At 37.4% G+C, this 72,089-nt stretch overlaps 4 protein-coding genes across 4 annotated transcripts in view; 1 reads left to right on the top strand and 3 right to left on the bottom strand.

Moving 5' to 3' along the window:
* LOC117316898 (galactoside 2-alpha-L-fucosyltransferase 2-like) overlaps positions 1 to 4,360 on the bottom strand; it is a 7,756-nt gene extending 3,396 nt beyond the window's left edge. The window contains exons 1-2 of the mRNA XM_033871680.1: positions 4,205 to 4,360; positions 48 to 107 (exon numbers count right to left, since the gene is read on the bottom strand). Of these exons, the coding sequence (XP_033727571.1) occupies positions 48 to 69 (22 nt within the window). The 5' untranslated portion in view covers positions 70 to 107; positions 4,205 to 4,360. The remainder of the gene's footprint in view (positions 1 to 47; positions 108 to 4,204) is intronic.
* Positions 4,361 to 8,586: 4,226 nt separating this feature from the next.
* LOC117316374 (galactoside 2-alpha-L-fucosyltransferase 1-like) lies at positions 8,587 to 10,197 on the bottom strand. The gene has a single exon (XM_033870913.1). The coding sequence runs from the start codon at positions 10,195 to 10,197 to the stop codon at positions 9,403 to 9,405; it is 795 nt and encodes a 264-aa protein (XP_033726804.1). The 3' UTR covers positions 8,587 to 9,402.
* A 7,649-nt stretch (positions 10,198 to 17,846) lies between these two features.
* Positions 17,847 to 37,120, bottom strand: LOC117316372 (solute carrier organic anion transporter family member 2A1-like). Its single transcript, XM_033870912.1, has 9 exons — positions 36,357 to 37,120; positions 35,462 to 35,548; positions 31,428 to 31,595; positions 25,265 to 25,429; positions 24,606 to 24,795; positions 21,728 to 21,854; positions 20,949 to 21,112; positions 18,477 to 18,541; positions 17,847 to 17,920 (listed from the first exon to the last, which is right to left on the bottom strand). Exons 1-9 carry the CDS (start codon positions 37,096 to 37,098, stop codon positions 17,847 to 17,849), a joined length of 1,782 nt encoding a protein of 593 aa, XP_033726803.1. The 5' UTR covers positions 37,099 to 37,120.
* Positions 37,121 to 47,402: 10,282 nt separating this feature from the next.
* LOC117316815 (farnesoic acid carboxyl-O-methyltransferase-like) lies at positions 47,403 to 71,608 on the top strand. Its single transcript, XM_033871591.1, has 11 exons — positions 47,403 to 47,450; positions 54,977 to 55,071; positions 55,708 to 55,767; positions 57,903 to 58,015; positions 58,974 to 59,081; positions 61,056 to 61,154; positions 61,924 to 62,065; positions 62,175 to 62,302; positions 62,684 to 62,811; positions 67,160 to 67,331; positions 70,453 to 71,608. The coding sequence occupies exons 3-11, from the start codon at positions 55,760 to 55,762 to the stop codon at positions 70,671 to 70,673; spliced, it is 1,119 nt and encodes a 372-aa protein (XP_033727482.1). The 5' UTR covers positions 47,403 to 47,450; positions 54,977 to 55,071; positions 55,708 to 55,759; the 3' UTR covers positions 70,674 to 71,608.
* The last annotated feature ends 481 nt before the right edge of the window (positions 71,609 to 72,089 follow it).

Genomic DNA, 72,089 nt, shown 5'->3' with positions numbered 1-72,089 from the left:
TCGTCGGGTGTTCATTGTTACATTGGATACCAGAAGTCTGTACTCACCACTAAATCGTCGTGTGTTCATTGTTCCGGTTTCTCATAGTCTCATGTCCTGGTCACAATCTAATTGTAATGGAGGATAAATATAGGGTTGATAAATAACGATATGTATCGATACATCTCTATCATGATTAGAAATATTGATATATATTGATAAACTTCTATCATGATGAGAAATCATAATATATATCGATAATTTTCTATAATTATAAGAAATCATGAAAAATATTGAAAAACTATTATGGTTAGAAGTCATGAGATGTATTGCTAAACTTCTATCATGATTATAAAGCATGACCTACTCTATATTGACTCCTACTTTGGTTACACATCACGGTACATTAATCGCATTTTGGTTAATGTCTATCAACATTTGAAAACATGACGCATATTAAAAAACTTCTATCTTAGTTATAAATTATGATGTATAATAATGTATTGTAGATTCTCTCCAAATTAGAAATCAATTCATATATTTAAGTATCAGCAGGGTCACTCAAATTTCAAGTGGAGAAAACACGATATTAAATACAAATTCCTTAAAGAATATCTAGACTGTTGTTCATATAAAAACAAAAACAAACAAAAACAGATAAGATCGTGAGAATATGATAAACCCAACTTGTTTGATCTAAATTTCAAAAAAGAAAAACTCTCCTGGTACCAGACCTACCAAGCAGGGTTGTACAAAAGACAAATTCCCTGGTACCAGAACAACCCAACAGGGTTGTACAAAAGACAAATTCCCTGGTAGCAGACTACCCAGCAGAGTTGTACAAAAAACAAATTTCCTGGTACCAGACCTACCCAGCAGGGTTGTACAAAAGACAAATTCCCTGGTACCAGACCTACCCAGCAGGGTTGTATACAAAAGACAAATTCCCTGGTACCAGACCTACCCAGCAGGGTTTTACAAAAGACAAATTCCCTGGTACCAGACCTACCCAGCAGGGTTGTACAAAAGACAAATCCCCTGGTACCAGACATACCCAACAGGGTTGTACAAAAAGACAAATTCCCTGGTCCAGACCTACCCAGCAGGGCTGTACAAAATACAAATCCCCTGCTACCAGACATACCCAGCAGGGCTGTCAAAAAAGACAAATCCGCTAATACTAGACCTACCCAGCAGAGTTGTACAAAAAGAAAAATCCCCTGGTACCATGCCTACCAAACAGGGTTGTACAAAAGACAAATCCCCTGGTACCAGACCTACCCAGCAGGGTTGTACAAAGACAAATCCCCTGGTGCCAGACCTACCCAGCAGGGTTTTACAAAAGACAAATTCCCTGGTACCAGGCCTACCCAGCAGGGTTTTACAAAGACAAATCCCCTGGTACCAGACCTACCCAGCAGGGTTGTACAAAGACAAATCCCCTGGTGCCAGACCTACCCAGCAGGGTTTTACAAAAGACAAATTCCCTGGTACCAGGCCTACCCAGCAGGGTTGTACAAAAGACAAATCCCCTGGTACCAGACCTACCGAACAGGGTTGTACAAAAGATAAATTCCCTGGTATCAGACCTAACCAACAGGGTTGTACATGAATCGTAGAATTTTTAGTTTTCGAAAAGATACCTTGTGAAAGCTACATAGGTGTATATACTTATATATATCTCTTATATATATATATAGAGAGAGAGAGAGAGAGAGAGAGAGAGAGAGAGAGAGTCTTAGATGAGTTCTCTTTTAATGTGACATTATATAAAATGTCTCCTATACATACCTTACAACATTGCTGTTGTTTCTAGCTCCATTTATAGAGTCTAGTTCCATTATAATTCATTTTAAATAACAATACTTCCTTGCTGACCCTGATTGCAGCCTATGTTTACAATATTTTAGATAATATATCATGTACGAGGGCTGAGTGATAAGTTGCGAGTTAAGGATTTGAACTTTGCCTGACATATTGTATTATTTTTCAACGTAATCCCCTTCAGTATCTATACACTTTTGCCAGCGGTGGTTAAGGGCCTCAATGCCACTTTTATAGAACTCCTTTTCTTAGCATTTCAGAAAGTCATCCACTGCATGTTATAGTTAGGGTGCCTGAAATAGCTGTTTTCAGTTTTGAAAATAGATGAAATGCTGATGGAGCAAAATGAGGTGAATAAGGTTGATGCTCCATCAATTTAAAGCTATAATCGTGAATGGCAGTCATGGCAATGACAGATTCTTCACCCTACCCGGTTTTGTCCATTTTGCAAAAGCCTTTTGTCTTGTTTTCTAGTATATTGTCGATCAAACCAAATGAAACCAGTCCTTGGATACACGGCCCTATATAGTCAGAGAATAGTAGGACATAAAAAGAACATCCTTGAGTACCTCCATGTGTACGAGGCTCACAACATATCAATCAACCCTCGTACATATGTATATATATATTCCACTTGTACACTATTTCACTCAAGTTTTAATCACTTATAATACCGGAAAAGATATATATACACTGTACATTCAACAATTCAGTTCTAGTTGTCCCATATCTACATAGCATGTGTGCATATGTGTGTATATATGTGTATATGTGTGTATATGTGCAGTTATGTTGATATTTTAAGTAACATGTTAACAACGAAGAGATGTATTATCAATTGTTATTACGCTCGTGGTCCGTGTGACTTTATTTTGATGGGTCAGTAAGATTGGTGTGTGACCACCATACGTATTGGCGCTATTTCTGATGGTCCAGTTAGACTAACGTGCATAACCGTGTGACCCTGTATGACGTTATTGTGTTGATGGACCGTTATGACTACCGTGTGGCCCTGTATGACGTTATTGTGTTGATGGACCGTTATGACTACCGTGTGGCCCTGTATGACGTTATTGTGTTGATGGACCGTTATGACTACCGTGTGGCCCTGTATGACGTTATTGTGTTGATGGACCGTTATGACTAAAGTGTGGCCCTGTATGAGAGTATTGTGTTGATGGACCGTTAAGACTACCATGTGACCCTGTATGACGTTATTGTGTTGATGGACCGTTATTGTGTTGGTGGACCGTTAAGACTACCGTGTGACCCTGTATGACGTTATTGTGTCGATGGACCGTTAAGACTACCGTGTGACCCTGTATGACGTTATAGTGTTGATGGACCGTTATGACTAAAGTGTGGCCCTGTATGAGAGTATTGTGTTGATGGACCGTTAAGACTATCATGTGACCCTGTATGACGTTATTGTGTTGATGGACCGTTATTGTGTTGGTGGACCGTTAAGACTACCGTGTGACCCTGTATGACGTTATTGTGTTGATGGACCGTTAAGACTACCGTGTGACCCTGTATGACGTTATTGTGTTGATGGACCGTTAAGACTACCGTGTGACCCTGTATGACGTTATTGTGTTGATGGACCGTTAAGACTACCGTGTGACCCTGTATGACGTTATAGTGTTGATGGACCGTTATTGTGTTGGTGGACCGTTAAGACTACCGTGTGACCCTGTATGACGTTATTGTGTTGATGGACCGTTAAGACTACCGCGTGACCCTGTATGCCGTTATTGTGTTGATGGACCGTTATTATTGTGTTGATGGACCGTTATTATAGTGTTGATGGATCGTTATTATAGTGTTGATGGACCGTTATTGTGTTGATGGACCGTTAAGACTACCGTGTGACCTATACGACGTTATAGTGTTGGTGGACTGTTATTATTGTGTTGATGGACCGTTATTATTGTGTTGATGGACCGTTATTATAGTGTTGATGGACCGTTATTATAGTGTTGATGGACCGTTATTATAGTGTTGATGGACCGTTATTATAGTGTTGATGGACCGTTCTAGTGTTGATGGACCGTTATTATAGTGTTGATGGACCGTTATGACTAAGGTGTGGCCTGTTATAAGTTAATTGTACCTGTGTTACGCTGATAAGTACTCGTCCTAAAGGTGTTTTAACAACTTTATATACACGGAGTGTTCGAACATCCATACTTCGGATACTTGATCTCATCTACATTATTCGATGCTTTGAATAACAACTTTTAACATGTGACTTAATCATTTATTATTGAAGGGCCCACTTTTCAAATTCTTATTATCCATTTTTGTACAGGTATCTAACATGAATTAAAGTCTAGTAACCTATCGTGTGATAAACTCACATTTTAATTAACAAAATGGTGACAATGATGACAATACATACCTTCAATGATAATCCTCCTTTATAGTCCGTCACGATGTCATCTACCGTATCCGAGTATAAATACACAATTGTACAACATGGCGACATGCAGTGCTCGACACGGTGTCTGGTCGACATGACCTATTGACCTATGACCTTTCCTGTGTAAACATGCATGCAAACAACACGCGCTCACGGTAGATGACGTATATCGATGTGAAGACCAGGTTTTACCGTCGAGGATAAATTTATCTTAGTTAATTTATGCAGGCAAAACAGGTAATGTTTAGGTAAGAACCAGGCGACATTACTCACATTTGATAAAGTTATCACTGAATTAATGTAAAAACAAAAACAAGCAAAAAATAAATAAAAACTGAAAATTTTAATTAAAGAGATAAAAACAATACACTCTTTATATTTGTGTGTTTCATACATACACTACTGACGTTAAACATGAGAACAGTTGCTCAGGTACAGACAGACTAAGTAATGAGGGGATATTGGAAACGCAGGTAATGTTAACCCTTAGTCGTCCTAAACAGCGATAAGTTGTGAACCTGATTAGCAACACAGGTATATGTACAGGTGCGATACAGGCGATTCGTGTCTGTTCGTACCCACGTAGGTCGTGGACGGACTTTGTTATCGCCGTGATAAGGAGAGTATTGACCTTAGGCAGACTATGGAAATCCTTACAGGACATGAAAAGTAAACGAAGTAAGAATGACCGACAGAGGCAGCGAACATCAGAATTTAATATAACCTTGGCACTTCATGTTACAGAACATTCACTTCACATGTTAACACCCAGTGGTGAACTAGTGGAACCGTCCGCGCGGATGAATACAATGGTCAAAATTCCAGAGCCAATAGACAACATAAAAGATGGCGGATGTTCTGAAAAAGACATACACCTGAACACGTTTAAACACACACATACATATATACAGATGTATATGTGTGTGTATAATTCATTATTTATTTAAACTATCTACACCACCAATGATGTTTTGTTATTAATTACATTTGGCCTTCGGCGAATTAATTTTCAACCGAGAGGATCATTAACACAAACTTAGTGATAATGTTCGTTGTTTATCTACTAAACCTTTCTGACTGTTCCATATCCTATGTCTATATGTGATCGTTGGTAATTTACCTGTGTAACTGTTCCATGTCCTATGTCTATATGTGATCGTTTGTAATTTGCCTGTTTGACTGTTCCATGTTCTATGTCTATATGTGATCGTTTGTTATTTACCTGTATGACTGTTCCATGTTCTATGTCTGTATGTAATCGTTTGTAATTTACCTGTATGACTGTTCCATGTTCTATGTCTATATGTGATCGTTTATAATTTACCTATTTGACTGTTCCATGTTCTATGTCTATATGTGATCGTTTGTAATTTACTAGTGTAACTGTTCCATGTTCTATGTCTATATGTGATCGTTTGTAATTTACCTGTATGACTGTTCCATGTTCTATGTCTATATGTGATCGTTTGTAATTTACCTGTATGACTGTTCCATGTTCTATGTCTATATGTGATCGTTTATAATTTACCTATTTGACTGTTCCATGTTCTATGTCTATATGTGATCGTTTGTAATTTACTAGTGTAACTGTTCCATGTTCTATGTCTATATGTGATCGTTTGTAATTTACCTGTATGACTGTTCCATGTCCTATGTCTATATGTGATCGTTTGTAATTTATCTGTGTAACTATTCCATGTTCTATGTCTATATGTGATCGTTTGTAATTTACCTGTATGACTGTTCCATGTTCTATGTCTATATGTGATTGTTTGTAATTTACCTGTGTAACTGTTCGTTGTTTTATGTCTATATGTGATCGTTTGTTATTTACCTGTATGACTGTTCCATGTTCTATGTCTATATGTGATCGTTTGTAATTTACCTGTGTAACTGTTCCATGTACTATATCTATATGTGATCGTTTGTAATTTACCTGTGTAACTGCTCCATGTTCTATGTCTATATGTGATCGTTTGTAATTTACCTGTGTAACTATTCCATGTTCTATGTCTATATGTGATCGTTTGTAATTTACTTGTGTGACTGTTTCATGTTCTATGTCTATATGTGATCGTTTGTAATTTACCTGTGTAACTATTCCATGTCCTATGTCAATATTTAATCGTTTCTAATTTACCTGTGTAACTGTTCCATGTCCTATGTCTATATGTGATCGCTTGTAATTTACCTGTATGACTGTTCCATGTTCTATGTCTATATGTGATCGTTTCTAATTTACCTGTGTAACTGTTCCATGTCCTATGTCTATATGTGATCGTTTGTAATTTACCTGTATGACTGTTCCATGTTCTATGTCTATATGTGATCGTTTGTAATTTACCTGTGTAACTGTTCCATGTCCTATGTCTATATGTGATCGTTTGTAATTTACTTGTGTGACTGTTCCATGTTCTATGTCTATATGTGATCGTTTGTAATTTACCTGTATGACTGTTCCATGTTCTATGTCTATATGTGATCGTTTGTAATTTACCTATTTGACTGTTCCATGTTCTATGTCTATATGTGATCGTTTGTAATTTACTTGTGTAACTGTTCCATGTTCTATGTCTATATGTGATCGTTTGTAATTTACCTGTGTAACTGTTCCATGTCCTATGTCTATATGTGATCGTTTGTAATTTACCTATTTGACTGTTCCATGTTCTATGTCTATATGTGATCGTTTGTAATTTACCTATTTGACTGTGACATGTTCTATGTCTATATGTGATCGTTTGTAATTTACTTGTGTAACTGTTCCATGTTCTATGTCTATATGTGATCGTTTGTAATTTACCTGTGTAACTGTTCCATGTCCTATGTCTATATGTGATCGTTTGTAATTTACTTGTGTAACTCTTCCATGTTCTATGTCTATATGTGATCGTTTGTAATTGATCTGTGTAACTGTTCGTTGTTTTATGTCTATATGTGATCGTTTGTAATTTACCTGTGTGACTGTTCCATGTTCTATGTCTATATGTGATCGTTTGTAATTTACCTATTTGACTGTTCCATGTTCTATGTCTATATGTGATCGTTTGTAATTTACTTGTGTAACTGTTCCATGTTCTATGTCTATATGTGATCGTTTGTAATTTACCTGTATGACTGTTCCATGTTCTATGTCTATATGTGATCGTTTCTAATTTACTTGTGTAACTGTTCCATGTTCTATGTCTATATGTGATCGTTTGTAATTTACCTATTTGACTGTTCCATGTTCTATGTCTATATGTGATCGTTTGTAATTTACCTGTAGGACTGTTCCATGCTCTATGTCTATATATGATCGCTTGTAATTTACCTATTTGACTGTTCCATGTTCTATGTCTATATGTGATCGTTTCTAATTTACTTGTGTAACTGTTCCATGTTCTATGTCTATATGTGATCGTTTGTAATTTACCTGTATGACTGTTCCATGTTCTATGTCTATATGTGATCGTTTGTAATTTACTTGTGTGACTGTTCCATGTTCTATGTCTATATGTGATCGTTTGTAATTTACCTGTATGACTGTTCCATGTTCTATGTCTATATGTGATCGTTTGTAATTTACTTGTGTGACTGTTCCATGTTCTATGTCTATATGTGATCGCTTGTAATTTACCTATTTGACTGTTCCATGTTCTATGTCTATATGTGATCGTTTGTTATTTACCTGTATGACTGTTCCATGTTCTATGTCTATATGTGATCGTTTGTAATTTACCTGTGTAACTGTTCCATGTTCTATGTCTATATGTGATCGTTTGTAATTTACCTGTGTAACTGTTCCATGTTCTATGTCTATATGTGATCGTTTGTAATTTACCTGTATGACTGTTCAATGTCCTATGTCTATATGTGATCGTTTGTAATTTACCTGTGTAACTGTTCCATGTTCTATGTCTATATGTGATCGTTTGTAATTTACTTGTGTGACTGTTCCATGTTCTATGTCTGTATGTGATCGTTTGTAATTTACTTGTGTGACTGTTCCATGTTCTATGTCTATATGTGATCGTTTGTAATTTACTTGTGTAACTGTTCCATGTTCTATGTCTATATGTGATCGTTTGTAATTTACCTGTGTAACTGTTCCATGTTCTATGTCTATATGTGATCGTTTGTAATTTACCTGTGTAACTGTTCCATGTCCTATGTCTATATGTGATCGTTTGTAATTTACCTGTGTAACTGTTCCATGTTATATAACACTTTAAAAATGTCATCGTCCGTTCGTTCTTGGTCTTAGTCGGGATCAGCCGTTTACGACTAGGACACACTTTTGTCAATGTATTGAAGCCTATCAGCTTCCACGAATAACCTAATATGTCATATATGATAACATTATGTCTATGGAAATTAACTTAATTAAAATCAATTAAATCAAATACCGATTTGATTCACTGCATTTGCGGGTACCTGTGTTAGGAATACTGCATATTTCTTACACGACTTGACTGCTGTCGATGTTGATGTTGTGCCATAGTCGATCATGAAGTCATATTTCTATATTTGAACAATGCGTTTTATTATAACTTATCAAAGCAGAACATAAGTTAAGCACTTGAAGTTGATAATTAGATTTTCTCGCCGTCCAGTACGTCTACGGTTTGAATTCGAGGCCGCGTCACAGCTATGTACTTGTGATATCCTGGTACGCAATGTTTACAGTTGTGAGAAAAGTTTCGGTGTCGTACTGTACAAATCTTACAATTGATGTTATAAACGCCATATCAAACATAATAACTCTTTTAATGACACTATTTTTGTTTATTTGTTAATTGATTTATTGGAATTCTCGACATCATGTAGCGGCTGTTTGAAGAGCCTGTCAAAACTGAACAATATGGGTACCTTATCCACTCCGTGACTCGATCACACTTCTAGTCTCCAGTGATACCGTCTCGGTGAGAGGTGAGAACATTATCCACTCCGTGACCAGATCACACTTCTAGTACCCAGTGATACCGTCTTGTTTCAGTAGTTTCTATTATGTTTGATGACGTAGCATTTTTACGTTGCTACCTTGTGTGAAGGAATACTATATAAACTTCATAGTTTTCCTTCACACAAGATAGCAACGCACAAATGCCGGAAGTTATGGATAAACGCTAATATTAGAACCCTGGCCATCCGGGATAAAAGTAATCATACCCATTATCTATAGATAAACGCTAATATTAGAACCCAAGCCATCCGGGATAAAAGTAATCATACCCATTATCTTTAAAACATTGTTCAAAATCCGAACCGGATTTTACAAAATCACGGAAGTAAGTTTTCGTTCCGTTGTTTAAAAATGCGGCCCACCATCCGAACGTCCCCACACTTGTAATCACGTGATCACACAACGTCAAAATGCAGAGATCAACTCCCCGAGAGTTTCCGAACATATAGACGACGTCATTTCCGTTCAGATTTGATTTACACCACGTCATGTCTTCATCGACAGGATTTGTGAAAATCATAAATAAAACATTTTCATATTTAGAACGAAAGAAACTCATAGTTCTGTGAAAATAGTCTGTGTCGGCAACACGGTAGCCATAATGTTGTTTTTCTTTGTCAAGGTAATCTCCTCTTCTTACGTGAACTCCAACAAGCGTCACTTTGACGCTGATTGACAACTGAGTTCGTACTATTGTCTTCTCGATCAATTTCTCTGCTAAATTCATTATTTCTTTTCTAAAAACAAACTGTTTTCTTATGTCGTATTCAACTTCCGCAAAATATTTCCATGATTGTAGAAAAGATAAATGTACAATATCCCTATCTCTGGGAATGTGAACATTTCTGACGTCATAAGCACAATCTTTAGTACTTCCAATGAAACGCCGAGCCTTTAAATAGATCTTTCTGTCAGTAAGTGTCGGTGGTATCAATTCAAATATCTTATAAAGTTCACTATCAACATAGAGACCTACCTCCACATTATTCACTTTAGCTATTCCGTAAACTGAAGCGTACTGAAACATTAAATTCCCAAGACCACCGCGAAAAAATGGACAGACATAAGATTTCCGGATACCGCTGTTCCACTTTTGAATTACAGAAGGTTTTCTACTTCCTGTTCCGGTGAGGACACATGACCAAAACATCACCAGATTGAAAACCAAACTTATTCCAAGGATAATGCAGATGGCGTCTACAAAGAAATGAATACGTCCTTCAAAATATGTTTGATATCGTGTATGAGTAGTATATCAGACAATACCAGAAATGGGCAGCGTTGAAAAGTTTATTGTTTTTTATGTCCTCATTCTCTGACATTGTATCAAATACCCAGTTTAGAAATCTTAGTATTTCAAAACTATAATTGAAGTCATCTACGGCTTTCCCTGTGTGAGGAATCGGCGCCCCGGAAAAGTGATTTCATATCCCAAAGTGCATGTTTATGAAGTCAAGGTTAATATATTTATGACAAATATATAGTTATGTTACAATAAAAAGCAATCCTGGCATGTTCTACTTAGATTATAAATACAACCTAAACATAGTCTTACTAGTCTTACGCTCAACCGATCGAGCTAAAGACAAGTTCTTTCTAACTAGGCCTCTAGCAGGTAATTAGGGTTCAAAAATTAGACCTTACAAACATTTAGCATGTTATTACTCAATCAAGAATCGCATATAGCATTTAAAAAGCTAAGTTTAAATGCACGTACATGTACATCAACTCACTTTATATAGAATATGAAATCGTCATTATCATACACTTTATGAGACATTCATGTTCGGATGAGGGCACTATTACCACGTGACATGATAAAGTAAGTTATCTTCGATATCCAAGGTGATACGGTCACTTCCCCTCGCTGCATCCCTGGACGGATCAGTCACCACCAACTTGTCCATAAAGTAAAAGTTCCCATCCTTTGCAGTTCATTAGATGAATCTCGAGAGTACTATACCTTTAGATTTGACTGACTTTACACTAGGTTGACGCCCCTCTGAGATATAAACGTATCAGCTTAGCGATTGTTCAAGGATTTCCCCGACAACTAACACCAATCAATCAGCTGATAGTTCATATTATATACCTTCCATTTCCATGTGTGTAGAGAGAGAAAGTGACCGTAACCTCTGTAGTATCGAGGATGGATATATTTATAAACGACCCCAAACTACAATGATATACAGAGTGTACATGTATTATGTACAATTTTATGTATGAAGTTTTACTTCGTTGAAGTAAATAATGTGTCACCTTTTCGTAGAATTCGAGATAAACATTTCCCCATTGCGATAAAAATAATACGTTACCTTTTCGTAGAATTCGAGATAAACAACAATTCCTCATTGTGATGTTTTTTAGTGCAGATATCTGCAAACGACTGGTTGTAACTAAACTGAGTTTATATGTAATAGATTTATCCTCGGAGCCACGAGAGTCATCCGTACAAGACGATAATTTCTGACCAGGTATTGCTTTACCTGTATATAGAAATATCCCGGTGACTGCTGGCAGGTAGGTCAAACAGATGTTAAGTTAGAAGAGAGTAACAAAACTATGTTTTGTATCAATGTACAGGGTATAGGACAATCTAAGTAGGTGTCGGAGATTGACGGACCAGTATAAGTAGGTGTCGGAGATTGATGGACCAGTATGAGTAGGTGTCGGAGATTGATGGACCAGTATAAGTAGGTGTCGGAGATTGATGGACCAGTATAAGTAGGTGTCGGAGATTGATGGACCAGTATTTGTTTGGTATTCCTACTGTAACATAAACAAGGTACATATCATATAATTATAATACATTTCCTCAGACAAAATCGATATTTGTGACAGAGAAAAAAACAGGTCATATTTTCTCCGTTGTTAAAACGTCCCAATCCTTGTGTCGTTCATAAAGAGGTCAGGTTTGCATTCTGTGCTTTGTTAATCTATTTCGTTTGTTTTGTTGTTAGGGATTCGACGTCCTCACAGGTCACATGAGGATGGATGTCAAGGAGACACCAACAGCCAGTGTCATATGAGGATGGATGTCAAGGAGACACCAACAGCCATTGTCATGTGATGATGGATGTCAAGGAGACACCAACAGCCAGTGTCATATGAGGATGGATGTCAAGGAGACACCAACAGCCATTATCATGTGATGATGGATGTCAAGGAGACACCAACAGCCAGTGTCATATGAGGATGGACGTCAAGGAGACACCAACAGCCAGTGTCATATGAGGATGGATGTCAAGGAGACACCAACAGCCAGTGTCATATGAGGATGGATGTCAAGGAGACCCCAACAGCCAGTGTCATATGAGGATGGATGTCAAGGAGACACCAACAGCCAGTGTCATATGAGGATGGATGTCAAGGAGACACCAACAGCCAGTGTCATATGAGGATGGATGTCACGGAGACACCAACAGCCAGTGTCATATGAGGATGGATGTCAAGGAGACACCAACAGCCAGTGTCATATGAGGATGGATGTCACGGAGACACCAACAGCCAGTGTCATAAGAGGATGGATGTCAAGGAGACACCAACAGCCATTATCATGTGATGATGGATGTCAAGGAGACACCAACAGCCAGTGTCATATGAGGATGGACGTCAAGGAGACACCAACAGCCAGTGTCATATGAGGATGGATGTCAAGGAGACACCAACAGCCAGTATCACATGAGGATGGATGTCAAGGAGACCCCAACAGCCAGTGTCATATGAGGATGGATGTCAAGGAGACACCAACAGCCAGTGTCATATGAGGATGGATGTCAAAGAGACACCAACAGCCAGTGTCATATGAGGATGGATGTCACGGAGACACCAACAGCCAGTGTCATATGAGGATGGATGTCAAGGAGACACCAACAGCCAGTGTCATATGAGGATGGATGTCACGGAGACACCAACAGCCAGTGTCATATGAGGATGGATGCCAAGGAGACACCAACAGCCAGTGTCATATGAGGATGGATGTCATCGAGACACCAACAGCCAGTGTCATATGAGGATGGATGTCAAGGAGACACCAACAGCCAGTGTCATATGAGGATGGATGTCATCGAGACACCAACAGCCAGTGTCATATGAGGATGGATGTCAAGGAGACACCAACAGCCAGTGTCACATGAGGATGGATGTCAAGGAGACACCTTAAGCCAGTGTCATATGAGGATGGATGTCAATGAGACACCAACAGCCAGTGTCATATGAGGATGGATGTCAAGGAGACACCAACAGCCAGTGTCATATGAGGATGGATGTCAAGGAGACACCAACAGCTAGTGTCATATGAGGATGGATGTCAAGGAGACACCAACAGCCAGTGTCATATGAGGATGGGTGTCAATGAGACACCAACAGCCAGTGTCATATGATGATGGATGTCAAGGAGACACCAACAGCCATTGTCATATGATGATGGATGTCAAGGAGAGACCTTAAGCCAGTTTCACATGAGGATGGATGTCAAGGAGACACCAACAGCCAGTGTCATATGAGGATGGATGTCATCGCGACACCAACAGCCAGTGTCATATGAGGATGGATGTCAAGCAGACACCTACACGAGTATCCCATGTCGTTATGGTTTTAGTGTACCTACACGAGTAACCTATATCGTTATGGTTTTAGTGTACCTACACGGGTAACCCATGTCGTCATGGTTTTGGTGTACCTACACGGGTAACCTATATCGTTATGGTTTTAGTGTACCTACACGAGTTACCCATGTCGTTATGGTTTTAGTGTACCTACACGAGTAACCTATATCGTTATGGTTTTAGTGTACCTACACGAGTAACCTATATCGTTATGGTTGTAGTGTACCTACACGAGTAACCCACGTCGTTATGGTTTTAGTGTACCTACACGAGTAACCTATATCGTTATGGTTGTAGTGTACCTACACGAGTAACCCACGTCGTTATGGTTTTAGTGTACCTACACGAGTAACCTATATCGTTATGGTTTTAGTGTACCTACACGAGTAACCTATATCGTTATGGTTGTAGTGTACCTACACGAGTAACCCACGTCGTTATGGTTTTAGTGTACCTACACGAGTAACCTATATCGTTATGGTTGTAGTGTACCTACACGGGTAACCTATATCGTTATGGTTGTAGTGTACCTACACGAGTAACCCATGTCGTTATGGTTTTAGTGTACCTACACGGGTAACCTATATCGTTATGGTTGTAGTGTACCTACACGAGTAACCCATGTCGTTATGGTTGTAGTGTACCTACACGAGTAACCCATGTCGTTATGGTTGTAGTGTACCTACACGAGTAACCCATGTCGTTATGGTTTTAGTGTACCTACACGAGTAACCTATATCGTTATGGTTTTAGTGTACCTACACGAGTAACCTATATCGTTATGGTTGTAGTGTACCTACACGAGTAACCTATATCGTTATGGTTTTAGTGTACCTACACGAGTAACCTATATCGTTATGGTTTTAGTGTACCTACACGAGTAACCTATATCGTTATGGTTTAGTGTACCTACACGAGTAACCTATATCGTTATGGTTTTAGTGTACCTACACGAGTAACCCATGTCGTTATGGTTTTAGTGTACCTACACGAGTAACCCATGTCGTTATGGTTGTAGTGTACCTACACGAGTAACCTATATCGTTATGGTTTTAGTGTACCTACACGAGTAACCCATATCGTTATGGTTGTAGTGTACCTACACGAGTAACCTATATCGTTATGGTTTTAGTGTACCTACACGAGTAACCCATATCGTTATGGTTTTAGTGTACCTACACGAGTAACCCATGTCGTTATGGTTTTAGTGTACCTACACGAGTAACCCATGTCGTTATGGTTGTAGTGTACCTACACGAGTAACCCATGTCGTTATGGTTGTAGTGTACCTACACGAGTAACCCATATCGTTATGGTTTTAGTGTACCTACACGAGTAACCTATATCGTTATGGTTTTAGTGTACCTACACGAGTAACCCATGTCGTTATGGTTTTAGTGTACCTACACGAGTAACCCATGTCGTTATGGTTTTAGTGTACCTACACGAGTAACCCATTTCGTTATGGTTGTAGTGTACCTACACGAGTAACCCTATATCGTTATGGTTTTAGTGTACCTACACGAGTAACCTATATCGTTATGGTTTTAGTGTACCTACACGGGTAACCCATGTCGTTATGGTTTTAGTGTACCTACACGAGTAACCCATGTCGTTATGGTTTTAGTGTACCTACACGAGTAACCCATATCGTTATGGTTGTAGTGTACCTACACGGGTAGCCCATATCGTTATGGTTGTAGTGTACCTACACGAGTAACCTATATCGTTATGGTTTTAGTGTACCTACACGAGTAACCTATATCGTTATGGTTGTAGTGTACCTACACGAGTAACCCATGTCGTTATGGTTGTAGTGTACCTACACGAGTAACCTATATCGTTATGGTTTTAGTGTACCTACACGAGTAACCCATGTCGTTATGGTTTTAGTGTACCTACACGAGTAACCTATATCGTTATGGTTTTAGTGTACCTACACGAGTAACCTATATCGTTATGGTTGTAGTGTACCTACACGAGTAACCCATGTCGTTATGGTTGTAGTGTACCTACACGAGTAACCTATATCGTTATGGTTTTAGTGTACCTACACGAGTAACCCATGTCGTCATGGTTTTAGTGTACCTACACGAGTAACCCATGTCGTTATGGTTGTAGTGTACCTACACGAGTAACCTATATCGTTATGGTTTTAGTGTACCTACACGAGTAACCTATATCGTTATGGTTTTAGTGTACCTACACGAGTAACCCATATCGTTATGGTTTTAGTGTACCTACACGAGTAACCCATATCGTTATGGTTTTAGTGTACCTACACGAGTAACCCATGTCGTTATGGTTGTAGTGTACCTACACGAGTAACCCGTGTCGTTATGGTTTTAGTGTACCTACACGAGTAACCCATATCGTTATGGTTTTAGTGTACCTACACGGGTAACCCATGTCGGTATGGTTTTAGTGTACCTACACGAGTAACCCGTGTCGTTATGGTTTTAGTGTACCTACACGAGTAACCCATGTCGTTATGGTTGTAGTGTACCTACACGAGTAACCTATATCGTTATGGTTTTAGTGTACCTACACGAGTAACCCATGTCGTCATGGTTTTAGTGTACCTACACGAGTAACCTATATCGTTATGGTGTAGTATGTATACTAGGGCTATTTGTGGTATCAATACACGAAGGTTTCGGTATTTGTTAGTATTAGCAATGCTATATATAAAGGCGAAATATATAGCATTGCTAATACGAGCGGAGACATTAATTATTATAATTAATGTAGTTGCAACACAATTGTCATAGGTACTTTGCTAGGTATAGAAAACACTTAGAACTTAACGATTAGACATGAAATCTCTTTCAAAGGAAATATGTTTGAAATCGTTGTCACCTTTTGACAGGACGACATTTATTGCGAAATGTCCGAATGGATATCCAACGATCCGTTCAACACCAAATCCAGGCTAAAGTTAAACCAATGCGCGAAAAATGGCTGGTATTTTTAACAATAAGAAATAACGAAAAAACGTGTGATATTTTAATAATTTTGCGACATATCCACATTTAAAAATTGATATATAATAATCCAAACCGTTTTTAATTCGTGGGTTTATAATGACACGAAGTATAGAAATACTCTACGTCAGTGGTATGGTAAGCTTGAAAATTAAATGCAGGTTTGTAGTTACAAAAAATAATCCACAGTGTAAATAAATAGTTTTATAAGCAATGAACTGTTACCAGATGCTGTTATACAGTCGATATGATTACAATGTCTCTGTCACCCAAATTGTATTCACATCGACTGTAACAACTCGGATACTTGGTAATATCTTCTCACTTATTCATCGCCTTATCAACCATGGCATGCTGGCATGTCATCATTTCGATGTCGCAATGACATCACTTAAATAAATAGCCAAAAACCGAGATAACGTATTACGGGTCTCCCTATGTAGACCAATACAACTTTCTGCAGTGTGCAATCTTGATTTAGAATTACAGTAAACAAATTCCCTGTACATAATAAAAGCTTTCTTTACACTAGCATTAGTAACCCAATCTTGATTTATTGGTATGGCTGTTGGCCACTATAGCAAATTCCAGACCACAGTCGGTCAGTCGTTGGAAACAAATCCATTCTAGGTCTTTAAGTTTATTCTTTTGGAGTTTAAACATCAAACGACATTCCAGTGATAAGAAGTAATTTATTCGAGATAAGAAGTATTTTGTTCGAGATAGTCACACTTTACTATTCGATGGATGAACAGATTAACATTCTGTATTTTTATAAAGTCTCTGCTTGGATAAATATCTCGAATTCCTGATTAAGTGCGTTATGTAAGAATAATTACGGAATTCTCTCCTGACAGTTATGTCTACTTTTTATATATGCGGTCTATATACGGAGACTCTCCTGAATGATTCTGTTGATTTCCAATCATGCCTTCCGCTTCCGGTTGTGACTTGATATCTGGTAGAGTGATCTCCCGTACTCCAATCAGTCTTCCTCCGGGCGAGAAAGAAGACCACACATTGTAAACAAAGCACGATGAGAGCACATATGATTTGGAACGTTGTCCGTTTAACACGGAAGTCCTCTATGTCATATTTTGCACACGCCCCTTGGTTCTTACAGCTTGAACTCCAAACCCTGCAGCTTGAGTCGACGATTCTGCCAAATACCATCGGCGCTGGCATCCAGCCTATTTAGAAGAGGTTGAAAGAAACATCCATTTAAAATCTTCGTTATACAATATTGGACTGTTTAACCGATTGGATTTTATTTCCAAATGAGAGTCCCCCTTAAAACGTTTTACGTCTTGATGTAACTTCTGGTTTCACTTATTAAACCTTTTCTATACAAAAGCCTGCACTTAAATTGCAAAAATGTGTACCTCTTAGATCTAAAAGGTTGGTTACTTGTTCCCCGGTAAGGCTTAGTATTTCCATTTACAGGGGTATTACCATGCGTAGAAATTACACGTGTTAACGAAAAGTAAGAAAGACCAATATATTCTAATCTAAATCTGAATCGAGATGAAGGGGCCATAGGAGGGGATTCACCTCGGACAAAAACAACACCAGACTGCTGTGATACTTATAGTATGATAAATACATCTTATCACCACTGTTTTATTCATGTGTTAATGAAGATTTAATCTCAATGTTTGTCATATTATAATTAATTTAGAAATCTGATCATTTATTAAAATAATTGGTGAACTTACCGAGTATAGAATGTAAGAATGATGCAAGTCCTAGAGCCAGAGGCTTGTTTTTATCACTAACACATCTGAAAGTTAAGTTAAGAGAAAGTTCAAGGTGAGCTTTCGGAAATATTTGCTTTCCAAATCGAGCAAATTTATACAAATGCCTTGACAACGATTTATTCCTGAGTTGGGACATCAGTACAGTATAACGTCCTCATCACTGTAATACTACAGACAGTATAGGTGTCAACGTCATAACTCACTGATCATAATGTTAGAGTTAGATCATGTATTATAATACTACAGACAGTATAGGTCTCTCAACGTCATAACTCACTGACCATAATGTTAGAGATCATGTATTATAATACTACAGACAGTATAGGTCTCTCAACGTCATAACTCACTGACCATAATGTTAGAGATCATGTATTATAATACTACAGACAGTATAGGTGTCAACGTCATAACTCACTGATCATAATGTTAGAGTTAGATCATGTATTATAATACTACAGACAGTATAAGTCTCTCAACGTCATAACTCACTGATCATAATGTTAGAGATCATGTATTATAATACTACAGACAGTATAGGTCTCAACGTCATAACTCACTGATCATAATGTTAGAGATCATGTATTATAATACTACAGACAGTATAGGTCTCTCAACGTCATAACTCACTGATCATAATGTTAGAGACCATGTAATATAATACTACAGACAGTATAAGTCTCTCAACGTCATAACTCACTGATAATAATGTTAGCGATCATGTATTATAATACTACAGACAGTATAGGTCTCTCAACGTCATAACTCACTGATCATCATGTTAGAGATCATGTATTATAATACTACAGACAGTATAAGTCTCAACGTCATAACGGACTGATCCTAATGTTAGAGATCATGTATTATAATACTACAGACAGTATAAGTCTCTCAACGTCATAACTCACTGATCATAATGTTAGAGATCATGTATTATAATACTACAGACAGTATAGGTCTCTCAACGTCATAACTTACTGATCATAATGTTAGAGATCATGTATTATAATACTACAGACAGTATAAGTCTCTCAACGTCATAACTCACTGATCATAATGTTAGAGTTAGATCATGTATTATAATACTACAGACAGTATAAGTCTCTCAACGTCATAACTCACTGATCATCATGTTAGAGATCATGTATTATAATACTACAGACAGTATAGGTCTCAACGTCATAACTGACTGATCATAATGCTGTAGATCATGTATTATAATACTACAGACAGTATAAGTCTCTCAACGTCATAACTGACTGATCATCATGTTAGAGATCATGTATTATAATACTACAGACAGTATAAGTCTCTCAACGTCATAACTCACTGATCATAATGTTGGAGATCATGTATTATAATACTACAGACAGTATAAGTCTCTCAACGTCATAACTCACTGATCATAATGTTAGAGTTAGATCATGTATTATAATACTACAGACAGTATAAGTCTCTCAACGTCATAAATCACTGATCATAATGTTAGAGATCATGTATTATAATACTACAGACAGTATAAGTCTCAACGTCATAACTCACTGATCATAATGTTAGAGTTAGATCATGTATTATAATACTACAGACAGTATAAGTCTCTCAACGTCATAACTCACTGATCATAATGTTAGAGTTAGGTCATGTATTATAATACTACAGACAGTATAGGTCTCTCAACGTCATAACTCACTGATCATAATGTTAGAGATCATGTATTATAATACTACAGACAGTATAAGTCTCAACGTCATAACTCACTGATCATAATGTTAGAGTTAGATCATGTATTATAATACTACAGACAGTATAAGTCTCTCAACGTCATAACTCACTGATCATAATGTTAGAGTTAGATCATGTATTATAATACTACAGACAGTATAAGTCTCAACGTCATAACTCACTGATCATAATGTTAGAGATCATGTATTATTATACTACAGACAGTATCAGTCTCTCAACGTTCTTAACTCACTGATCATAATGTTAGAGATCATGTATTTCAGTGTGGAATGCTGCGACATGCAAACAAATTATAAAGCATTTTTGTGAATTTTTAGATTCTGTTACAGTACATATGTATTTCAATTTCTATCTGAAATATGCAATGTATAATCAATCATACAAATATGTAACTGCGAAAAGAAACACAATCTACAGTATTATGTAGTATTCTTTGTAATATAGTTTGGATAAGTTTCAACAGATATTCAACAGAGTTATTCAGCCATATAACAACACATAGAACACCATCTTCTACATTTCGTCGTTATTCCTCGTATTCACCTCAAACCATGTTTAATGTATACTCTTACCGGTTACTACTGTCAGTTGTAGAGAAAATCATCTGTTTAATTTACAAGGGAAGTTAAATTTGCGGTTAAATATCTAATGAATATCATTTCCATATTTCTATATTAATTCAAGGTTTACCTTATCAAAAATATAAACCCAGGCATTATACCGATGCAGCCAACGAATGATCCAATGAAAGTCATTGTTACAAATCCGTACATGTTTCCAGTGTTGCAGTCAGAAGGACATAATCCAGGATTGGCTGTTGCATTACCTCCCACGCATGCGCAGCCTGTGTAAATCTAAAATATGAAATAAGCGAATGAAAATCGGGGAAAGAAATTGCGGATTTTGTTAGTGAGTTGTGCATTATTCTTTTACTGCAGGACACTACTAAATTTAATGATTTTGGTGATGAGGAATAATGAGTTTGGTGGTGAGTAGTCAGTGTAATGGTTAGGAGTAGTGAGTTTGGTGATGAGGAGAAGTGAGTTTGATGGTTAGGAGTGATGCGTTCGGAGGTGAAGTGTAGTGAATTCGCTGATTGAAGAAGTGAGTTTGGTGGTGAGGAGTAGTGAGTTTGGTGATGAGGAGAAGTGAGTTTGATGGTTAGGAGTGATGCGTTCGGAGGTGAAGTGTAGTGAATTCGCTGATTGAAGAAGTGAGTTTGGAGGTGAGGAGTAGTGAGTTTGGTGGTGAGGAGTAGTGAGTTTGGAGGTGAGGAGTAGTGAGTTTGGTGAGAGTTTGGAGGTGAGGAGTAGTGAATTCACTGGTGGAAGAGTTTGGAGGTGAGGAGTAGTGAGTTTGGTGGTCAGAAGTAGGAGTTCGGACATGCATTTCTGCGTGATGTTGTTTTGAATTTATTAAAATTTGATTCCCTAGAAATAAGATAAATGTCAGAAAGCATATAAACTCGCCAGTTTTTCTCTACCAGTACATGCGGCTTGACAAGGCGAAAAGTAGTTCTGACCGTCCGACCCACACAGCGGAAAATAATCCATGACGTCACAGCGGCACTGGGTAGAACAACTGTTATTTGTATCCCTGCAAAAAAGTAAGTTCAATGCCCGAATTTATTTATCATTTCCTAAGCATTACTTAATATTTACATGTACTGCAATTGGTGCACGGCTCTTATGTCTTCTCAGAATTCTCGTTTTCCTGGCTTTTTGTTCTGTTCTGGGTTTTTTTTAACATTTTGTCAAAACAATCAGGCAATGACGAGGCCTTGAAAGACGAAACAGAACAATACTATCACTGATGAGTCTTCGAAGGACAAAATGGGACAAATATTATCATTGACGAGACCTAAAAGATCATACAGGACAAATATCATCACTGACGTGTCCTAGAAGGACCAAACAGGCCAAATTATATCACTTACGAGTCCTAGAAGTACCAATCAGGCCAAATGATATCACTAACGAGTCCTAGAAGGACCAAACAGGACAACTATCATCACTGACGAGTCCTAGAAGTACCAAACAGGCTAAATAATATCAGTGACGAGTCCTTGAAGGACCAAGCAGGCCAAGTTATATCACTTACGAGTCCTAGAAGTACCAAGCAGGCCAAATTATATCACTTACGAGTCCTAGAAGGACCAAACAGGACAAAAATCGTCACTGACGAGTCCTAGAAGGACCAATCAGGCCAAATTATATCACTTACGAGTCCTAGAATTACCAAGCAGCCTAAATGATATCACTGACGAGTCCTAGAAGGACCAATCAGGCCCAATGATATGACTTACGAGTCCTAGAAGGACCAAACAGAACAAATATCATCACTGACGAGTCCTAGAAGGACCAAGCAGGACAAATATCATCACTGACGAGTCCTAGAAGGACCAAGCAGGCTAAATAATATCACTGACGAGTCCTAGAAGGACCAAGCAGGACAAATATCATCACTGACAAGTCCTAGAAGGACCAAGCAGGCTAAATAATATCACTGACGAGTCCTAGAAGGACCAAGCAGGACAAATATCATCACTTACGAGTCCTAGAAGGACCAAACAGGACAAATATCATCACTGACGAGACCTAGAAGATCAAACAGGACAAAAATCATCACTGACGAGTCCTCGAAGTACCAAGCAGGCTAAATAATATCACTTACGAGTCCTAGAAGGACCAAGCAGGACAAATATCATCACTGACGAGTCCTAGAAGATCAAACAGGACAAAAATCATCACTGACGAGTCCTAGAAGTACCAAGCAGGCTAAATAATATCACTTACGAGTCCTAGAAGGACCAAACAGGACAAATATCATCACTGACGAGTCCTAGAAGATCAAACAGGACAAAAATCATCACTGACGAGTCCTCGAAGTACCAAGCAGGCTAAATAATATCACTTACGAGTCCTAGAAGGACCAAGCAGGACAAATATCATCACTGACGAGTCCTAGAAGGACCAAGCAGGCTAAATAATATCACTGACGAGTCCTAGAAGGACCAAGCAGGACAAATATCATCACTGACGAGTCCTAGAAGTACCATGCAGGCTAAATAATATCACTTACGAGTCCTAGAAGGACCAAGCAGGACAAATATCATCACTGACGAGTCCTAGAAGATCAAACAGGACAAAAATCATCACTGACGAGTCCTCGAAGTACCAAGCAGGCTAAATAATATCACTTACGAGTCCTAGAAGGACCAAGCAGGACAAATATCATCACTGACGAGTCCTAGAAGATCAAACAGGACAAATATCATCACTGACAAGTCCTCGAAGTACCAAGCAGGCTAAATAATATCACTTACGAGTCCTAGAAGGACCAAGCAGGACAAATATTATCATTGACGAGACCTAGAAGATCATACAGGACAAATATCATCACTGACGAGTCCTAGAAGACCAAACAGGTCAAATAATACCTACAATGACGTGTACCAAAATACAAGTCAGCTGTTCACTTCATTTACATATTGTTTGTTTCGATCAATAGGAAAATACAATCTATTGCCAATGTCTTCTTTGTAAAAGAGTCAAAAATAGACAATTCATAGTTGAAAATATAAGTTCTGGAATTATTGAAACATTGCATTATCATTATAATCATTAATAAAAGCGAAATAATTTTTAATCTTATTCTTCAGACAAAAACATAAGATTACAGAAGATTTCATTTTTACAACAGAATGCACGTAACGGTAAGTTCTAATACAAGGAATATAAATGACATTTAGTTGCTAATATCACACATAATATACACATAATATCACACATAACATCACACATAATATCACACATAATATTACACATAATATCACACATAATATCACACATAATATTACACATTATATCACACATAATATTACACATAATATCACACATAATATCACACATAATATCACACATAATGTTACACATAATATTACACATAATATCACACATAATATCACACATAATATTACACATAATATTACACATAATATCACACATAATATTACACATAATATCACACATAATATTACACATAATATCACACATAATGTTACACATAATATTACACATAATATCACACATAATATTACACATAATATTACACATAATATCACACATAATATCACACATAATATTACACATAATATCACACATAATGTTACACATAATATTACACATGATATTACACATAATATCACACATAATATTACACATAATATCACACATAATGTTACACATAATATCACACATAATATCTCATAAAATTAATATCAATCAACTAAACCTGACTACTACACTTAAGGTACGAATCATCTCATCAGGCATGAAACTCACGTACATCCGGGCATTGTAGTTTACGATCCGTGGATTGGAACAGCCGAGAAAATAGAACGTAAAAATAGTGATCACAAAAACAAACTTCGTCAACATCAGACACTTTAGGCAGGTCAAAGGTGGAAACTTGAACTTTGACACCATGAATCCACCAATCAGAGTGCCGAACCCACCGGCCAAAATTCCAAGTGATCCTGCATAACAAATCAATATATGTTGCAATTCTTTTTCGTAATGTAAGGTATTTATTTTAAATGTTTTGCCAAATTATTTTGTTTTCATGATCGAATACCGTTCTGATTTGAAAAGACCAATGTTCCCTCTTCACGTTACCCCATATGAACGGTTTTTCTATAGGAATGAATTCCTTATACATTTCTCAGGATATAATTAGATTTTTGTCTATTTATCGATAGATGCAACCGGGCGTTAGGAAAATACTTCGGGTTGAGTATAATAGCAGTACTGCTTGTAGAAAGAGAGAAAATGTTTGCAAGTCTTGCTTGAATATGTTCCTAAACAACGTCAACGGGAAGTTGATGAGAAACGTAAGCTTGTATTACACTGATATAGATTCAGCTCAGGTAAAATTAAAAGAGAGTGATAAGATTTTTTTCAGCAAAGTCTTATAAAAAAAAATGAACGAAAAAAGAATGCACTTACCCATTATTATATTGGCAAGCCAAACCGGAAGTGAAAACTGAGTTTCCAGATATTTCGGTGTAAATGATACAAAGGCTGAAACTGCAAATATGTCTATACATCCACAGAGCACGAGCAACATGTAGACAGGGTTCCGTATAAGTTGGTAGAGACCTCGCACAAAATCTGGAACAAAGAACTTACTGAATGACAGCCAGCAAACAAAGAAGCTAACTGTATGATAGCCAGCAAACAAAGAACTTACTGAATGATAGCCAGCAAACAAAGAACTTACTGAACGATAGCCAGCAAACAAAGAACTTACTGAATCATAGCCAGCAAACAAAGAACTTACTGAATCATAGCCAGCAAACAAAGAACTTACTGAATGATAGCCAGCAAAAAAAGAAGCTAACTGTATGATAGCCAGCAAACAAAGAACTTACTGAATGATAGCCAGCAAACAAAGAACTTACTGAATGATAGCCAGCAAACAAAGAAGCTAACTGTATGATAGCCAGCAAACAAAGAACTTACTGAATGATAGCCAGCAAACAAAGAACTTACTGAATGATAGCCAGCAAACAAAGAACTTACTGAATCATAGCCAGCAAACAAAGAAGCTAACTGTATGATAGCCAGCAAACAAAGAACTTACTGAATGATAGCCAGCAAACAAAGAACTTACTGAATGATAGCCAGCAAACAAAGAACTTACTGAATGATAGCCAGCAAACAAAGAACTTACTGAATGATAGCCAGCAAACAAAGAACTTACTGAATGATAGCCAGCAAACAAAGAAGCTAACTGTATGATAGCCAGCAAACAAAGAACTTACTGAATGATAGCCAGCAAACAAAGAACTTACTGAATGATAGCCAGCAAACAAAGAACTTACTGAATGATAGCCAGCAAACAAAGAACTTACTGAATGATAGCAAGGAAACAAAGAACTTACTGAATGATAGCCAGGAAACAAAGACACGTCAATACTAATGGATAGCCAGCAAACAAAGACACGTCAATACTAATGGATAGCCAGCAAATAAAAACACGTCAATACTAATGGATAGAGAGCAAACAAAGACACGTCAATACTAATGGATAGACAGCAAACAAAGACACTTTATTACTGAAGGATAGCCAGCGAACAAAAGCACAATAATCAATCAAATTCGTAGAATTTATAAAATTCCAAAAATGACATTTTTTGTTAATCAAGGGGACATAACTCCGACAAATAACGTCCGCAAAAACTCGCGATCGAACTTGGCCGGGCTATTAAAGCATTTAATGTTTTTTTCAAAGTTTCAAGAAAATCCAATAGTATTTGTTGCTGTTATTGCACGAAAAAGAAGCGTGTAAGACAAACGGACAGACAAACGGACGGACGGACGGACGGACGGACGGACAGACATACAAACCCAAATTAATATCCCCTGTCGGTGAAAGCCGAGGAAAAAACAAATTTGAAATCTTCACACACCATATTGTACTTCAAAATTACTAATGCTTCAAGGTGGTGTTTTATTATGGTGTTGGAATGACTAAAGCTTGAGACAGAGCCTGTTTTATTATCAATGGTAATCGACCAGTGGATACATGCTTCGTTCCACAATGCCTCACACTTTCGGCCGTTTGCCTCTGTGAGTTACAGGTAGGGTGTAGGTTATGTCTCCTGGTCGGGACAGACCAGTCTGATATAGAAGTAACTACTCTTGTTTATGTCTCCTGGTCGGGACAGACCAGTCTGATACAGAAGTAGCTACTCCTGTTTAAGTCTCCTGGTCGGGACAGACCAGTCTGATACAGAAGTAGGTACTCCTGTTTATGTCTCCTGGTCGGGACAGACCAGTCTGACACAGCAGTAGGTACTCCTGTTTAAGTCTCCTGGTCGGGACAGACCAGTCTGATACAGAAGTAGGTACTCCTGTTTATGTCTCCTGGTCGGGACAGACCAGTCTGACACAGAAGTAACTACTCCTGTGTATGTCTCCTGGTCGGGACAGACCAGTCTGATACAGAAGTAGGTACTTCTGTTGATGTCTCCTGGTCGGGACAGACCAGTCTGATACAGAAGTAGCTACTCCTGTTTATGTCTCCTGGTCGGGACAGACCAGTCTGATAGAGAAGTAGGTAATCCTGTTTATGTCTCCTTGTCGGGACAGACCAGTCTGATACAGAAGTAACTACTCCTGTTTATGTCTCCTGGTCAGGACAGACCAGTCTGACACAGTAGTAACTACTCCTGTGTATGTCTCCTGGTCGGGACAGACCAGTCTGATACAGAAGTAGGTACTCCTGTTGATGTCTCCTGGTCGGGACAGACCAGTCTGACACAGAAGTAGGTACTCCTGTTTATGTCTCCTGGTCGGGACAGACCAGTCTGATACAGAAATAGGTACTCCTGTTTAAATCTCCTGGTCGGGACAGACCAGTCTGCTACAGAAGTAGGTACTCCTGTTTAAGTCTCCTGGTCGGGACAGACAAGTCTGATACAGAAGTAACTACTCCTGTTTATGTCTCATGGTCGGGACAGACCAGTCTGATACAGAAGTAGCTACTCCTGTTTATGTCTCCTGGTCGGGACAGACCAGTCTGATACAGAAGTAGCTACTCCTGTTTATGTCTCCTGGTCAGGACAGACCAGTCTGATACAGAAGTAGCTACTCCTGTTTATGTCTCCTGGTCGGGACAGACCAGTCTGACACAGAAGTAACTACTCCTGTTTATGTCTCCTGGTCGGGACAGACCAGTCTGATACAGAAGTAGGTACTCCTGTTTATGTCTCCTGGTCGGGACAGACCAGTCTGATACAGAAGTAGCTACTCCTGTTTATGTCTCCTGGTCGGGACAGACCAGTCTGACACAGAAGTAGGTACTCCTGTTTAAATCTCCTGGTCGGGACAGACCAGTCTGATACAGAAGTAGGTGCTCCTGTTTAAATCTCCTGGTCGGGACAGACCAGTCTGATACAGAGGTAGGTACTCTTGTTTATGTCTCCTGGTCGGGACAGACCAGTCTGATACAGAAGTAGGTGCTCCTGTTTAAATCTCCTGGTCGGGACAGACCAGTAGTATACAGAGGTAGGTACTCTTGTTTATGTCTCCTGGTCGGGACAGACCAGTCTGATACAGAAGTAGGTACTCCTGTTGATGTCTCCTGGTCGGGACAGACCAGTCTGACACAGAGGTAGGTACTCCTGTTTATGTCTCCTGGTCGGGACAGACCAGTCTAATACAGAAGTAGGTACTCCTGTTTAAATCTCCTGGTCGGGACAGACTAGTCTGATACAGAGGTAGGTACTCTTGTTTATGTCTCCTGGTCGGGACATACCTGTCTGATACAGAAGTAGGTGCTCCTGTTTATGTCTCCTGGTCGGGACAGACCTGTCTGACACAGTAGTAACTACTCCTGTTTATGTCTCCTGGTCGGGACAGACCAGTCTGACACAGAAGTAGGTACTCCTGTTTAAATCTCCTGGTCGGGACAGACCAGTCTGACACAGAAGTAGCTACTCCTGTTTAAGTCTCCTGGTCGGGACAGACCAGTCTGATACAGAAGTAGGTACCCCTGTTTATGTCTCCTGGTCGGGACAGACCAGTCTGATACAGAAGTAGGTACTCCTGTTTATGTCTCCTGGTCGGGACAGACCAGTCTGACACAGTAGTAACTACTCCTGTTTATGTCTCCTGGTCGGGACAGACCAGTCTAATACAGAAGTAGGTGCTCCTGTTTATGTCTCCTGGTCGGGACAGACCAGTCTGACACAGAAGTAGGTACTCCTGTTGATGTCTCCTGGTCGGGACAGACCAGTCTGACACAGAAGTAGGTACTCCTGTTTATGTCTCCTGGTCGGGACAGACCAGTCTGACACAGAAGTAGGTACTCCTGTTTATGTCTCCTGGTCGGGACAGACCTGTCTGACACAGAAGTAGGTACTCCTGTTTATGTCTCCAGGTCGGGACAGACCAGTCTAATACAGAAGTAGTGCTCTGTTTATGTCTCCTGGTCGGGACAGACCAGTATGATACAGAAGTAAACTATCCCTGTTTATGTCTCCTGGTCGGGACAGACCAGTCTGATACAGAAGTAACTACTCCTGTTTATGTCTCCTGGTCGGGACAGACCTGTCTGATACAGAAGTAGGTACTCCTGTTTATGTCTCCTGGTCGGGACAGACCAGTCTGACACAGTTGTAACTACTCCTGTTTATGTCTCCTGGTCGGGACAGACCAGTCTGATACAGAAGTAGGTACTGCTGTTTATGTCTCCTGGTCGGGACAGACCAGTCTGACACAGTAGTAACTACTCCTGTTTATGTCTCCTGGTCGGGACAGACCAGTCTGATACAGAAGTAGGTACTCCTGTTTATGTCTCCTGGTCGGGACAGACCTGTCTGATACAGAAGTAGGTGCTCCTGTTTATGTCTCCTGGTCGGGACAGACCAGTATGATACAGAAGTAACTACTCCTGTTTATGTCTCCTGGTCGGGACAGACCTGTCTGATACAGAAGTAGCTACTCCTGTTTATGTCTCCTGGTCGGGACAGACCAGTCTGACAAAGTAGTAACTACTCCTGTTTATGTCTCCTGGTCGGGACAGACCTGTCTGATACAGAAGTAGGTACTCCTGTTTATGTCTCCTGGTCGGGACAGACCAGTCTGACACAGAGGTAGGTACTCTTGTTTATGTCTCCTGGTCGGGACAGACCTGTCTGATACAGAAGTAGGTACTCCTGTTGATGTCTCCTGGTCGGGACAGACCAGTCTGACACAGAAGTAGGTACTCCTGTTTATGTCTCCTGGTCGGGACAGACCAGTCTGACACAGAAGTAGGTACTCCTGTTTATGTCTCCTGGTCGGGACAGACCAGTCTGATACAGAAGTAGGTACTCCTGTTTATGTCTCCTGGTCGGGACAGACCTGTCTGACACAGAAGTAGGTACTCCTGTTTATGTCTCCTGGTCGGGACAGACCAGTCTAATACAGAAGTAGGTGCTCCTGTTTATGTCTCCTGGTCGGGACAGACTAGTCTGATACAGAAGTAACTACTCCTGTTTATGTCTCCTGGTCGGGACAGACCTGTCTGATACAGAAGTAGGTGCTCCTGTTTATGTCTCCTGGTCGGGACAGACCAGTCTGACACAGAAGTAGGTACTCCTGTTTATGTCTCTTGGTCGGGACAGACCTGTCTGACACAGAAGTAGGTACTCCTGTTTATGTCTCCTGGTCGGGACAGACCAGTCTAATACAGAAGTAGGTGCTCCTGTTTATGTCTCCTGGTCGGGACAGACCAGTATGATACAGAAGTAACTACTCCTGTTTATGTCTCCTGGTCGGGACAGACCTGTCTGATACAGAAGTAACTACTCCTGTTTATGTCTCCTGGTCGGGACAGACCTGTCTGATACAGAAGTAGGTACTCCTGTTTATGTCTCCTGGTCGGGACAGACCAGTCTGATACAGAAGTAACTACTCCTGTTTAAGTCTCCCGGTCGGGACAGACCTGTCTGATACAGAAGTAGGTACTTCTGTGGATGTCTCCTGGTCGGGACAGACCAGTCTGACACAGAAGTAGGTACTCCTGTTTATGTCTCCTGGTCGGGACAGACCAGTCTAATACAGAAGTAGGTGCTCCTGTTTATGTCTCCTGGTTGGGACAGACCAGTCTAATACAGAAGTAGGTACTCCTGTTTATGTCTCCTGGTCGGGACAGACCAGTCTGATACAGAAGTAACTACTCCTGTTTAAATCTCCTGGTCAGGACAGACCAGTCTGACACAGAAGTAGCTACTCCTGTTTATGTCTCCTGGTCGGTACAGACCTGTCTGATACAGAAGTAGCTACTCCTGTTTATGTCTCCTGGTCGGTACAGACCAGTCTGATACAGAAGTAGGTACTCCTGTTTATGTCTCCTGGTCGGTACAGACCAGTCTGATACAGAAGTAGCTACTCCTATTTATGTCTCCTGGTCGGGACAGACCGTCTGATACAGAAGTAGGTACTCCTGTTTAAAGCTCAGCATTTCTGGATTGGAACGACTGGTTCGTTCATATGTGATGTGACGTACCTCTATAAAATAAAAAGACAGAACGTTAAGCAATACAGTATTGATATATATAATCCAAATGAAACCTATCTAAAACAGAAATTTATCTTTAAGTAATTAATCTAAATTCACCTTTGGTTTTGAACGTCTTTTTCTTTGGTTTCGAAACACTCCGTGGTCTGAGTCTGCGCGGGAAACAAACCAGAGGAAGACCCACGAGGATAGACAGACTTCCGAACAGAAGGAATCCGAGCCACCAAGCGCCTACCCAGCGTGGATGATAGGGAGATATGGGCACATCTGTACATACAAATATCTGTTACACTACCTTATATAGTGGATGATAGGGAGATATGGGCACGTCTGTACATACACATATACTATCTTATATAGTGGATATAGGGAGATATGTGCACGTCTGTACATACAAATATACTTCCATATATAGTGGATGATAGGGAGATATGGGCACGTCTGTACATACAAATATACTACCATATATAGTGGATGATAGGGAGATATGGGCACATCTGAACATACAGATATACTGCCTTATATAGTGGATGATAGGGAGATATGGACACGTCTGTACATACAAATATATGTTACACTACCTTATATAGTGGATGATAGGGAGATATGGGCACATCTGTTCATACACATATACTACCTTATATAGTGGATATAGGGAGATATGGGCACATCTGTACATACAGATATACTACCTTATATAGTGGATATAGGGAGATATGGGCACATCTGTACATATACATATACTACCTTATATAGTGGATATAGGGAGATATGGGCACGTCTGTACATACAAATATACTACCATATATAGTGGATATAGGGAGATATGGGCACCTCTGTACATACACATATACTACCTTATATAGTGGATATTGGGAGATATGGGCACATTTGTACATACACATATACTACCTTATATAGTGGATATAGGGAGATATGGGCACGTCTGTACATACACATATACTTCCATATATAGTGGATGATAGGGAGATATGGGCACGTTTGTACATACACATATACTTCCATATATAGTGGATATAGGGAGATATGGGCACGTCTGTACATACAGATATATGTTACACTACCTTATATAGTGGATGATAGGGAAATATGGGCACATCTGTACATACAAATACACTATCTTATATAGTGGATATAGGGAGATATGGACACGTCTGTACATACAAATATCTGTTACACTACCTTATATAGTTGATATAGGGAGATATGGGCACGTCTGTACATACACATATACTACCTTATATAGTGGATGATAGGGAGATATGGGCACGTCTGTACATACACATATACTACCTTATATAGTGGATGATAGGGAGATATGGGCACATCTGTACATACAAATATCTGTTACACTACCTTATATAGTGGATGATAGGGAGATATGGGCACGTCTGTACATACAAATATCTGTTACACTACCTTATATAGTGGATGATAGGGAGATATGTGCACGTCTGTACATACAAATATCTATTACACTACCTTATATAGTGGATTAAAACAATCCTGATGGTACATGCTTACGTGCATATAACATATTTATACTGTCATACCATATAACATATTTATTCTGTCTTATCATATAACATATTTATACTGTCTTATTATATAACATAATTATACTGTCATATCATATAACATATTTATACTGTCTTATTATATAACATATTTATACTGTCTTATTATATAACATATTGATATTGTCTTATTATATAACATATTTATACTGTCTTATCATATAACATATTTATACTGTCATATCATATAACATATTTATACTGTCTTATTATATAACATATTGATACTGTCTTATTATGTAACATATTTATACTGTCTTAGCATATAACATATTTATACTGTCATATGATATAACATATTTATACTGTCATATCATATAATATATTGATACTGTCTTATTATATAACATATTTATACTGTCTAATTATATAACATATTGATACTGTCTTGTTATATAACATATATATACTGTCATACCATATAACATATTTATACTGTTATAACATATAACATATTTATACTGTCTTATCATATAACATATTTATACTGTCTTATCATATGACATATTTATACTGTCATATCATATAACATATTTATGCTGCCATATCATATAACATATTGATACTGTCATATTATATAACATATTTATACTGTCTAATTATATAACATATTTATACTGTCTAATTATATAACATATTTATACTGTCTTATTATATAACATATTTATACTGTCATATCATATAACATATTTATATTGTCTTATTATATAACATATTTATACTGTCATATTATATAACATATTTATACTGTCTTATCATATAACATATTTATACTCTCATATCATATAACATATTTATACTGTCTTATCATATAACATATTTATACTGTCATATCATATAACATATTTATACTGTTATAACATATAACATATTTATACTGTCTTATCATATAACATATTGATACTGTCTTATCATATAACATATTTATACTGTCATATCATATAACATATTTATACTGTCATATTATATAACATATTTATACTGTCTTATTATATAACATATTGATACTGTCTTATTATATAACATATTGATACTGTCATATTATATAACATATTTATACTGTCATATCATATAACATATTTATACTGTCATATTATATAACATATTTATACTGTCATATTATATAACATATTTATACTGTCATATTATATAACATATTTATACTGTCATATCATATAACATATTTATACTGTCATATCATATAACATATTGATACTGTCTTATTATATAACATATTTATTCTGTCATATTATATAACATATTTATACTGTCATATCATATAACATATTTATACTCTCATATCATATAACATATTTATACTGTCATATTATATAACATATTTATACTGTCATATTATATAACATATTTATATTGTCTTATTATATAACATATTGATACTGTCTTATTATATAACATATTTATACTGTCATATTATATAACATATTTATACTGTCATATTATATAACATATTTATACTGTCATATTATATAACATATTTATACTGTCATATCATATCACATATTTATACTGTCATATCATATAACATATTTATACTCTCATATCATATAACATATTTATACTGTCTTATTATATAACATATTTATTCTGTCATATCATATAACATATTTATACTCTCATATCATATAACATATTTATACTGTCTTATTATATAACATATTTATACTCTCATATCATATAACATATTTATACTCTCATATCATATAACATATTTATACTGTCTTATTATATAACATATTTATACTCTCATATCATATAACATATTTATACTCTCATATCATATAACATATTTATACTCTCATATCATATAACATATTTATACTCTCATATCATATAACATATTTATACTCTCATATCATTTAACATATTTATACTGTCTTATTATATAACATATTTATACTCTCATATCATATAACATATTTATACTGTCATATCATATAACATATTTATACTGTCATATTATATAACATATTTATACTGTCTTATTATATAACATATTGATACTCTCTTATTATATAACATATTGATACTGTCATATTATATAACATATTGATACTGTCATATCATATAACATATTTATACTGTCATATTATATAACATATTTATACTGTCATATTATATAACATATTTATACTGTCATATCATATAACATATTTATACTGTCATATCATATAACATATTTATTCTGTCTTATCATATAACATATTTATACTGTCTTATTATATAACATAATTATACTCTCATATCATATAACATATTTATACTGTCATATATAACAGATTTATGTCTGATTAAAATCGTATTTCGTAACGATTGCCAAAAAGAAACATACAAGATAACAAATAAAAAAACAAACAAACAAAAAAGACAAAAGCATTATGAATAAAAACGCTGTTAATGATTATTATCAGATAAAATGTTTGTTAGACAAAATAAATGGATAGTCATTTTTGAATTGCACTTCACTAAGTAATGCACCACAATGAATATAATATGACGTCATATCGTTACACCTACCTTCCAATGTGACGTAAATCCTGGTGAAGAGACCGCCAAGACCGAAGGCTATAGCTGGCCCAAATATACTCAAACAGGAAATAATACCTAGAAATAAATATAGAAAATATACTCATACAGGAAATAATACCTTGAAATAAATATAGAAAATATACTCAAACACGAAATAATACCTAGAAATAAATATAGACAATAGCTGGCCCAAATATACTTACACAGGAAAAAATACATAGATATAAATATAGAAAATATACTCAAACAGGAAATAATACCTTGAAATAAATATAGAAAATATACTCAAACACGAAATAATACCTAGAAATAAATATAGACAATAGCTGGCCCAAATATACTCATACAGGAAATAATACCTAGAAATAAATATAGAAAATATACTCATACGGGAAATAATACCTAGAAATAAATATAGACTATATCAGGCCAAAATATATTAATACAGGAAATGATACATAGAAATAAATATAGAAAATTATTACTCAAATAGGAAAATATACCAAGAAATAAGAATAGACTATACCGGACCAAATGTACTCATACAGGAAACAATTTCTGGAAATAATTATACAAAATTGTGTTAAAACTCTTTTACCCCGAAAGATCAATCTAATTTACCTAAATATAGGTCTACCTTGATTACATATCCCAATGACTAACGTATAATTAGTTCAATGACAATTTCATAAATCAATCGACAACATGTGTTACGTCCTCATCATTCTAACTTTCTACGAGAGCTACAATTCTGTCGATATTTAGTATTTATATTGTTCATCCATAGAAAAGTTTAAAATAATGATATGCATACACCAAGATCCTTATGAAATTCACCTCCGAGTCTGGATACCGGAAGTAGTTGTGACCGTCTGCTACTTACCTACGTATTGAGCTGTTTTGGTTTTTACGCCGTTATCGTCTATGAAGGTGGCAGACAGCGACGATCTGGGTGATTTACCGATGCCTTGTAGAATCAAACCAACGACCATGATGGAAAATGCAGTCTTCGTAAACCTGTTTGGTGCGCCGATTCTGCCACTCTCTGGAAAAAAATCCTCTGCACATGCATCAGATAAATTGTTTATTCCTGTTCTGTTTGCCTCACATAGCTGTTGCGATTGTCCATAAAACAATGGTAAGCTGGACAACGATTTGTTCATGGTGCGAATTTCAGATTTTTGTGATTTTATCAAAAAACTTGGACGATTTTCCTCTGAAATCGATCCGAAATAAGCTAACGAACAAATTATCGCAGCTATGCCGAAAAACATGGATGACATGCCAAGTGTTCTAGGGATATGAAGTTTTCTCGCGAAATGACTTATTATCAGCGTTGTAGTAAGAAACCCAATGTCGTTACAACTCAGAAGAACACCACTCTGATAGCTGGAAAACCCGAAATATTTCTCAAGGGTTGTCAACTGTGACGACATATACGCACTGCAGGTCGACGTCATAAGTGCTGTCATCCCGTACATGAACGTAAATCCCGCGAGATTTGAACAACAGTTTAGTCGTTTGGGTCGACAGGACGCGATTCCACACATCATAGCCGGGTCCGTGATTTGGAGAGATCTTCCAGATATATGGGGTCGATCAAGAAATGATTCCATTTTTAACATATTTCATCCAATGACGACATGTAGTTCTGAAACATGAACAACTTCGAGCATTATATAAAACTAATAAACAGGGCCTAAATCTATCCCGGTGTTTACCCTAATGTTTAACTGGCCTTATTTAATTGGTAACCGCAAAGTTTTGAATACAGTCTGAGCGATTCCTTTACTATCAAATATACTACTCATGATAATATGGACATAGTACCTGTCAGGTGCGGTTTTTAAAACCAAAAGTCAAACCTCTCTTAGTAATAAGATTTCAGTAATCGTTTGTTCTCCACGTATAAATTAATATCTTTTTATCACGTGTATATAATCCAACACACGTGTATACAATATCACGTGTGTATAACCCAACACACGTGTATACAATATCACGTGTGTATAACCCAACACACGTGTATACAATATCACGTGTATATAATCCAACACACGTGTATACATTATCACGTGTGTATAACCCAACACACGTGTATACAATATCACGTGTGTATAACCCAACACACGTGTATACAATATCACGTGTATATAATCCAACACACGTGTATACAATATCACGTGTATATAATCCAACACACGTGTATACAATATCACGTGTATATAATCAAACTCACGTGTATACAATATCACGTGTACATAATCAAACACACGTGTATATAATTACACGTGTATATAATCAAACACACGTGTATACAATATCACGTGTATATAATTCAACACACGTGTATACAATATCACGTGTATATAATTCAACACACCTGTATACAATATCACGTGTGTATAATCCAACACACGTGTATACAATATCACGTGTATATAATCCAACACACGTGTATACATTATCACGTGTGTATAACCCAACACACGTGTATACAATATCACGTGTGTATAACCCAACACACGTGTATACAATATCACGTGTATATAATCCAACACACGTGTATACAATATCACGTGTATATAATCCAACACACGTGTATACAATATCACGTGTATATAATCAAACTCACGTGTATACAATATCACGTGTACATAATCAAACACACGTGTATATAATTACACGTGTATATAATTCAACACACGTGTATCCAATATCACGTGAATATAATTCAACACACGTGTATACAATATCACGTGTACATAATTCAACACACGCGTATACAATATCAAGTGTATATAATTCAACACACTTCTATACAATGTCATGTGTCTATAATGAAGCACACGTGTATACAACAGCACGTGTATATAATTCAACACACGTGTATACAATATCACGTGTATATAATCAAACACATGTGTATACAATATCACGTGTATATAATCCAACATTCGTGCATACAATATCATGTGTCTATAATGAAGCACACGTGAAGACAATATCACGTGTATATAATCCAACACACGTGTATACAATATCACGTGTATATAATTCAACACATATGTATACAATATCACGTGTACATTATACATAATCAAACATACGTGTATACAACATCACGTGTACATAATCCAACACACGTGTATACAATATCACGTGTATATAATTCAACACACGTGTATACAATATCACGTGTATATAATTCAACACACGTCTATACAATAACACGTGTGTATCAACAATAGCAAGCGTATAAAATCACACATACATATTATCAAACACGCGTGTACACCCACACACACAAATTAAACTGTTAATGTTTCTTGAAATTCACGCACTTGTGGATACATGTGGTCGACATTAATTTATGTGCTTGCCTAGAGCTGAACATTCGGCTGTTATATAATGATATAATATAAATATTGATGTACATTCTTACCTTTCTTCAGGAGTGATTTGTTTTGAGGTAAACTAACCGATAAATATCTAATCTTTGAGATTAGCTCCTTTTCACCACGCCTACGGCAGCTGGCTTTATCTGTAGCAGTATTGTACCTGTGTAAAGCCTGGTGTTCACCTACTTACATTGTTTTGTATTCCTCGCCTGTTATATAACTTTTCCGATATACCCTGTAAATAATCATGCAATTATATCAATTCTTGTAAGCATTTATTGAAAAATAACGCAGCAATTTCTTTCTTGGGCTGTTGATTGTAATCACCAAAATTATTTTCATATACACCGGTTGTGTATTATGTATTGTACCTGGTACTTTTTTACTAGTAGTTTATTTTGTATACACCGGCTATAGGTCAACCTCGTTTCCACTCGTCTTCCTGTTTTTTTTATTTTGTTTGTTAATTATGTATTGTATTAACGTTATAACGCTACAATATTACTATTATTCGGTGAGGAACTCCGTATATTGATTTGTACTAACTGTGAGGAATAGCACGCATTCATGTAATAATATGTTAAAATTTGAGTGATGTAAGTTTGTTAATAAACTTTAAATAAAGAGCAGGCTAACTTTGTGTACTTTCACATTGGGTACGTCTTCACATAGGTAGGGTATTAACTTATTTAGAATACCTAATACTGATCAATATCTCATCATTTATCTTAAGGGTTCGAGTATGTAGGTCATCAGTGTGTAAGGCAGTCTAAGTACAGTGTGGTGTACCCAGCACGTGTCTCAGGTATCTCTACATCTGTGATACGGCGGGTCGGACCAAGACTTTGTCACCATCAGTAAAGCTAAGGCAAACTAGCGATCACTTATAGTATGAGGAGAGATAACCGTGCTAAAGTATGGAGGACCCGTGGAGACAAACAACTATAGCGATCAGTGAGAGTATGGGGAGAGATTACCGTGCTAAAGTATGGAAGACCCGTGGAGACAAACAACTATAGCGATCAGTGAGAGTATGGGGAGAGATTACCGTGCTAAAGTATGGAAGACCCGTGGAGACAAACAACTATAGCGATCAGTGAGAGTATGGGGAGAGATTACCGTGCTAAAGTATGGAGGACCCGTGGAGACAAACAACTATAGCGATCAGTGAGAGTATTGAGGGGATTACCGTGTTAAAGTATGGAGTACCCGTTGAGACAAACAACCACAGCGATCATTCGAAGTATGGGGAGAGATTAGCAAATGTCCTATGACCAGAGGCTGATGATTATTTTGAGTACATGCCATAACTATATATATTACCTTTACATATCTCCGAAACCAATTACCTTTCAAATATAGGTACTGGATCCTAATAAACAGATGTTTACTAGATGCGTATTACTAGAAATAGATAATTCGTCATGTAGTAATAACGACAGTACAGACAAATTACAAACGATCATGACCAATTATAACAAAGGATTGAAGCTTGCTTTGGTCAATTTCATTGGGTCATTAATTGAGTTGCTCTTGAGACTTTAATGAACTGCGAAGCAGTCCATATTGAATTAAATCCTTATATTTCAATTCTATTTCTTAAACCAGATGTCAGAAAACTAAAGATTGGTTGAACTGAAGATACCACAGCCAGCTGGCTTAGAGGTAAGTGACCGTGATACGTGGGAGTAACGACACTGCTGTCTTATTCAATCAGCTGGGGTGGGCCATTTAAAGATGTAGAATGATCAATTTATGACGTTATTTCCTGGTCAGCACTGGATGTGTCGCTGGCACTGGCAACAGCTGATAACGTTTCGGTGGCCAGACATAAACATAATTTGGCGTGTCCCGTAGCCATTATCGCTCGTTGATTGGATAGCGGTTGCTCGTAAACAAAGAGCAGTATATCGTTTGCTACAGTCTGTGTATTTTTTTTAAATGTCCGGCATCTAACATGATAAGCTGGCAAGGTTATGTCGCTGTCTGTGAGTGTGTGATCGCTGTCAGTGTCATCACTGATCACAATAGCCGTGATAGGCCGGGTACCAGTGTCCCTGTCTGTGACCGTATCTTCGACGTCGTTAGATTTAGACGACTGCCAAATATTGAAATCACATGAAAATGTATTCTTAACAACTCTTTGAAATAACCATTCAGATGTCTAGGAACATGCCAAGTCTGCATCATTTTCTGATTTTACTTTCACTTGTTTTAATATCACAGTAACAAACTTACACAATCACAATCACGAACGATCAGTTACGATAGCCAACTAAGCCAGTGGAATATATCAATAAATTCTATCTATCATGAAAACGCTTCATTTAGTGCAGTATCGTTACTGTCTTTTATATAAAAATAACCACAGTGTAAGTAAAATTGTACATCGACTAAATTTAAGTGTTATGCATTTTCAAATGCTAAAACCAAACTTACATGAAAGCGAATTAGATAATGTCAACATGGTCTGTGGCTTACCATAGTCGTAACAGACCTCATCTTATTTTTTTTTTACATATGGTCATTTCGAACAAAAAGCGGAAAAATCACACATCGTTTGTGGTATGTATAGATAGAACAGGTGTGCAACTAATTAAGATTGTTTTGCCCCCTTCACTGGCTTCAGTAAATTATAGGACAACAGGTATATCACAATTAATAGCAATTTTCAACAGCTGAAATGTTAATTGGAAGTAAATATGTGTAATGTTGACTTTATTGTGAAACTCGTTGACATATGTACCTAGATTATAGATAGATAATGACAATAACTTATAAGTACACTATTGTGTTGATACTTGCTTCATGTTTATATGTTAAGAACTAGTTCCAATCTACCATAACTGTTTTTATCTAATAGTCCCCATTATTGTTCAGCGATACTACATTAGATGATCATAATGATGACGTCCCAACAGGTGACACACCACCAGGTGTATATGCCAGCAAGCGTCCTTGTAAAAGATCCCCTAGTTCCACTTCTAGTTCAAGCATCAGCTTGTTTTTCGGACGCCATCTCTACCACACCAACTAGTGGTGAAGAGGCCAAAGAGGGTATGTTCAATGAATTAAAAATAAGTCCTAATACAATTAATTATTTTTACTCAAGTATCTTTGTCGTGCATGAAAATGTCTATTCATATGCTGCTAATATGACGACCGAGAATAATTGTATTCTTACATGTATAAAGAAAGTATGATTACTGTAAAGAGTGTTTTACCAAACAATGCTAAATATATGTTTTGTATGATTTTTTATCACTTGCGATGAATGAGATGATTTATACAGATTTCAGATTTCGAGGAGAACAATTATTAAAAGAGAAGATAAAGTAACTAGTAAAGGAGAACGCAGATTTAAGGGGTCAATTGCAATAGGAATCTGGAATGAGGGAGGAGATGAAAACATGCGAGAACAAATGAAGAAGCTACAAGCGGAATTTAAAAAGAAATAGGCTAGGCTATGTGTAGATAATAATGTTTTTGATTTATGTGATCTTCTCAAATCTATATATGTAGCCAGGTGTTCATATTATATTCAAATTAACGGAACCGTCGAGCAAGATCCAGTCACTACCTACCTTACTCTGGATGTTCCTGGTTTTCTGGTCAGCGACCACAATAAATACGCATTAAAACTACTGATCCGCATCTGTGATGTTTGGAACCTGACGCTACAGTATACCTATATATTTTTACATTAACAATGCGTCATGCCTTTCGTGTAAAGTTTATGCCGAAACTAGTAATTTGGAGTTGGAGCGCTACAACACATTGCATCACTCACTGCAGGTCCTGTCTGTCAGCTTCTCCACCAGTGGATAAAGTGGCTTTGTGGTTTAAGGAAAGAGAGATGACTCACTAAAATCATTGAATAACCAAATGTTTGTTATACCTGTGTTTACTATTTCCGCACCACAAAGTGAATTCCAAAATGTGTTTTTAAGAAAGCTACTGAAGAACTCTCTGCAACAAGTGAGGCTGAAAGCAAGAAGGAAGAAAAGGTGTTGTCTTTAGGAAAAGAAAAACTCAGTTTGAGGAGGAAATTATCCAGGGCAACATCCAAACTTGAATAGTGTAAAAGCATAAAAATTCAGAAATACGCGTCAACAGTGTAATGAAGAAAAATAATGACCTAAAGGAAGCAAATGAATACCTCCAGGTATTGCTGAATGACAATGCAGAATTGTCAGTTTCCACATAGGATGAGAACAAGGGTACCTTTACATCAGAATTAACCAACTGTGTCATGCAATGGTTGAATTATGGTATTTCATCCAAAAGTATGGCCAATGTCTTAAGGGATGTAGCATCACTTTGTGGTTGTTCTCTAAGCAAATTACCCAGTAGACAGACTCTGGACCGTGCGAGTTATCGAGGAATTGCCCTGTCACAGAAACAGAAAGTATCGCTTCAAATGAAAATCTAACACTTTACTCAGATGAAACGTCCAAGCATGCACGGAGCTTTGAAGTATTCGCCGTAAATGACGAAGGCAAGAACATTTACGTATTTGGGTTACGCGTAATGTACAGCATAAGTCCAGAAACTGTTTTGAATACACTGAAAGATATTTTACATGATGTCAACAAACTCTGTGACCAAGAGAGTGGAACTGAAATGGAATTTCAAATTTTAACCAACATTAAGAACACAATGTCTGATCGTGCAGGATCAGAAAAGAAATTTCAAGAACTTCCTCGGAAATACAGGGAAGAGATACATATTGCCAAAATGTTTGAAAGGATTGGAGCATATGAATAAGGAGGAGCAAAGTGTTTGTGAAAAAATGAATAACTTCTTTTGCGGATTTCATCTTCTTGTTAATTTTGCTAATATGGGTGGCGAAGCACTTCTAAAATTTTATTATTCTGTTATAATGCAGGCAGGTGGTACAAAAGCTTTGGAGGAAAGTGAAGAACGAGGAAGTGCAAATTAGTGAGAGTGGAAATAATCAGGTTGTCAGGAATATCTAGCAAATCATTTGCGAAAGGTGAAGACGAGAAAAGCAGAGTCTATGTCAGGTCATACTGTAGACAAACAGGGGACAAAGTACAGTTTGATAAATATAAACATAATAATTATATTCGATGCATTTTTCTTACTTGGACACATTACCACCATCGGCACAACATTTTTGCAATCGGTTCATGGCTGTAGCGATATACTTTCATCAGTGGAGGCTGATATCAAATAACCAGTCTATGTTGCTGGCTGTAGAGCTCTGGGGATTTTCTCCAAATCAGCTGCTCGGCCAATTATAGCGAAAATGGAAGACAACTCTGATAGCTTGTTCCTAAATGAGACTCTTTCCAAGCTTCAGGATTTTCTGGAAATTGTCAAGGATGACAGCACAGATATTATACCAGGTGCTTTAAGACTATTTGTAAAAGAAGATACAGATGATGATGCCATCATGAAAGAACTATACTCTTTAGATGACGGTGATAGTTTGACCATTCAAATGGTACAGTTTCTGTTTGCCTCCGTGCTTACTTTATTGAAAATACAAACAGCAGATCACCTAACTGGCGGAACTTTCTTGACAACTAATGAAATAATATAACAAACTCAGAGCTCGCTAAAACATAACAGCTTGAATGAATCACACAGGAACAAATTGATAGAGGACAGTAGGAAAAAGGCACAGAAATAAGGGGAAAATTCAAAGCTCGAATCAAGGTTATTGAAAAATAAATTAGAGAGTCTGAGAAGGAAAGAAGAACTGACACAGAAAAGAAGTCGAATTGTAAAAGAAAAAGGAAGATATGACAAGGGATATATTGTACTATAGCTTGTGGCCATCACCTCATAACATTGAGGAATGTCTGCGCAAGTTAGAGACAATGTAGGAAAATTGCGGGCTCTCAAAGAACAGTTGAATTTTCAAAAAAGTACACTGCAGCAGGTAACCAAGACCAAAAATTTGTACTTATTTTCTTCTGGGAGAAAACAGAAGATAATGATGGAATTGACAGTCAGTGTTACTTCCAGAGGAAAGAACAAGCCTCTGTTGATTGAAAAAATATATGACACAAATTCATTGATGGTCAATGCTATCATAACCAGGTTCTATTGGTTGCACCAGCTTCAATGATTGGTACAACGTGAAATTCAAAGAGGACCAGGCCCTGTATGATTTGCACGAAATTGTTTTACAAAAAAGAAGTAATTTTATGTCATTAACTCTTTTGTTTTAATTGTTGGTGTTACATGAAATTGATATACTAGCCATGTCAACGAATGCGGAAGCAATCAGATAACTGATATTTGTTGAGAATAAGTTGCTCCAAGGGTTATTTGCTGGCAGTTATATCATTTGTGTTGCAAGAAGAATTCGTTTGTTTGTTTTTATTCACAAATTGATTTGTTATTTTGTTTTTGTGTTGTTGTTGTTGTTGGTTATTTTGTTAAAAGATTTCTATTCATTTATTTCCTTATGGTGAAACCTGTGTGTAAAATTACTTAATGGCTTTTAAACAATGGTTTATTATGCAGAGTTCAGATTTTACGTTTATGGTTAATTCATGGCTTCATTAACAAAGCTCCCTTCATGTATACGTTTGTAATAACAGGTGGTCATAATGACAGGCTTCACTGTATTTTGTTGCATCTTTTTCATGTAACGTAGTGAGAATGACCATCTAGATTTTAATTATATTGTGTAATAGACAACGTGTTTTAATCAACGGTAAAACGTCTGGTTGGTTTGATGTAATTTCCTTGGTTCCACAGGGTTTGATTTTATTTTACTTTTTATTAATGATCTGCTATATGTTTTAAAATGTCTAAATTAACGTGTACCTCGATGTTGCACAGAAATATCAGCATCTTGTCTCATGCTACATGTATCATAAAATATGGTCCAGAATTGAGTGTCCTCTATTTGCTGTTGTGTGATGATAACAGAAAAATAAAACCCAGCAGCTAAGTCTGCAAAAACAACAATTTAATGATATATGCAAAACCAACCAAGTTACAGAGATAATTTACAATTAAAATTAAAGTGATGCACAACTTCAAGGTTGCGTATTAAATCAACAATGTTTATAACGTATATCAGGTGTCCTTGAGTAATCCTTTTCTATCCGTTTCTCCAGAATTAAGAAAGTGTATTAATACCACAGTTCGAGGAAATTTGTAATTTACGAAAGCCAGTTGGGACCATTTTCGCCTCATATCGCGAAACTAACGCGTTATATCACGAATATATATATATAGTGTAGTATATTTCGTTATTCAATTGTATTAAGTTAGAAATGTTAGTGTTAGTAGTTTTAGTGGTTTAGTAGTTCAGGTTTATGTTGACCATGAGTAATGAGTTGGGGTGCCCTATTTGCCCTACATTGCCCGACTTAATTATGTACATGCTGACCGTGAGATTTTAGGCAGCGTAATACACCGGTCATGCACTGATAACGTTTTAATTACCTTGATCCGGGGCTACTTGTCTACGTTTGACACTGTTTGGGATTTATTGCCCCATGGCTTCGGGAGATCACTCTGTGGGTTCATTATAGGTCCTCTGTCTATATTACCTATGGCCATCATGTTATGTTATCTCGTTTGTTTACAGTGCAATAAAACATGCACTGCACAGTGTAAAACCAATGGACTGCCACAGTCGTAGCATGCATATGTTAATGATTCTATTTTTAGAATGTCTTCATCTGTATTTATCTGACAAAAGACTCCATTGTTAGCCGTGGATTTTCTGAATGGTGGTACAGTTGATCAGTTTGGGCTAAAAGTAGACGACATATTTCTGAAGTTTTTGTTTGCAAATGTAGTTTATCATATGAATATTGCAGCGTGTAAAGGAGAAAATGCCATTTGTTCGGTTGATATTTTGCATAAATGGCGACCCCCTTAGGGCCAAATAGGGGAAATTGAAGTAATTCCTTCAAATCGCTACTAGAAATAAAGGTATGAATGGATTTGAACTTGATTCAGTCAGACACATCCTGGGGTGAACAGATTTTGCAAAAAATGTGACTCTGACCACCCCAAGGGGTCGGCGGGGCGGGGTCCCTATAGGGGAAATTGAGTCAATTCTTTTAAATCGGTACTTGTTATAAAGTTATGAATGGACTTGAACCAAATTTGGTATTAAACATCATGGGGGAAGGGGAACAGATTTTGCATAAATGGTGACTGACCTCCAAGGGGCCAAAGGGGTGGGGCCCAATAATCGCTACTAGTCATAAGGTTATGAATGAATAAATGTAAACTATCAGCAGTTAGGATCCCCATACTATGACCATATATAGCATTGTTTGGTGTTGACAAATGTTATAGTCAGAAATTATGTTAATAATTATTTCTGGTGTACCCCTATATTTTTTGGTTATGTGCAGCATTAAGCGTCTAAAGGGAGACAACTCGAATTATTCACGGTAATTATCGATCGGTTTTTGGTGATCACGTGACTTGCTCCCTTGTACCCCTAGACAACAAAGCAAGCCAAGTCATTTGTATTTTGTATTGTAACATTTATTGTTATGTGACTTAGACTTGCTCCTGACGCCATTAAAACATCTCGAAGAGTACATCTTGTGTCTCCTGTTTTTCAGGTCCTGGTATCTCCCCTCCCCTCCATACCTGGTGTAACATTTTGGGGGCTCGTCCGGGATCATGGAGTTTGAAGAGCATTTTCGTTTCACAATAGGGAGGATATACCAGGCCTCGCTGGAGGACTTGCTGGAGGTTGTTAGTACCAATGGCATTGATATTAGTGAGGAAAACAAGGAGAATAGAGTGAACGTTATCGGTATTATACAGAAATGGTTCGAAAAACAGAAATTGACAGCCGATGACAAGGGATTTAGTGCCCTAATAGTCACTGATGTAACCCTTGAGGCAGGGGGCCATGTAACAGCATCTCCAAAGGTAAAGACTGAACCAGAGGTTCAGGTAAAGACTGAACCTGAGCCTGGAAACATGTCAGCAGGAACAGAGAAGGAGAAAGGTCCAACAACTCTCAATCGTCGTGAATTTAAGATCACCGGGCAAGTAGATGCGAAAAATGGAATACCCTATGTCGGATTAGTGAGACAGATGCAGATGGGGGAAAAGAAAGGTTACCCAGACTATGAGATAGTCGACGCAGTGCTGAAAGCGGTACCAGCTAATTCCGGTTTACGTAGCTATCTTGAAGGTAGAGATGAACTTTCTTTGTCTACATTAAGAAGTCTACTCAGAGCCCATTATCGGGGAAAATCAGCAACAGAATTATACAACGAACTCAATAGAGCAGCACAGATGCCCTCAGAGGATTGCTCTGAATTCTTAATGAGAACACTAAATTTAAAACAGAACATCATCTTCGCATCAAAAGACAGTGACCCTACGTCACCCCGTTATGATACAGCCCTGGTCCAGGCATTATTCGAACGTTCCGTTCTCACAGGCCTAAGAAGTGAGTCAGTTCGTATAGAATTTGAGAGCATCTTAAAAAGGACCAAAAGCGACGAGATACTTCTAAAGGAAATGAATGACATTGCCGTCAGAGAAACGGAAAGAAATTCGAAGTTGGGAAAGAAAAACAATTCATGTTCAGTGAACAAAGTGAGTCAGAGCTCGAGTAAACAAAAACGTGAGCCCAAGGAGGGTACTTTCTCCATTGAATTAAAGGAACTCAAAGCCGAGGTCGCTGTCCTTCGCGAAGCTCTACAGGCAAGTTCACAGTCGCGTCCACAGTCGCGTCCACAACGCCGGGGTTGTACCGCCTGTCAACAGTCGGGGAACACTGATTGTAAGCATTGCTTCCGTTGCGGTAGTTTGGAGCACTTCAGACGGGGTTGTCGCGCAAAAGTCGATAAAAAGCAGGGAAACGAATGAGGGTTCCTCTAGAGGGACAAGAAGAACCCAAGGAGCAAACGTCCCAGCCAGGTATTTGTTGTGGAGAATGTGGGAAGACGAATCCAACATTACGATGTAAAGGCTGTAATTCAGCTATGTACTGTTGCCAAGCATGTCGTGCGAAAGCATGGCCTACACACAAAGCGTTATGTCAGAAAGTTCAACAGTTAGAGACAGGAGTGTCAAGGAAAGTGACCGTTCATGAATTAAAAGGCAGTGTGTTGAGTCTACCACCTAAGTTAAAGACTAAGATGACCAAAATAGTTGGGACAAAGTGTATTGTTCAAGCAGATCTAAACAAGGTAAAAACTGGTGTTCTTTGGGACACAGGTGCCCAAGTGTCACTTCTAAACTACAAATGGCTGCGCAAGAACTTACCGAGCATTCCTGTTCAGCCAGTCAGTGAACTGGTACCAGACTTGTCCATATTTTCTGCTAATGGCACCACAGTACCATTCCGTGGATGGGTCCAGGTTGAGGTTCTACTGCACACATCAGAGACGCCACTAGTTGTGCCTTTTATTGTCACAGACACTTCAATGGAACACCCCATCCTGGGTTATAATGTGATTGAACAGTTGATAAAAACTACCGACACGCAGTTGCCACAAGCGGCATTTCCAGACTTAAAGGCTGACGATCTAGTCTCCCTGTGTACCTTGATTCACCGAGGTCAGAATGAAGATGTAGGAGTGGCAAGAACTGGTAGGAGTAACATTGTTGTTCAAGGAAACAGTTCAAAAACAGTAAGAGCAGTTGTGAGAGGTGATAACCAGGAGTTTCCCTTGAATGCACTATTTGTACCCACTGTGAACGAAACATATGGCCTATCATTAACAGAGACATTGGTTAAGGTTAAAACTGGTAAAACAAGTACGGTGAAGGTTGTGGTCGCAAATCATACACAAAATAACATAATGATTCCCAGGCATACGGAGATTGGTCTTTTACAGACCGTGGCATCAGTTGTTCACTTACCAGTTGACATTACTGACAGGGTCGAGGACACTACTGACATGTCGCTAAGCAATCAGTCAAAACCTCATGAAGATGATATGTGGGAACCAGTAGATTTGTCTAGTTCAGAACTTTCTGAAGAACAGAGAAAAGCGGTGAGGCAACTACTACATGAGGAGAAGGAGGCTTTCTCGAGATCCGATGATGATATTGGCAATGCACCAGGATTAGAAATGGACATAAAACTTGTTGACAATATCCCTGTACAGAAGTCATATACATCTATTCCCAAACCCTTATACCAGGAGGTCAAGGACTACTTGCATGATTTATTAGCTAAGGGTTGGATAAGAAAGTCGAGGTCATCCTACTCGAGTCCTGTTGTCTGTGTTAGGAAGAAAGATCAAAGTTTGAGACTGTGCTGCGACTATCGTCGTTTAAATCTGAAGACCATTGATGATCGTCACCCCCTTCCTAGGATTCAGGATGCACTCGACAGTCTCGGTGGTAGTCAGTGGTTTACATTATTAGACCAGGGTAAAGCTTATCATCAGGGATATATTCGTGAAGAATGCAGACCCTATACAGCATTTATTACCCCCTGGGGATTGTATGAGTGGAACCGTATTCCATTTGGATTGGCTGGAGCACCAGGGACAAATCCAGCGGTTTATGAATGAGTGCCTAGATGGGTTGAGAGACCAATGCTGTCTACCCTACCTTGACGATATTTTGGTCTACAGTAAATCGTTTGAGGAACATATAGAACACATACGTGCAGTACTACAGAGACTCAAGAAGAATGGTATTAAGCTCAAACCGCGCAAATGTGAGTTGTTTAAGCGTGAAGTACGGTATTTAGGTCACCTTGTTACCCCGAATGGTTATAAGATGGATCCGGCTGACACTGAGGCGGTGCGTAGCCTAAAAGAGAAAAACCCAGGTACTGTTGGTGAAGTGAGGCAAGTGTTAGGGTTTATAGGGTACTATCGTCGCTATATACCAGATTTCTCGCGCAAAGCAAAACCTCTATACGATCTACTACAAGACAACTCTGGCGAGGCTGAGGGAAACAATCCAAAAGGTCATAGTCATACTAAGCGGAAAAAGGTTGGTAAAGGTGGACAACTTGCGTCGAGTGTTAAGGTAACATGGACACCCAGACATCATAAACTATTGAGTGAACTCATTGATCTCTTGATTAAACCCGAGGGTCAAGTCATGATTTATCCAGACTTTGAAAAACCGTTTATCGTTCATGTCGATGCCTCACAGGAAGGGTTGGGAGCGATCTTATATCAAGAGAATTCAAAACGTCGTCTTTCTCCTGTCGCCTATGCCTCGCGCACATTAACACCAGCTGAAAAGAATTACCACCTCCACTCAGGGAAGCTGGAGTTTTTGGCCTTAAAGTGGGCGGTCGCGGAGCGTTTCAGAGACTATCTATACTATGCACGTGAGTTCTCGGTATACTCCGATAACAACCCGTTACAGTATATTTTCACATCGAGAAAACTAGACGCCACACGGTTAAGATGGGTTTCTGAACTGGCCGACTTTAGCTTTAAAATCTATTACAAACCAGGACACCAGAATCAGGCAGCTGATGGTCTTAGCCGCATGTCATTGGATATTTCTCGTGTAATGTCGTATTGTACTGAGGTCGTGGATCCAGATTCTTTGAAAATGTTTGGGTTGCCTCCCTTAGTGAGAAATCATTAGACATTGAGAACGGCAAACTTGGAAGCTCAGCAATTATTTCATTTTCCCTTGATCAACTCCAATCCGCTCAGAGGGAGGACGCTGACATTGGACCTGTGTTTAGTTTTCTGAAGGAGGAGAAAAAGCCCACACAGAACACAATTCGTCAATTGAGGCGTGACACTAAGGCACTTTTGAGGGAATGGCCTAAGTTATATGTTGACGAGAACAACCTCCTGAAAAGACGCTCAGCAGGCACCGATGGCCAACGAATTCAGTTAGTTTTGCCTCACAGATTCCGGTCAAGAGTGTTGGAAGAGTTACATGTTAAAATGGGACATTTAGGTGCTGACCGGGTACTAGACTTGGCAAGGGCCAGATTTTATTGGCCACACATGGGGGCTGATGTCGACCAGTTTGTGAGGGCATCTTGTTTGTGCATGAAAGACAAGCGGCCACACCAACGCCGTGATGCTCCGTTGACACCGATAGAGACTTCATTTCCCTTTGAATTGGTATCTATTGACTTCCTTCATCTTGAACGTTGTAAAGGAGGATACGAATATATCCTTGTGGTAATGGACCACTATACAAGATTCGCGCAGGCCTATGCAACGACTACTAAGAGTAGTAAAACAGCCGCTGAAAAGTTATTCAGTGACTTCTTCCCGCGGTTTGGATATCCCTGTCGTTTACATCATGACCAGGGGCGCGAATTTGAAAACAGACTGTTCAAAAATCTCGAGAAGCTGTCGGGAGTGGGTCACTCGCGCACCACACCTTACCACCCACAAGGAAACGGACAGGTGGAGCGTTTTAATAGGACCTTACTCGGGATGTTGAGGACGCTGACTAAAGAAGGTAAAGCGGACTGGAAACAGCATTTGAATGGGGTCGTGCACGCATACAATTGTACAAGATCAGACGCTACGAACTTTTCTCCGTTCTACTTGTTGTTCGGTAGGCACCCTCGGTTGCCAGTTGATCTACTGTTCCAACATGCACACCCTGAAGGTGAGAGTAAAGAATCATACTCTGGTTATGCCAGTAAGTGGAAAGATCGTATGAAGGAAGCATACAGCATTGCGACCAAGAACGCACATCGATCAGCTGCTAGAGGGAAAATGAACCACGATTCGAGAATCACCAGCGCTTCATTAGAACCAGGAGATCGAGTTTTGGTGAAGAATTTAGGTGAACGTGGTGGACCTGGTAAGCTGCGATCCTTCTGGGAGGATCACATTCATGTTGTTAGGAAACGTGTTAATGATTCGAGTGTATATGATGTGTGTCGCGAGGATGGAAAAGGCCGCATTCGCCGCCTGCACCGCAATCTTCTATTACAGTGTAATAGTCTACCACTTGAGGGTATTCGCCAGGAACACAGACCACACAGTGCTCGTCTCAAGAAGCAGAGGAAATCCAGACCTCAAGATCTAACTTCTGAGGATTCTTCAGATGAGGAAACTCTTTTAAAACAGGGAGTCTCCCAACTTAATCCCAAAGCAAATGAGTTCATACCTACCAATTCTAACCCAGATGATAGTCATTTGGATAATTCTTTACTGGATAGGTCAGAAGAGCACAGCAGCGCTATCAACGATGAGGAAACCTTGGTCAAGGACATTGAAGGTATTGGAGCAGATGTTGAGGAGGATACCGCAACAACAGAATGTGAGGAATCTGAGGATAGCCCCGATCATACAGATGAGAAACTGTAGGAGAGGAATTCAGACACTTCTATTAACCAGGAGTTGAGTGATGAGTCTATTCACATCGATGAAGAGACAATTGTGGGAGACGGGAATATCACTAGCGAAGAATTTATAACTGGCGACGAGGACAATAGTGAGGGAGACTCTGATGATGAGGACATTCAGCGTCGACTGCAACGTGAACGTCGCGCACCACGTACATTGACATACAACGAAATGGGTAAACCCATTTACAAACCAGTAATTGACGTGATATCTGTTCCATAGCTTTAAAATGTTGAGAACTGAAGTTTAATTAGTATTAATTCCTGTTTTAAAATAATTTTATGTTGTTAGAGAACAAAAATGTACATTTGAAACATTTGATGTGAGGTTTGTTGATAGTTTCAACTGTCAATTGTTATAAAGCTTTGTGTAACGATATTTAGTGTTGATGGATTTACAAGTATTTTGATACTTCTTCTGTAGAGTGGCCATCTAAAAGAAAAACCAGTGGTCATTGTAATCGCTGTCATCATGTAATGCACTATTGTCGAACATTGATGTAACAATTTAGAAAATTACCTCTGAAATATAAAGGCCAAGTATATTTTGGGTAAATGTCGGGACGACATTACTTTTTGGGGGGAGAGTGTTATAGTCAGAAATTATGTTAATAATTATTTCTGGTGTACCCCTATATTTTTTGGTTATGTGCAGCATTAAGCGTCTAAAGGGAGACAACTCGAATTTATTCACGGTACAATTATCGATCGGTTTTTGGTGATCACGTGACTTGCTCCTGACGCCATTAAAACATCTCGAAGAGTACATCTTGTGTCTCCTGTTTTTCAGGTAAATTATATGGGTTTGAACTAATGCTGAAGATTGTTACTTGGCAGATATATACATGAACATGTTGTTGAATTGTAGAAATGTTTAATTAATGTTGACATTTTGTCAGATGGTAATATTTAGTGTTTGAAGCGAAGCAAAGCTTCGATTACCGAGAACCATGTGCTCGCATGGATGAGGTGTAGTTTTCAGTTTTACTTTTCTCAAAGAAAGTGGTATTCTAGACATGTATTTGAGAAGGAACAGTATTTCTTTTGATAGAAGTGTTATTTTAAAGTCAGTAAGATGTAAAATTCGACTTTATTAGAATTAATTAAATTTTTGAAACTTTTTCATGTTTTCACTGTCCCATGATGGCTGGTAAACATGGCTGCGCCCATGATTTCACCGGAAGTGGCAATAAACCATGTAAACAAAGATTGTCACTTAACTTATAGTAGACAGTATCTATGTAGAATAATTCTCGAAGTTATTTTAAGGAAAGAATAGTGTAACCAGGAATTTTAAATGTATTTTCAGAAATATGTTTACTTTAAATTCTTTTGAGCCTAAATCTGTTAAACTGCAAAGTTACTAATTGTGCCAACAGTTTATACTGAATGGTTGTGCCAATGATAAATACCATATGTACTTTATGGCAACTGAATACCATATCCCAAGTTTTCATTGAGGATATTATTGTCAGTTAGAGTGAAATACTAGTCTAGATATGTACAGGTCAGTTGATTAACAGTGTTCTGTGTTATTACAAGTGTAATTACATAGGTTGTTGATTTTCTATCAGTATTGAAGGTACTTAATGTAGCAATAGCATGAAATCTAGTCTAGTCATGAGAAATATGTGCCAATTATATTTTATTTCAATTTTGAATTTATGTCGTGAAAATACTCAAGTGTTGTACCCCTAGACAACAAAGCAAGCCAAGTCATTTGTATTTTGTATTGTAACATTTATTGTTATGTGACTTAGACTTGCTCCTGACGCCATTAAAACATCTCGAAGAGTACATCTTGTGTCTCCTGTTTTTCAGGTCCTGGTATCTACCCTCCCCTCCATACCTGGTGTAACACAAACAATATCAATTGAACCTGAACATTATTTTGACATTTGGTCAAATCCAACCAGGTATGCTGCTGGATGTCTTCGGCAGTACGCTTTAGTGAGGTAGCACTATAAATCGGCAAAAGTTCCGGCCTATCACAAGGAGACTTAACACGAACATACCGCAGCCTCCCAAAACACACATACACACTCACCACACGCATGTATGTCGCACGCACGGGAGGCCGTCCTTAAATGACCTCAGGTGTTAATAGGACGTTAAACAAAACAAACCATATTGTGAACATGAAATTATAATTATATATTCAACATTTTGTTATGGGTATAAATTATTCCTTAAGAAATGATAAATGACATGTACGGAAAGATGTTATCTAAATATTGCTCTTCTCAAATTCATTGGCGTTCATAATAGTAAATGAGGTCATAGGAAAACCAGGACATGTACGTGATTATTGGATTTAAGATTTAACGGTTAGCTTTAAAATGACTTACATGGACTGGATAGTGCCTTTTGTTTCATGTGTTTGGTATCTATAGATATTCATGGGGTGATCTCATATTATTTGAAACATTCACTCCTTGATTGTAATGTATTCATAAGGCGACTTGCTTACACAAAAATATCACATAGGTAACTCCATACCCTGACATGAATTGAGTAGAGTTTGGCGTCATTCCAAATATATTTCTATTTAGCATAACTTCAAACGGCAAGCGTCTCTCTCGCTCGTATTCAGCTTCAAAGATCATGTCAAGGTACAAGTATATTTTATTCGTTTTTTTATTTAGTTAAATAATTCAAAAGCATTTCCATAAAATATATACTTTCACGTAGCATTTGTTGCGGGCTGAATTCCCCGATGCTTTTTCGTTATTCATGCATGTCACGTTTAAACTCTACGATTGTTGACTCTAGTTCAGGAAATACATGTTTAAGATTGGTGTTATTTTGAATTAATCTAGTATGAAAAATACATAATTGATTTAACGTAGGGCCGGGATACCTTTTACACTGCAAGACATTTATTCGGCACATTTTATTTTCATTTAAAAAGTGTCGCTGTGCACCGTTCATACATAAACATTTAATATTTCAGGGGCCCGTGAGGTGTTTGACAAATTAATTGAAATTTCAAAACATTCTTCCCGAGATCAATATAATGTAGAATAAAATATAGTTTTTAGTTCACCTGAGACAAAGTTTCAAGTTCATGTACGAATGAGGTGTGCTGCTGGGTGTCTTCGGCAGTATTTTTAAAATTTCGAAAATCTTGAAAGAAAAAAGATGGAAGGGTCTAAGGGGTTTTACCAAAATTGTGAATTTCATGACCCTGGGGTTTCAAGTTTGCCCTTGGGGAGGGGGTAAACTTTCTATAGTTTATATAGGGAAATCACATTTTTGACTTATTTGTTTGATTTCTATTGGAATTCATTTTAACTTGGTTAACATTATCAGCTGGTGAAGGCAGTTTGATTACATTTCCTTCCGTTTAAGACATTTAGTCCCCATAGAATGACCGGAGAAAAAAAGGAAAAAACAATGATTGTAGAACTAAACAACAAAGTTCTGAACACATATCAACAAAATTAAAAGATCCGACCACACGTGGACATTGTTAAAGACTTACTGTCGAGAATACACGCAATTTAAATTCCAATCTGATCCACCTCCCGGTGTCATTGTTTGTTGACAGCACTAGAATTAGTGAAAAGGCGCGTTTGAAAGAGCCAGTACTGCAAAACTTCAAAACGATCATACTCAAATAGAATACTCCGGAAGTAATAGCTTGTACTTCCCTGTACCACTGTAATTTATTAATAAAGAGTTTATTTATTTTTCCCCTTTACATGTGTTTCTTTTAAAAGTTACAACACTATGTTAAAACGTCGTCTGCTTCGCAAACAGGTACGAAAAATGTTTTGATGTTCTGGTTTATTGCAAATGTTTTTTCATTTTATTTTATTGATAAACATCTATTTCTTATATGCCAAAGATACAAATAGACAAGTTTTGTTAAAATAGTTATCCTTCATAGCCGTATAGCTAGCATGAAGAATTTCGGTATAGATTTTTTTTTATATTTCTGTGAGAGTTCGATCCCTGACCTCTCTATATTTTATAGACGTGTTTTTACATATTTTTAAATATTATTCAGTATTAAATTCGAAAACGATACAAATGCACAACATTGCTTCTCAGATTAATGTTAATGCAGATGAAGAATTTTCATTGCTTTATATTAAGGTTTTGTTGGGACAAAAACGAAGCTATATAACATTTTCATTTGAAAGCCCGTGCATGTATTTTTTTCATGTTGAATTCTCTTTTGAGCAAACGTAAATGTTGCAAAAATATAATTCGCATATTTATCAATCTGAAATCCATATACTTTCAAAAGCTCAAACAACCACCGTAGAGAGGGATGCTTGAACCAGCCAATGTATGTCTGTAAAGTTAAATGTTTATGCTCCAAATAAGTGTGATAATTGTCGAAATGTTACATTAATTGTAAAACAAATTTTTTAGTATATATTTGTTTATTTATCAAGTTATACAAATATATCTCAATTAATGTGATTATTTGCAGACATGAATGTTGTCAAACGGTTTTTTTCGCGAAAGATTACTCAACATGATGAAACTAGGATTGTATCATACCTAATCGGTAGTGCCAGTAATCCTAGAAAAATCACTTTAGAAAAATATTAGAACTCAGGTCCTGCTTTATGTAGATCAAAGTTAATTTTCTAAGCTTCTTTTGGATAATGTAATATATAAATACTTACTGTCGGTTATCATTACAAACAGAACGAGTCCAATAAGGATTTGCATGAGGTGATGCAAAGCCCTATATATATTCACATACGTAATATATATTTTTTTATTCTAGTTACTTTCCAACGATGAAGATGAAATCAAGGTCTAATGACGAGGCAGACGACATGTATAATGTCCATGGCCATGTTGTCAATATCTCGCGGATGACAGTATTGGAAAGTCTGAGTAAGAACTATTTATATACAAATGAATTAAAAACCATAAATGTATATAAATACCAAAATCGATCCCATCCTCATGCGACCATATCATATAAGTGTAGTTCTAGCAGGTAAAGCCGTCTCATATGCAGGATTTTTTTCATTATTCCACTAAAATACTGTTCTTAAAAGTAAAAGAAATATAATATAAAAAATTACTCCAATATGAGAACTTATTTCAAATGGTCACCATTTATACTATTGATTTTTACAATACCCTGTGATAATGAAATTTCCATAGAAGTATGTAACAGTTCACACTTGACAAAGCAATGCTTTGAAGTATACAGATATCAACATGCGTGATTTGGTTTGGCTTGCTTTTATTTGTTCAATGTTCCATCAACTGCTGCTTAGCGCTCAGCAAATAAGGAGTGGGACGACTGGTTCGCCCGTTGTCAATATAATGTGACCGGGTGGGGTGTGCTGCTGGGTGTCTTCGGCAGTATGCTTCAGTGAGGTAGCACTCTAAATCGGCAAAAGATCCGGCCTATCACAAGGAGACTTAACACACATACCCACTCGCTACACACATACATGTCGCACGCACGGGAGGCCGTCCTTAAATGACCTTAGCTGTTAATAGGACGTTAAACAAAATAAACCAAACCAATCAACTGCTGTGGTCATTTAAATGACGACCTCCTATGCATGCGTGTGGTGAGTGCGAATGAGTGTTTTGGGAGGCTGAGCCCGTATGCTCGTCTTTGTGATAGGCCGGAACTTTTGCCGATTTATAGTGCTACCTCACTGAATTCTAGTATGTCTCGGCCATGGGAGTCCCGTTAATAGTTGACATTTGTTTTAGAAACTGTGATGGGCCTTATGGATATACGGCCATGATTATAGAACCAACTGGGACATACAAACACTGTAGTAAAGGATGTTGCTATCTACCTTTCTACATGAAATTGTTTTTGCAGGGAGGATTATAAAGGCAAAGTCCGCAAACCAGAGAGATTCATTAGGAATAGCAGATTTCGGAACTTCAGACGGACGTGCTTCATTTTCTCTCGTCAAAGAAATGATAAGTATGTATGTTTAAATCGAGCCTAAAACACTATTACCACCATCCGATGTCTTTTAAATACCTTTTATATTTAGAGTGGATAAACAATTGAATACACCACGAAAAAAATCGGTTGTGTCCCGTCTCTATTAGGTATACATAAAAACTTGGTCACCTGGACCGAAGGTCCGTTGGTCAGAAACATCCTTGGGGGAAGGGGAACAGATATTGCATAAATGGTGACTCTGACCCCTGAGGGGCCAAAAAGGGGAAATAGAAGTAATGCCTTTAAATCGCTACTTGTCTTAAATTTATGAATGGAATTTGAACTTTATTTGGTCTAAAACATCCTTAGGGGAAGGGGAACAGATTTTGCATCAATGGTTACTCTGACCCCTTATAGGCCAAAGGGGTGGGCCCAGTAGGGAAATAAATGGTAAAGCCTTAAAATCGCTACTAGTCTTACGTTATGAATAGATTTGAACCCAATTTAGTCGGAAACATCTTGGGGAAGGGGAACCGGTTTTTCATAAATGGTGACTCTGACCCACGAGGGGCCAAAGGAGTGGGGCCCATTAGGGGAAATAGAGGTAATGCCTTTAAATCGCTACATGTCATAAGGTTATGAATGGATTTGAACCCAATTTAGTTAGGAACATTCTTGGAGAAAGTGAAACAGATTTTGCATTTCATGATGACTTTGGCCAAAGTTGTTGGACCCCATAGGGGAAATAAAGGTAATTCCTATAAATCGCTACTAGGCATGAATGCATGTTGTAAACTTAGAGAGTATGGATCCCCATACTTTAAGCATATAAAGCATTGTTTAAGGTTGACAAATAAAACGAATTGAATATGAACACTATTTTGACATTTGGTCAAATCCAACAAAGTGAGCGATACAGGCCCTATGGGCCTCTTGTATAGAATACCTAATAGGCAGTTTGAGGTATTTACTTGGCTTAAAAACCTCCTTGTGTTAATATTGAACCGTTTTGATATAAGTCCGGTATATGCAATTCACCACGAAGGCGATTGATACATAAAGGACCATATGTCATGTATGTGCATCACAGAATTATAATATCAATAAAGAAGGTGCCTTTCAACGTTTGTTCAGTACATCTTGTTAAACTTCTTTGACGGTAATTGATAATGCCTTATTAGGTCATCTGACCCGAAGGGTCAGGATGTACAATATTCATCGTGCTTCGTCCGTCGTCGTCCGCCTTCCATAAACATTTCACATTTCAAACTTGTCAAATTCCAACAGTGATTGAGCTGAAACTTGCCTGAAATGATCTTAAGATGGGCCTGACCAAGTGTGTTATTTTGCGGGTCGGTTCGAAATACAATACAGCACCATGATGTTAATGAAGGAGAGTCAAAGTGTTGTTATTTTTTGCTTCTCAAAAACTTTGAAAAGGCAGCCACAGCGGCCATTTTGAATTGCATCATGATTGCGCAATCATTGGTTTTTTTTTTCTGAACACATATTTCAAATTTCCTCCCAAGCTCGAACAGTGGTATTCGGCTTTAACATACAAGAATTTATCCTGAGATGGTTATGATTAAGTTTTGCTATTATTTGGGTCAATCTAAAGTCCAGGATAGCTGACATGGCCAACAGTGCCACTATGCCCGCTACAGAAATTGAATACTACAATAGTATAAGGGTCTGTAGTCAGATGATCGTAAAGGCCCAAGCGCCTCTTGTTAACGTGTTGGACGGTGATAGATGATACCTTGTAATTATGTTGGATAAAGTACGAACATAATATTGGAAGACCACACAGTGTTTTATCTGTCATTTTTAATATGCCGATATAATATATTTTTTTATATTATCGTTGATGGCATTTTATCGCTAAGAGGTGAATACGTTGTCCACGCTTATTGAAATATTCAAATTTAGTACCATGAGAAAGTTACTTTATTCTGCAATACTTTCCCAATGACCAGATGAAAATGTGCAGCGCTTAAGGTTTTATTGCAGGCATCATACATACAGAGATGGGGATGGGACAAGACGTTTTGGTGTACTATAATGACCAGCCGATGAACGACTTTAATCTACTGAGTAAAGTCATTCAAGGTAGTATAATCATTGTATCCTTGTTATGATCAAGTTAAAACAATCTGTGTATTTATATACGGCCAATTATAAGTAAAATGGGTAAAAGACAAAACAATATCAAACGAAATGTAAAGATATAATGTACGCTAAGGTAAAGTTAAAAATGAAAAAAAAAATGTTATGTTAAAATATTTTGATGTAGATCAACAGCTAAGCTAACAACATAATTCGTTCATTTTGTACTGCGATGTTTATGTAAGAAAGGATTATGTGATAACTATTAAACAATTAAAAGATTGGATATTTATTAGTGTCTTTGATTTATGGAAGATTCATGATAGCTGGGAAAATCCTTCAACCTTGAGATAACCCTATATAAACCTGCGTATCTACACACTTATTATTATCAATATTAAACAACTTTGTGGCAAATTTTGAGTTTCCGTACCATAACTGTTCGATGATTTAGAAATTATTTTTTAGGGTTTTTTTTTCGTATCAATCGTCAACATGTAAAACACATGGCTAATCATAACCACATTTATCATTTTAAGCGTGTACTTACACTTTTGTTTTACACATTTCGTTTTTTTTTATTCGCTTTAATTAACAATTAAATGTCGATGCCGTGAAAAATAAATAAGCATAAAAGAACCAAACATTAACTTGCTGACTAGAACTTCTTAAAAAATATGTAATAAGCACAATACGTACAAAATGTTAAATCAAACCTCTGTTAGAACACGTATCGTAAGGTACCAGTGATCACCATTTGTACATTCCTTAGGCGAGGAATATGGTTCAGGACTAACATACACCAGTACCGTCTACCCAGTGATCATACCGAGGACTATGTATGGACAGTGTCTCCCTGATCATTCTTTGGATCTCTCTATCTCTGCTGTTGCTACGCACTACTTATCCAAAAAGTATGTATCTAATAATAGTATGACCATAGGTGAGAGCAGAGTGAAACGTGTATGCTTATGTGTTACGGAAGACTTTTTTATGCTTTAAAATCCGTTTTATTATTTGTAGGGTTTGTCAAATACAAAATGGCGTGTTTATGGTTGAGGCAGATGACTCGGAACAAACTTTGATAAGAGAACAAGGAAAAATCGATTGGAGGAATTTCGTGATTTCAAGAGGGCGAGAACTAAAGCCAGGTAGAAGTGTGTCGGATAACTGCAATTTCGGAATTTTACTGTTTTGATTATTGTGGAAATTCGGGTCTTAAAGTTTGCCTTTTTTAAACAAACTTTTTCATCATATTCCTTTCATCCATAATCCAAGCTACCTCTGTTGATAATCAGGGTTTCATTTGTATTTATCATTGTTAGTTATGGGTACTTAACGGCCAGTCAATATTAGAAACAATTATGTGCAGGATAATGAAACATGTAAAAATACTAATTTATATATACTCGCGTATTGTTTGATAAAAAACCGGCCATAGTTTCTCAAATCTAGTTAAACAGCATTTAAAGCAAAGCAATTTTTAAAAAATCGTTATATATCAACTTATTAACAAGATAGTTTTGTTTCAGGCGGATTTCTCATAACCATGAATTTATCGTCAGACGACAATGGCAGTCAGCCGATGAATGTACACAAGGGAGTTCCCTTACTTGGCAGTCTTGTAGGCGATATGGTAAAAGAAGGGAAAATAGCACAGGTACATGACCGTCATATAAACATATGTTTTATTGTTAAATTTACCCGTGGCATGGCATGGACCTTATTTGATACATAAACCATCAATGCCAATATGATATAATTGTGTTATGTGTAATTACTTTACAAGAATAGTACAGTCCTCGTCCAGTTACCTAATAAAAGAAAGGAAGGAAGTTCTTCCTTTAATAATCTGCACTGCAATAATATTTTGAGTCCACTCCAAAGTGGATTCAGAAACCGCAGAGGAACAGTAGACCATCTGGTCAGATTAGAAACCTTCATTCGAGAAGCTTTCGCGAAGAAGGAGCATCTTGTCGCTGTGTTCTTTGATCTGGAAAAGGCATACGATACTACATGGCAATATGGTATTTTGAAAGACCTGCATAAATTGGTGTACGAGGGAATCTCCCTAAATTTTAGATAACATATCTGACAGACATTTTAAAGTTCGCGTAGGTTCAACTTATTCTGAAACAGCAAAACAGGAAATGGGAGTCCCTCAGGGTGGGATCCTTTCCGTAACACTTTTCCGTCTTAAAATCAACAGTATAACTAAATGTCTCGGTAAGTCAACTGAAGGGTCTATATTCGTCGATGACTTCTTGATCTGCTATAGATCAAAGAACATGCACACGATAGAACGAAAACTTCAACAATGTTTAGGCAAATTACAAACATGGGCAGATGAAAACGGCTTCAAATTCTCCAGATCAAAAACTGTCTGCATTCACTTCTGCCAAAAACGAAAACCACATAATGATCCAGATCTAACATTAAATGGTATCAAAATTCCAGTTGTCGAGCAGACTAAATTCCTCGGACTAATTTTCGATTCGAAACTTTCCTTTATTCCACATATAAAATACTTGAAAGATAAGTGCTTAAAGGCGATGAACATTTTACGAGTACTATACCATACTGACTGGGGCGCAGACCGCGAAATGCTTCTGCGCCTTTATAGGGCACTTATTCGATCAAAACTCGACTATGGCTCCATCGTTTATGGATCGTCACGAAAGTTTTACCTACAGATGCTGGATCCTATCCAAAACCAAGGATTACGTTTAGCACTTGGTGCTTTCCGAACAACACCAGTGCAGAGCCGTTATGTAGAGGCAAATGAACCATCCTAAAATGACAGAAGGAAAAAACTTGCTCTTCAATATGCCGCCCAGTTGAAATCCAACCCGGAAAATCCGGCTTTTGACCTCGTTGTCAATCCGCAATACCAAAAACTTTTACCAAAATTTGGCATTAGAATTTCTAACTTTCTTCAGGAAATTAACGTGACGTCAGTTTAGACAACATAGGCGAGTACACTGTAACTGATGTACCGTGGCTTGTCGAAACACCTGATATTAACCTTAATCTGCATGAGAGGGCAAAGTCGAGTGTATTGCCTGAAGAGCACAAATCTTCCTTTCGGGAGTGTATTGCAGATTTTCCTGATTATGTTCAGATCTACACTGATGGCTCAAAACATGGTGAGAAGGTATCAGCAGCATGCTACACCGATCACCATTGTTCTCCAATCCGTCTACTAGATGGCGCCTCCATTTCCTCTGCTGAAGCATGTGCCATCGATTTGGCCCTCGACCATATCGATGAACAACGCATCATAAAGGCAATTATTTTTTCTGACTCTCTGTCTGTCCTTCAGAGTTTACAATTACGAGACCCTAAAAATATACTCATACAATACGTTGTCTTTCGAATATCTCGAATTTAAAAAAAAAGCAAAATAACATTACTTTGGATTCCGATCCATGTCGGAATTAAAGGCAACGAAATTGTTGACTGCCAAGCAAAACATTCTTTAAATCTGCAACAAACAAATATCAAAATACCATATACAGATTTCAAACCTATCATAAGTTCTGCCATCCAGAGTAAATGGCAGCAACGCTGGTCTCTAGAGACAAACAATAAACTTTTTAAAGAACAACCAAAACTTAAAACATCAACAACAAGTCGGAAGGATCGTAGAGAGGAAACCGTCCTCTCTCGGCGCTGTACCGGACACACATATCCTACTCATTCATTCCTTTTGAAACAAGAGGATCCACCGGTATGTTATGCATGTGATGCTCAATTCACAGTGGAGCATTTTTTAATAGAATAATCCGATTTCAAGAAAATTCGTGATAAATACTTTCGAGTCCCGGATATGAAAATCCTCTTCAGCTCCGTTGATTCGAAAACAATATTTAGCTACTTGAAAGAAATCGATCTATTCTATAGAATTTGATGTCTTTTACGTTACTCTCTTTGACTTTCTGTTTTTATGACAATGTTAACATAATTTATTCGTACATATATATATTTTACCATTTTTAACCAACGTTTTTATCATAATGATGTAAATATACAATACGAATGCTTTTAAAAAGAACAAATTTTTATCTGATTTTAACTTTAAAAATAAAAAGCGATAGTATATTGTTTGGCCCTAAATGACCCTAGTTGTCGATGGGCCGTAAATCATAAACAAACAAACAAGCAACCAAACGTCGAAAATGCAAATATTTACCTACCTTAAAAAACTGCGGTCGCTTTGTCGGTCACGCTATCCGACTAGACATATATAGGCTTACAGTTTTGACAAGCAAGACGCGAACTGTACAAACAAGATGCCAGTATACGGTCATTGATCATAATCGTTAAGATTCTTTTCAAATAAGTCCCTGCATCTAGGGCGTAAGCAATATACCTGCTGCCCCCATCGCATGATCATAAGAGGCGACTAAATCTGGGATCCTTTCTCTTTCTTAATAATTGTCTTCTTCCTGATGTCTCCCTTGACGATGCTTCACTTTTGGCCTTTAGTTGAGCGTTCGCCCCTGTGAGGAAGGCTTTGGGTTCTGTCCCCTCGTTTGGTTTAGTTTGGTTTGATTTGGTTTATTTTGTTAAACGTCCTAACAGCCAAGGTCCCCTAGCTAACAAAGTCTTTAAAATTGAAGTTACTACTCCTGCTTAACGCTCAGCATATTAGGAGTGGGACGACTGGTTTGCCCGTTGTCAGTATAATGTGACCGAGTGGGGTGTGCTGCTGAGTGTCTTCGGGAGTATGCTTCAGTGAGGTAGCACTGTAAATCGGTAAACTGTCCGGCCTGTCACAAGGAGACAAGGGGACATATCTGGATATAAACCGTTCTTGGTCGGTGTCGGAGCTGACAGTTGTTTTGGACTACCTCCAGCAAACGCCCGGTTCTGTTGTATTCAAGACTGTTGTAATGTTATTGATGGGGATGGTAATAATGATATAATGAAATTTAAAGTTTTGATTCATTCTCAGCCATAACTATAAAGTAAAGCTTAAGTATTTGGCATAAGCCAATCACACATTCACCATTCGCTTCGCCTACACACTGGTCATCAATATGTGCCTTACCTAAATTAAAGTAAATTTATCTTAACCTTTGAACAGTGTTATGCAAACTGTTAGAAATTTTTGAGACAATAATGAATTTCGATCTGGATTGTCTCTCGCAAACAAGACAACAATATAAGTGATGTTTCAATGGCGTGTCTTTCGTCGCAGTGTTAACCAATACGATTACAGTGAATTTTCTATATACTTTGAAGTTTTTGAACTTTTGGGTCTTTTTTAGTTAAACCTAGCAGCTCAAGTTCAAAATATAATTCAATTATATATACAGAACTAAGTAATTTACTGCGATATTTCATTATTAAAATTAAGTCGTGTACAAGGCGGTGTTTTGAATCAATTAATAACTTTCTTATAATAGCTGTCCTGAGTAATCCTTTCCTCTCCGTTTCTCCATTATTCAGAATGTTTATAATTCCACAGTTCAAGGCAATTCATCGTCCAACATAATTCACACTGTTTTCCTCAGCCGTGGTTAATCTGTTGTTGGTATCAGGTATTAGTAATCCAATAGAATTCATAAAGCTTTTCCTGACAATTGCAAACTAGTTCTGAATAAAAAATTGTCTCCTGTTATTTATACTTTGATGCCAAATCTTTCGATTACATTCTCAATCCATTACTTTTCAATAACCTGGTAAACAAGCACTTGTCAATTAACACATGTACACAAAATATTATGACACATCTCTCTTCAAGAAGATTCCAGAAAACTATATTCACATAATATAGGGATGCAAGAGTTTGATATTTCTCTTTAAGGGCTGTTTCCCTTTAACCACTGGTAAATATAACTAACGTATTGCTGTGTTTAGTTTTGTTAATGTCCCTTTTAAGTGTTGTTTGGTCATTGAAATAACTGGCGAAAATTGTCAGAAATATAATTCATTTTGCTATGCTTAAAAGTCGGAAAAGACAAATTTTGGCCACGATAATCACATTTCCTTATTTCCAACAGGAGGAATACCTGGCAACAAACCAGCATATTCACTACCAGAGAACAGCAGCTGATTTCAAGGAGCCATTCAGCAGTGCTCTACCGCAAATTGGGGAACTTGGACTTGAACTGGTGTCTGTGAAATCATTTAAATATTATTTGAAGCACCCCACATTTGATATTGTCAACAAAGGTAATGTTTGCTATTTTTTTTCTTTTTTTAAATCCCATCAACACAAAGCAGGATTTAAAATGAAATGTCATGCCGTGTTACTCGATGCATGTTACGACGACTTTGCATTCCGTTCGACTTTGCAAACAAGTGTTAGAATTGTCATGAACAATTTGTCGGGCTTTTCACGACTTGCTTAACCTTGAAAGAAAGTGATAAATTGCAACATACTTCGCAGCCCTTCTTCTTAACATGCTACAGACTCATAATAGAGCATCTAGGCCTCTTGGTTTTTGTGAAGGTGTTATTTTAAAGTTTCTGGAATACAAAATGTATTTGACCCCTGTGAACGTGGATTAAGGTCAAGGTCATTTATCCCAACAAACTTTGTAGCCCTATATCCCAGCATGTTACAGTCCAATTAACATGTGTATAGGCCTCTTTGAGAGTGAGAACATGTCATTTAAAGGTTTAAACATATTTGACCCCTGTAACCTTAGATGAAGGTCAAAATTTGCCCTTTTGCACTTTTGACCCTCCATTAAACCGGAAGTTGAAGTTTTACAGAAAAATGTTTCCCAATAAAACTTTTCTATATGTTATTCTGCATAACATACATTAATCCGTTAATGAGTTATAGCAATTAAAATAAAAACCGGAAATGAGGTAATAGCGGCCATTTTGTTTTTTCAATGATGAGGAAACTTGTATTAAGTGTTTAAGGGCAGCTTGGGAAACTTGTCTGTCACAATGGTAAAAATTTAAGTCATCCTGATTGACGTAATTCGACTTAAACATTTTTGGCGGGAAACTGAAAAGATCAAAGGAAATTTTCAAAATTTGCTTATTAGGTAACCGAAAGTGCTATTGAAAAACCAAAGGTACCAAAATGATCAGAAAGACATACTGCATTCATATTTAAAATAATTTTTATAATATTTTTTGAAAATCAATAAAAATTTAAAAACTATAAAAATAGCAATTTTTGACCTCGGCTATGTTGGCCATCTTGGATTCCGGACCGATCCAAAAAATAACATAACTTGATCAGGATTATCTGAGAATCATTTCAGCCAAAGTTCAGCTCAATCAAACTGATGGAACTTGAGAAGAAGTTTAAAATGTGTTTTTTAAGATGGCGGCTGCGGCATCAATGCTGGATTTCGGACCAATCCGAAAAATAATAACTCTTGATTAGAAACATCTCTGGAATAATTCTGGCAAGTTTTGGCTCAATCACACTGTTGAAGCTTGAAAAAAAGTTTGTTGAATAAAAAAAATTGGAAAATAACTCATTTGAACCCTGTGACCTTGAATGAAAATCAAGGTCATTTCTGTTAAAATACTTTGTAGTCCTTTATGCAAGCTTGCTATAGACCAAATATCAGTTCTCTGGGCCTCTTGGTTCATGCGGAGTTGTCCTCTAAAGATTTAGCAATGATTGCGCAATCACTGAAAATTTCAAGTTGGCGTACTGCCTTAACCGGAAGTCATATAAAAACACAGAAGGTATGAAAATGATCGGATTGGCATACACCATTGAGTTGTAAAAGAATTTTTCCAAAAAAAATTACAACGAAAATTTTTTTAAAATAGCATAACTTTGACCTCCAGCGCGTTTTTTGGTTTGACCTCTAACCTCAAAGCCGTAATAATGTAAAAGTTGGCGCCAGAGGCAACCTACATGAATATACCTTTGAATATTTTTAACTTCATACCGTTTCTGAGTTGTGGCCATTTAAGCAAAATAAGCTTTGACGTCATGGCAGCCATCTTGGATTTTTCGACCTACTTAATTTTTATTTCCTGCAACCCTTCAAATCATTCTATAATAAAGGCTGAAAAAGAAATCAAAATACAAAATGAAATGCAGAAGAAGAATAAGAAGAAGAAGAAACAGAACAAAAACAATAGGTCTTTTCACCACAAAATGAAAAGCCCTAATAAGAAGAAGAAACAGAACAAAAACAATAGGTCTTTTCACCACAAAGGGAAAAGCCCTAATTAACAACCAACGGTGTTACTCAAAAAGATAAACCATACCAGAATTAACTATAAGACATGACTAGGCTAACATAGTATGTAACTAGTAAATAAGTAGTGACTCTGTCAATATGTATGGAGTTATTGAATAATATTGGATACATTATTTATCCATTATGATCTTGCTATGAATTCCAAATCTTTCAATTAATTTTCTTTGAGCTTAAAAACTGTGTATATAACTTAGTTTTTATCATCTATATACTATAATATACCAGCCAGTAAATACATGAGAAATCAATTATGTCCTCTGATAATAGAGAACTGAGAAAAAAACTTCTGGTGAGAGATGGCACGTACTGTGACGTCTCTGCCGAAGAAAAGACGAATTTGTGCGATTGACACTGACTAGACTACAGTTTGAAAGTTTTAAAATTTGCTAAGTGATTTGGGTTTGTTGATCGGCGTCATTTCCATCTATCAGCTGTGAGCCGTAAAACACACTGAGTTGTACTACTGCGTCCAAGAAATAGTCCGCTCAGAAATCAGAATCAGAATGAAACCCGATCAGCTCAGCTCGCCTGTATTTATACTACCGTAAAGTACCACGTGATTACATATATCTGTGTCTTTTATACGTTTTATTTCTTTATGAATTCATTCTAATTTTGTAACCATTGTCAGCATGGGATGACAGTTTGATGGCATGCACATTTTGGCCCTGACTGATCCCCTGGGGCTGATGGGCAGGGCTTAAAAGGGCCAAATTGACTGAAATTTCAAAAATCTTCTCCTCTACTCTCAGATATGATAAAATCAAATAAGTTTGCCCCTTGGGAGGGGGTCAATTTTACTATAATTTATATAGGGAAATCACATTTTTGACTGATTTCTATTGGAATTCATTCTGGTTAACATTTTCAGCATGGAATGAAAGTTTGATAATATGCATGTGTTGCCCCTGACTGACCCCTAGGGGCTGATAGGGGGGAGCAAAAAGGGTCAATTAAATAAACTGAAATATTTCAAATCTCAGGTGGCAGTAAAGGCCCATGGGCCTCTTGTTGTGATTTGTTGGGTGATCTTGGTTAAATAAAATGCAATGACATAATCATGTTATAAATTTAACAGCCATATTTTGCTTTCTTTTGATTGACAGATGAGACAGAAAAACTTGAATATTCCAAAGCAATAGTTGCTGCTATCTACCCTTGGATGTACCACACACTTTATCAAGGACTGTCAGTTTCGCGGGCGGAAGAGAAGAAAGAAAAGATTATTGACGATTACTTCAGCAGATTACAGAAATATGCATTTGAGCATTCTGACCACAAACCATACGTTTTCTATACAGAGGTTGTAATTCACAAGCGTATGTGAATGTAGCCACCCCCCAATAAAGAAGGTTCAGGCTGGTTTTGGACAAGATGAAGTGTATAGTGCGGCCGTCAACATTGAGATAGCATTACACCCTGATTGAGGACAGTGTACGCATGCGTGAGTGACTTGACTGAACAAGTCTCTAATACAGCATATACTGACTAGTGCTGACATTAGGGACTATTTGTTGTCAACGTGCAATATATAACAACGATTTATTATCGGAAAATTCAAAAGCAGCCGGACATATTATATATTGGGCACCATTTTAAACATGTTTAGATGTACTAAGCAAGCCAGTAGGTTATCTGTTTAATATTTATATCCTAGACGTAGCATCTTTACTGACATTGAAGTTTTCAATTACCGTCGTGTTACCTTAACTGCCTTAAGTATTTGAAAAAACTGGTGGATTTCTCAACGTTTTAGTATGGCCGTATGTAATGACCAGCAGTTTTAGTATGGCCGTATGTAATGACCAGCAGTTTTAGTATGGCCGTATGTAATGACTAGCAGTTTTATGTCGGTAGGATCAGTGGTCACGCATATCTGCTTTAATTAAACGTATATGGGACCAAAGGTTCATTTTCAAACTGACTGGTTTAATTCCTACTCGTGTAATAGACAACGTGTTTTAATCAACGGTACAACTTCTGGTTGGTTTGATGCAACTTCCTTGGTTCCACAGGGTTTGATTTTATTTTACTTTTTATTAATGATCTGCTATATGTTTTCTAATTCATTAACGTGTACTGATGACGTTAGTTTTTTGTGTTTTTAAGCCTGTAATAACAGATTGTGACCAGTTACAAAGTGATATCGAAGGAGTGTAGGAATGTTATTGTAACTTCGGGATGAAAATGAATGTTATAGTGCTGTGATGTGTGGTTTGGTTTATTTTGTTTAATGTCATATTAAAAGCTAGTTCTATAGAATCCTTCTTTAAGACATTCATAATTTGGTCAACGTTGGGAGGAGAAGCTGAAATGGTCAGAAAGTATTTAAAATATTCTTTGTATGAAGGTTTTCTGTTATGAGTTCCGAAAAATCAAAGATAGCGATGCAGGCCTTTCGAACCTCAATTTTGTCGGAGTCGGGACGTTCCAAACTGACCAACATCGCTCGCCTTCTATCCAATAAACAATTGTGCTCATTAACATATCCTAAAATAGATATGCCACTTACTTGATATCGGTACTCTGCACTTCTTACTTATTGAGACCATATGTTACTGCTATGGACTTGGAGGGCCAATGTCTTGATCTTGTGATATTGATTGATGATCAATGTCATTCATTTGAATAGAATTAGTAACACGTCATCCCCGTATGCAACATACCCTATTCTCGTACCTCGGTCAGGGAAATCTCTCGTGATACCTAGTGCTAGATTTTTCTATCTCGTCCGACCTGTCTG

This window comes from Pecten maximus, chromosome 18 (genome assembly GCF_902652985.1).
Source record: "Pecten maximus chromosome 18, xPecMax1.1, whole genome shotgun sequence".
Classification (NCBI taxonomy): Eukaryota; Metazoa; Mollusca; class Bivalvia; order Pectinida; family Pectinidae; genus Pecten; species Pecten maximus.
The sequence above is the reverse complement of the archived record's forward strand: the minus strand, read 5'-3'. Positions and strand labels throughout refer to the sequence as shown.

What these genes read in the sequence shown, in the direction of transcription:
- LOC117316374 (XM_033870913.1), bottom strand. Translation starts at nt 10,197, where the DNA reads ATGTTTCAGTACGCTTCAGTTTACGGAATAGCTAAAGTGAATAATGTG.
- LOC117316815 (XM_033871591.1), top strand. An exon ending in TCTCGTCAAAGAAATGATAA is followed by an intron (nt 59,082 to 61,055) that starts GTATGTATGTTT and finishes GTTTTATTGCAG; the next exon opens with GCATCATACATACAGAGATG. An exon ending in ACGCACTACTTATCCAAAAA is followed by an intron (nt 62,066 to 62,174) that starts GTATGTATCTAA and finishes TATTATTTGTAG; the next exon opens with GGTTTGTCAAATACAAAATG.
- LOC117316372 (XM_033870912.1), bottom strand. Translation starts at nt 37,098, where the DNA reads ATGTTAAAAATGGAATCATTTCTTGATCGACCCCATATATCTGGAAGA. An exon ending in GTACTGGTAGAGAAAAACTG is followed by an intron (nt 21,113 to 21,727) that starts GCGAGTTTATAT and finishes TTCATATTTTAG; the next exon opens with ATTTACACAGGCTGCGCATG. An exon ending in GGGTTTATATTTTTGATAAG is followed by an intron (nt 18,542 to 20,948) that starts GTAAACCTTGAA and finishes CTTAACTTTCAG; the next exon opens with ATGTGTTAGTGATAAAAACA.